Consider the following 72,089-nt stretch of genomic DNA (forward strand, 5'->3'; position numbering starts at 1 on the left):
AACTCTACTGTCAGAGCTGTGGCTTACCTTCTACACCACAAGACAACATAACTCTACTGTCAGAGCTGTGGCTTACCTTCTACACCACAAGACAACATAACTCTACTGTCAGAGCTGTGGCTTACCTTCTACACCACAAGACAACATAACTCTACTGTCAGAGCTGTGACTTGTCTTCTATACCACAAGACAACATAACTCTACTGTCAGAGCTGTGGCTTGTCTTCTATACCACAAGACAACATAACTCTACTGTCAGAGCTGTGGCTTACCTTCTACACCACAAGACAACATAACTCTACTGTCAGAGCTGTGGCTTACCTTCTACACCACAAGACAACATAACTCTACTGTCAGAGCTGTGGCTTGTCTTCTATACCACAAGACAACATAACTCTACTGTCAGAGCTGTGGCTTGTCTTCTATACCACAAAACAACATAACTCTACTGTCAGAGCTGTGGCTTACCTTCTACACCACAAGACAACATAACTCTACTGTCAGAGCTGTGGCATGTCTTCTACACCACAAGACAACATAAGTCTACTGTCAGAGCTGTGGCTTACCTTCTACACCACAAGACAACATAACTCTACTGTCAGAGCTGTGGCTTACCTTCTACACCACAAGACAACATAACTCTACTGTCAGAGCTGTGGCTTGTCTTCTATACCACAAGACAACATAACTCTACTGTCAGAGCTGTGGCTTACCTTCTACACCACAAGACAACATATCTCTACTGTCAGAGCTGTGGCTTACCTTCTACACCACAAGACAACATAACTCTACTGTCAGAGCTGTGGCTTACCTTCTACACCACAAGACAACATAACTCTACTGTCAGAGCTTAGGCTTACCTTCTACACCACAAGACAACATAACTCTACTGTCAGAGGTGTGGCTTACCTTCTACACCACAAGACAACATAACTCTACTGTCAGAGCTGTGGCTTGTCTTCTACACCACAAGACAACATAACTCTACTGTCAGAGCTGTGGCTTGTCTTCTATACCACAAGACAACATAACTCTACTGTCAGAGCTGTGGCTTGTCTTCTATACCACAAGACAACATAACTCTACTGTCAGAGCTGTGGCTTACCTTCTACACCACAAGACAACATAACTCTACTGTCAGAGCTGTGGCTTACCTTCTACACCACAAGACAACATAACTCTACTGTTAGAGCTGTGGCTTGTCTTCTATACCACAAGACAACATAACTCTACTGTCAGAGCTGTGGCTTGTCTTCTATACCACAAGACAACATAACTCTACTGTCAGAGCTGTGGCTTACCTTCTACACCACAAGACAACATAACTCTACTGTCAGAGCTGTGACTTACCTTCTACACCACAAGACAACATAACTCTACTGTCAGAGCTGTGGCTTGTCTTCTACACCACAAGACAACATAACTCTACTGTCAGAGCTGTGGCTTACCTTCTACACCACAAGACAACATAACTCTACTGTCAGAGCTGTGGCTTGTCTTCTACACCACAAGACAACATAACTCTACTGTCAGAGCTGTGGCTTGTCTTCTACACCACAAGACAACATAACTCTACTGTCAGAGCTGTGGCTTACCTTCTACACCACAAGACAACATAACTCTACTGTCAGAGCTGTGGCTTGTCTTCTACACCACAAGACAACATAACTCTACTGTCAGAGCTGTGGCTTACCTTCTACACCACAAGACAACATAACTCTACTGTCAGAGCTGTGGCTTACCTTCTACACCACTGGACAACATAACTCTACTGTCAGAGCTGTGGCTTACCTTCTACACCACAAGACAACATAACTCTACTGTCAGAGCTGTGGCTTACCTTCTACACCACAAGACAACATAACTCTACTGTCAGAGCTGTGGCTTACCTTCTACACCACAAGACAACATAACTCTACTGTCAGAGCTGTGGCTTACCTTCTACACCACAAGACAACATAACTCTACTGTTAGAGCTGTGGCTTGTCTTCTATACCACAAGACAACATAACTCTACTGTCAGAGCTGTGGCTTGTCTTCTATACCACAAGACAACATAACTCTACTGTCAGAGCTGTGGCTTACCTTCTACACCACAAGACAACATAACTCTACTGTCAGAGCTGTGGCATGTCTTCTACACCACAAGACAACATAACTCTACTGTCAGAGCTGTGGCTTGTCTTCTACACCACAAGACAACATAACTCTACTGTCAGAGCTGTGGCTTACATTCTACACCACAAGACAACATAACTCTACTGTCAGAGCTGTGGCTTACCTTCTACACCACAAGACAACATAACTCTACTGTCAGAGCTGTGGCTTGTCTTCTACACCACAAGACAACATAACTCTACTGTCAGAGCTGTGGCTTACCTTCTACACCACAAGACAACATAACTCTACTGTCAGAGCTGTGGCTTACCTTCTACACCACAAGACAACATAACTCTACTGTCAGAGCTGTGACTTACCTTCTACACCACAAGACAACATAACTCTACTGTCAGAGCTGTGGCTTGTCTTCTACACCACAAGACAACATAACTCTACTGTCAGAGCTGTGGCTTACCTTCTACACCACAAGACAACATAACTCTACTGTCAGAGCTGTGGCTTGTCTTCTACACCACAAGACAACATAACTCTACTGTCAGAGCTGTGGCTTGTCTTCTACACCACAAGACAACATAACTCTACTGTCAGAGCTGTGGCTTACCTTCTACACCACAAGACAACATAACTCTACTGTCAGAGCTGTGGCTTGTCTTCTACACCACAAGACAACATAACTCTACTGTCAGAGCTGTGGCTTACCTTCTACACCACAAGACAACATAACTCTACTGTCAGAGCTGTGGCTTGTCTTCTACACCACAAGACAACATAACTCTACTGTCAGAGCTGTGGCTTACCTTCTACACCACAAGACAACATAACTCTACTGTCAGAGCTGTGGCTTACCTTCTACACCACAAGACAACATAACTCTACTGTCAGAGCTGTGGCTTGTCTTCTACAACACAAGACAACATAACTCTACTGTCAGAGCTGTGGCTTACCTTCTACACCACAAGACAACATAACTCTACTGTCAGAGCTGTGGCTTACCTTCTACACCACAAGACAACATAACTCTACTGTCAGAGCTGTGGCTTACCTTCTACACCACAAGACAACATAACTCTACTGTCAGAGCTGTGGCTTGTCTTCTATACCACAAGACAACATAACTCTACTGTCAGAGCTGTGGCTTGTCTTCTATACCACAAGACAACATAACTCTACTGTCAGAGCTGTGGCTTACCTTCTACACCACAAGACAACATAACTCTACTGTCAGAGCTGTGGCTTACCTTCTACACCACAAGACAACATAACTCTACTGTTAGAGCTGTGGCTTGTCTTCTATACCACAAGACAACATAACTCTACTGTCAGAGCTGTGGCTTGTCTTCTATACCACAAGACAACATAACTCTACTGTCAGAGCTGTGGCTTACCTTCTACACCACAAGACAACATAACTCTACTGTCAGAGCTGTGGCATGTCTTCTACACCACAAGACAACATAACTCTACTGTCAGAGCTGTGGCTTACCTTCTACACCACAAGACAACATAACTCTACTGTCAGAGCTGTGACTTACCTTCTACACCACAAGACAACATAACTCTACTGTCAGAGCTGTGGCTTGTCTTCTACACCACAAGACAACATAACTCTACTGTCAGAGCTGTGGCTTACCTTCTACACCACAAGACAACATAACTCTACTGTCAGAGCTGTGGCTTGTCTTCTACACCACAAGACAACATAACTCTACTGTCAGAGCTGTGGCTTGTCTTCTACACCACAAGACAACATAACTCTACTGTCAGAGCTGTGGCTTACCTTCTACACCACAAGACAACATAACTCTACTGTCAGAGCTGTGGCTTGTCTTCTACACCACAAGACAACATAACTCTACTGTCAGAGCTGTGGCTTACCTTCTACACCACAAGACAACATAACTCTACTGTCAGAGCTGTGGCTTGTCTTCTACACCACAAGACAACATAACTCTACTATCAGAGCTGTGGCTTGTCTTCTACACCACAAGACAACATAACTCTACTGTCAGAGCTGTGGCTTGTCTTCCATACCACAAGACAACATAACTCTACTGTCAGAGCTGTGGCTTGTCTTCTACACCACAAGACAACATAACTCTACTATCAGAGCTGTGGCTTGTCTTCTACACCACAAGACAACATAACTCTACTGTCAGAGCTGTGGCTTACCTTCTACACCACAAGACAACATAACTCTACTGTCAGAGCTGTGGCTTGTCTTCTACACCACAAGACAACATAACTCTACTGTCAGAGCTGTGGCTTACATTCTACACCACAAGACACCATAACTCTACTGTCAGAGCTGTGGCTTACCTTCTACACCACAAGACAACATAACTCTACTGTCAGAGCTGTGGCTTGTCTTCTACACCACAAGACAACATAACTCTACTGTCAGAGCTGTGGCTTACCTTCTACACCACAAGACAACATAACTCTACTGTCAGAGCTGTGGCTTGTCTTCTATACCACAAGACAACATAACTCTACTGTCAGAGCTGTGGCTTACCTTCTACACCACAAGACAACATAACTCTACTGTCAGAGCTGTGGCTTGTCTTCTACACCACAAGACAACATAACTCTACTGTCAGAGCTGTGGCTTACCTTCTATACCACAAGACAACATAACTCTACTGTCAGAGCTGTGGCTTACCTTCTACACCACAAGACAACATAACTCTACTGTCAGAGCTGTGGCTTGTCTTCTACACCACAAGACAACATAACTCTACTGTCAGAGCTGTGGCTTACCTTCTACACCACCAGACAACATAACTCTACTGTCAGAGCTGTGGCTTACCTTCTACACCACAAGACAACATAACTCTACTGTCAGAGCTGTGGCTTACCTTCTACACCACAAGACAACATAACTCTACTGTCAGAGCTGTGGCTTGTCTTCTACACCACAAGACAACATAACTCTACTGTCAGAGCTGTGGCTTGTCTTCTATACCACAAGACAACATAACTCTACTGTCAGAGCTGTGGCTTGTCTTCTACACCACAAGACAACATAACTCTACTGTCAGAGCTGTGGCTTACCTTCTACACCACAAGACAACATAACTCTACTGTCAGAGCTGTGGCTTACCTTCTACACCACAAGACAACATAACTCTACTGTCAGAGCTGTGGCTTGTCTTCTATACCACAAGACAACATAACTCTACTGTCAGAGCTGTGGCTTGTCTTCTATACCACAAGACAACATAACTCTACTGTCAGAGCTGTGGCTTGTCTTCTACACCACAAGACAACATAACTCTACTGTCAGAGCTGTGGCTTACCTTCTACACCACTGGACAACATAACTCTACTGTCAGAGCTGTGGCTTACCTTCTACACCACAAGACAACATAACTCTACTGTCAGAGCTGTGGTTTACCTTCTACACCACAAGACAACATAACTCTACTGTCAGAGCTGTGGCTTACCTTCTACACCACAAGACAACATAACTCTACTGTCAGAGCTGTGGCTTACCTTCTACACCACAAGACAACATAACTCTACTGTTAGAGCTGTGGCTTGTCTTCTATACCACAAGACAACATAACTCTACTGTCAGAGCTGTGGCTTGTCTTCTATACCACAAGACAACATAACTCTACTGTCAGAGCTGTGGCTTACCTTCTACACCACAAGACAACATAACTCTACTGTCAGAGCTGTGGCATGTCTTCTACACCACAAGACAACATAACTCTACTGTCAGAGCTGTGGCTTGTCTTCTACACCACAAGACAACATAACTCTACTGTCAGTGCTGTGGCTTACATTCTACACCACAAGACAACATAACTCTACTGTCAGAGCTGTGGCTTACCTTCTACACCACAAGACAACATAACTCTACTGTCAGAGCTGTGGCTTACCTTCTACACCACAAGAGAACATAACTCTACTGTCAGAGCTGTGGCTTACCTTCTACACCACAAGACAACATAACTCTACTGTCAGAGCTGTGGCTTACCTTCTACACCACAAGACAACATAACTCTACTGTCAGAGCTGTGACTTACCTTCTACACCACAAGACAACATAACTCTACTGTCAGAGCTGTGGCTTGTCTTCTATACCACAAGACAACATAACTCTACTGTCAGAGCTGTGGCTTGTCTTCTATACCACAAGACAACATAACTCTACTGTCAGAGCTGTGGCTTACCTTCTACACCACAAGACAACATAACTCTACTGTCAGAGCTGTGGCTTACCTTCTACACCACAAGACAACATAACTCTACTGTCAGAGCTGTGGCTTGTCTTCTATACCACAAGACAACATAACTCTACTGTCAGAGCTGTGGCTTGTCTTCTATACCACAAGACAACATAACTCTACTGTCAGAGCTGTGGCTTACCTTCTACACCACAAGACAACATAACTCTACTGTCAGAGCTGTGGCATGTCTTCTACACCACAAGACAACATAAGTCTACTGTCAGAGCTGTGGCTTACTTTCTACACCACAAGACAACATAACTCTACTGTCAGAGCTGTGGCTTACCTTCTACACCACAAGACAACATAACTCTACTGTCAGAGCTGTGGCTTGTCTTCTATACCACAAGACAACATAACTCTACTGTCAGAGCTGTGGCTTACCTTCTACACCACAAGACAACATATCTCTACTGTCAGAGCTGTGGCTTACCTTCTACACCACAAGACAACATAACTCTACTGTCAGAGCTGTGGCTTACCTTCTACACCACAAGACAACATAACTCTACTGTCAGAGCTTAGGCTTACCTTCTACACCACAAGACAACATAACTCTACTGTCAGAGCTGTGGCTTACCTTCTACACCACAAGACAACATAACTCTACTGTCAGAGCTTAGGCTTACCTTCTACACCACAAGACAACATAACTCTACTGTCAGAGCTGTGGCTTGTCTTCTACACCACAAGACAACATAACTCTACTGTCAGAGCTGTGGCTTACCTTCTACACCACAAGACAACATAACTCTACTGTCAGAGCTGTGGCTTACCTTCTACACCACAAGACAACATAACTCTACTGTCAGAGCTGTGGCTTACCTTCTACACCACAAGACAACATAACTCTACTGTCAGAGCTGTGGCTTACCTTCTACACCACAAGACAACATAACTCTACTGTCAGAGCTGTGGCTTGTCTTCTATACCACAAGACAACATAACTCTACTGTCAGAGCTGTGGCTTGTCTTCTATACCACAAGACAACATAACTCTACTGTCAGAGCTGTGGCTTGTCTTCTATACCACAAGACAACATAACTCTACTGTCAGAGCTGTGGCTTACCTTCTACACCACAAGACAACATAACTCTACTGTCAGAGCTGTGGCTTACCTTCTACACCACAAGACAACATAACTCTACTGTCAGAGCTGTGGCTTGTCTTCTATACCACAAGACAACATAACTCTACTGTCAGAGCTGTGGCTTGTCTTCTATACCACAAGACAACATAACTCTACTGTCAGAGCTGTGGCTTACCTTCTACACCACAAGACAACATAACTCTACTGTCAGAGCTGTGGCATGTCTTCTACACCACAAGACAACATAAGTCTACTGTCAGAGCTGTGGCTTACTTTCTACACCACAAGACAACATAACTCTACTGTCAGAGCTGTGGCTTACCTTCTACACCACAAGACAACATAACTCTACTGTCAGAGCTGTGGCTTGTCTTCTATACCACAAGACAACATAACTCTACTGTCAGAGCTGTGGCTTGTCTTCTATACCACAAGACAACATAACTCTACTGTCAGAGCTGTGGCTTACCTTCTACACCACAAGACAACATAACTCTACTGTCAGAGCTGTGGCTTACCTTCTACACCACAAGACAACATAACTCTACTGTCAGAGCTGTGGCTTGTCTTCTATACCACAAGACAACATAACTCTACTGTCAGAGCTGTGGCTTGTCTTCTATACCACAAGACAACATAACTCTACTGTCAGAGCTGTGGCTTACCTTCTACACCACAAGACAACATAACTCTACTGTCAGAGCTGTGGCATGTCTTCTACACCACAAGACAACATAAGTCTACTGTCAGAGCTGTGGCTTACTTTCTACACCACAAGACAACATAACTCTACTGTCAGAGCTGTGGCTTACCTTCTACACCACAAGACAACATAACTCTACTGTCAGAGCTGTGGCTTGTCTTCTATACCACAAGACAACATAACTCTACTGTCAGAGCTGTGGCTTACCTTCTACACCACAAGACAACATATCTCTACTGTCAGAGCTGTGGCTTACCTTCTACACCACAAGACAACATAACTCTACTGTCAGAGCTGTGGCTTACCTTCTACACCACAAGACAACATAACTCTACTGTCAGAGCTTAGGCTTACCTTCTACACCACAAGACAACATAACTCTACTGTCAGAGCTGTGGCTTACCTTCTACACCACAAGACAACATAACTCTACTGTCAGAGCTTAGGCTTACCTTCTACACCACAAGACAACATAACTCTACTGTCAGAGCTGTGGCTTGTCTTCTACACCACAAGACAACATAACTCTACTGTCAGAGCTGTGGCTTACCTTCTACACCACAAGACAACATAACTCTACTGTCAGAGCTGTGGCTTACCTTCTACACCACAAGACAACATAACTCTACTGTCAGAGCTGTGGCTTACCTTCTACACCACAAGACAACATAACTGTACTGTCAGAGCTGTGTCTTGTCTTCTACACCACAAGACAACATAACTCTACTGTCAGAGCTGTGGCTTGTCTTCTATACCACAAGACAACATAACTCTACTGTCAGAGCTGTGGCTTGTCTTCTATACCACAAGACAACATAACTCTACTGTCAGAGCTGTGGCTTACCTTCTACACCACAAGACAACATAACTCTACTGTCAGAGCTGTGGCTTACCTTCTACACCACAAGACAACATAACTCTACTGTTAGAGCTGTGGCTTGTCTTCTATACCACAAGACAACATAACTCTACTGTCAGAGCTGTGGCTTGTCTTCTATACCACAAGACAACATAACTCTACTGTCAGAGCTGTGGCTTACCTTCTACACCACAAGACAACATAACTCTACTGTCAGAGCTGTGGCATGTCTTCTACACCACAAGACAACATAACTCTACTGTCAGAGCTGTGGCTTACCTTCTACACCACAAGACAACATAACTCTACTGTCAGAGCTGTGACTTACCTTCTACACCACAAGACAACATAACTCTACTGTCAGAGCTGTGGCTTGTCTTCTACACCACAAGACAACATAACTCTACTGTCAGAGCTGTGGCTTACCTTCTACACCACAAGACAACATAACTCTACTGTCAGAGCTGTGGCTTACCTTCTACACCACTGGACAACATAACTCTACTGTCAGAGCTGTGGCTTACCTTCTACACCACAAGACAACATAACTCTACTGTCAGAGCTGTGGCTTACCTTCTACACCACAAGACAACATAACTCTACTGTCAGAGCTGTGGCTTACCTTCTACACCACAAGACAACATAACTCTACTGTCAGAGCTGTGGCTTACCTTCTACACCACAAGACAACATAACTCTACTGTTAGAGCTGTGGCTTGTCTTCTATACCACAAGACAACATAACTCTACTGTCAGAGCTGTGGCTTGTCTTCTACACCACAAGACAACATAACTCTACTGTCAGAGCTGTGGCTTACCTTCTACACCACAAGACAACATAACTCTACTGTCAGAGCTGTGGCTTGTCTTCTACACCACAAGACAACATAACTCTACTGTCAGAGCTGTGGCTTACATTCTACACCACAAGACAACATAACTCTACTGTCAGAGCTGTGGCTTGTCTTCTATACCACAAGACAACATAACTCTACTGTCAGAGCTGTGGCTTACCTTCTACACCACAAGACAACATAACTCTACTGTCAGAGCTGTGGCTTGTCTTCTACACCACAAGACAACATAACTCTACTGTCAGAGCTGTGGCTTACCTTCTACACCACAAGACAACATAACTCTACTGTCAGAGCTGTGGCTTGTCTTCTACACCACAAGACAACATAACTCTACTGTCAGAGCTGTGACTTACCTTCTACACCACAAGACAACATAACTCTACTGTCAGAGCTGTGGCTTGTCTTCTACACCACAAGACAACATAACTCTACTGTCAGAGCTGTGGCTTACCTTCTACACCACAAGACAACATAACTCTACTGTCAGAGCTGTGGCTTGTCTTCTACACCACAAGACAACATAACTCTACTGTCAGAGCTGTGGCTTGTCTTCTACACCACAAGACAACATAACTCTACTGTCAGAGCTGTGGCTTACCTTCTACACCACAAGACAACATAACTCTACTGTCAGAGCTGTGGCTTGTCTTCTACACCACAAGACAACATAACTCTACTGTCAGAGCTGTGGCTTACCTTCTACACCACAAGACAACATAACTCTACTGTCAGAGCTGTGGCTTGTCTTCTACACCACAAGACAACATAACTCTACTGTCAGAGCTGTGGCTTACCTTCTACACCACAAGACAACATAACTCTACTGTCAGAGCTGTGGCTTACCTTCTACACCACAAGACAACATAACTCTACTGTCAGAGCTGTGGCTTGTCTTCTACAACACAAGACAACATAACTCTACTGTCAGAGCTGTGGCTTACCTTCTACACCACAAGACAACATAACTCTACTGTCAGAGCTGTGGCTTACCTTCTACACCACAAGACAACATAACTCTACTGTCAGAGCTGTGGCTTACCTTCTACACCACAAGACAACATAACTCTACTGTCAGAGCTGTGGCTTGTCTTCTATACCACAAGACAACATAACTCTACTGTCAGAGCTGTGGCTTGTCTTCTATACCACAAGACAACATAACTCTACTGTCAGAGCTGTGGCTTACCTTCTACACCACAAGACAACATAACTCTACTGTCAGAGCTGTGGCTTACCTTCTACACCACAAGACAACATAACTCTACTGTCAGAGCTGTGGCTTGTCTTCTATACCACAAGACAACATAACTCTACTGTCAGAGCTGTGGCTTGTCTTCTATACCACAAGACAACATAACTCTACTGTCAGAGCTGTGGCTTACCTTCTACACCACAAGACAACATAACTCTACTGTCAGAGCTGTGGCATGTCTTCTACACCACAAGACAACATAACTCTACTGTCAGAGCTGTGGCTTACCTTCTACACCACAAGACAACATAACTCTACTGTCAGAGCTGTGACTTACCTTCTACACCACAAGACAACATAACTCTACTGTCAGAGCTGTGGCTTGTCTTCTACACCACAAGACAACATAACTCTACTGTCAGAGCTGTGGCTTACCTTCTACACCACAAGACAACATAACTCTACTGTCAGAGCTGTGGCTTGTCTTCTACACCACAAGACAACATAACTCTACTGTCAGAGCTGTGGCTTGTCTTCTACACCACAAGACAACATAACTCTACTGTCAGAGCTGTGGCTTACCTTCTACACCACAAGACAACATAACTCTACTGTCAGAGCTGTGGCTTGTCTTCTACACCACAAGACAACATAACTCTACTGTCAGAGCTGTGGCTTACCTTCTACACCACAAGACAACATAACTCTACTGTCAGAGCTGTGGCTTGTCTTCTACACCACAAGACAACATAACTCTACTGTCAGAGCTGTGGCTTACCTTCTACACCACAAGACAACATAACTCTACTGTCAGAGCTGTGGCTTACCTTCTACACCACAAGACAACATAACTCTACTGTCAGAGCTGTGGCTTGTCTTCTACAACACAAGACAACATAACTCTACTGTCAGAGCTGTGGCTTACCTTCTACACCACAAGACAACATAACTCTACTGTCAGAGCTGTGGCTTACCTTCTACACCACAAGACAACATAACTCTACTGTCAGAGCTGTGGCTTACCTTCTACACCACAAGACAACATAACTCTACTGTCAGAGCTGTGGCTTACCTTCTACACCACAAGACAACATAACTCTACTATCAGAGCTGTGGCTTGTCTTCTACACCACAAGACAACATAACTCTACTGTCAGAGCTGTGGCTTGTCTTCCATACCACAAGACAACATAACTCTACTGTCAGAGCTGTGGCTTACCTTCTACACCACAAGACAACATAACTCTACTGTCAGAGCTGTGGCTTACCTTCTACACCACAAGACAACATAACTCTACTGTCAGAGCTGTGGCTTGTCTTCTACACCACAAGACAACATAACTCTACTGTCAAAGCTGTGGCATACCTTCTACACCACAAGACAACATAACTCTACTGTCAGAGCTGTGGCTTACCTTCTACACCACAAGGCAACATAACTCTACTGTCAGAGCTGTGGCTTACCTTCTACACAACAAGACAACATAACTCTACTGTCAGAGCTGTGGCTTGTCTTCTACACCACAAGACAACATAACTCTACTGTCAGAGCTGTGGCTTACCTTCTACACCACAAGACAACATAACTCTACTGTCAGAGCTGTGACTTACCTTCTACACCACAAGACAACATAACTCTACTGTCAGAGCTGTGGTTTACCTTCTACACCACAAGACAACATAACTCTACTGTCAGAGCTGTGGCTTACCTTCTACACCACAAGACAACATAACTCTACTGTCAGAGCTGTGTCTTGTCTTCTACACCACAAGACAACCTAACTCTACTGTCAGAGCTGTGGCTTGTCTTCTACACCACAAGACAACATAACTCTACTGTCAGAGCTGTGGCTTGTCTTCTATACCACAAGACAACATAACTCTACTGTCAGAGCTGTGGCTTACCTTCTATACCACAAGACAACATAACTCTACTGTCAGAGCTGTGGCTTGTCTTCTACACCACAAGACAACATAACTCTACTGTCAGAGCTGTGGCTTGTCTTCTACACCACAAGACAACATAACTCTACTGTCAGAGCTGTGGCTTACATTCTACACCACAAGACACCATAACTCTACTGTCAGAGCTGTGGCTTACCTTCTACACCACAAGACAACATAACTCTACTGTCAGAGCTGTGGCTTGTCTTCTACACCACAAGACAACATAACTCTACTGTCAGAGCTGTGGCTTACCTTCTACACCACAAGACAACATAACTCTACTGTCAGAGCTGTGGCTTGTCTTCTATACCACAAGACAACATAACTCTACTGTCAGAGCTGTGGCTTACCTTCTACACCACAAGACAACATAACTCTACTGTCAGAGCTGTGGCTTGTCTTCTACACCACAAGACAACATAACTCTACTGTCAGAGCTGTGGCTTACCTTCTATACCACAAGACAACATAACTCTACTGTCAGAGCTGTGGCTTACCTTCTACACCACAAGACAACATAACTCTACTGTCAGAGCTGTGGCTTGTCTTCTACACCACAAGACAACATAACTCTACTGTCAGAGCTGTGGCTTACCTTCTACACCACCAGACAACATAACTCTACTGTCAGAGCTGTGGCTTACCTTCTACACCACAAGACAACATAACTCTACTGTCAGAGCTGTGGCTTACCTTCTACACCACAAGACAACATAACTCTACTGTCAGAGCTGTGGCTTGTCTTCTACACCACAAGACAACATAACTCTACTGTCAGAGCTGTGGCTTGTCTTCTATACCACAAGACAACATAACTCTACTGTCAGAGCTGTGGCTTGTCTTCTACACCACAAGACAACATAACTCTACTGTCAGAGCTGTGGCTTACCTTCTACACCACAAGACAACATAACTCTACTGTCAGAGCTGTGGCTTACCTTCTACACCACAAGACAACATAACTCTACTGTCAGAGCTGTGGCTTGTCTTCTATACCACAAGACAACATAACTCTACTGTCAGAGCTGTGGCTTGTCTTCTATACCACAAGACAACATAACTCTACTGTCAGAGCTGTGGCTTACCTTCTACACCACAAGACAACATAACTCTACTGTCAGAGCTGTGGCTTACCTTCTACACCACAAGACAACATAAGTCTACTGTCAGAGCTGTGGCTTGTCTTCTATACCACAAGACAACATAACTCTACTGTCAGAGCTGTGGCTTACCTTCTACACCACAAGACAACATAACTCTACTGTCAGAGCTGTGGCTTGTCTTCTACACCACAAGACAACATAACTCTACTGTCAGAGCTGTGGCTTACCTTCTACACCACAAGACAACATAACTCTACTGTCAGAGCTGTGGCTTACCTTCTACACCACAAGACAACATAACTCTACTGTCAGAGCTGTGGCTTACCTTCTACACCACAAGACAACATAACTCTACTGTCAGAGCTGTGGCTTGTCTTCTACACCACAAGACAACATAACTCTACTGTCAGAGCTGTGGCTTACCTTCTACACCACAAGACAACATAACTCTACTGTCAGAGCTGTGGCTTACCTTCTACACCACAAGACAACATAACTCTACTGTCAGAGCTGTGGCTTGTCTTCTATACCACAAGACAACATAACTCTACTGTCAGAGCTGTGGCTTACCTTCTACACCACAAGACAACATAACTCTACTGTCAGAGCTGTGACTTACCTTCTACACCACAAGACAACATAACTCTACTGTCAGAGCTGTGACTTACCTTCTACACCACAAGACAACATAACTCTAATGATTACATATTGCTGATGTAGACTTAATAGTGGAATCTATACGCTATTGGTCAACAGGCACATATTCAATTGAAGTATTTACATTTATAAGTGTAGTGTCTTGGTGTGTTGCCTGTTGAGGATGTGAGGGGGGTTCCCATTGACATATTATGTGTGGAGTGTGTGTATCATGCATGCACAGATGAGTACACACACATACTGTACATACGCTCACACACACTGGTCTGGGGGCTGTGAGGAGTGAACTTACACACTGGTCTGTGAGCTGTGAGGAGTGACCTTACACACTGGTCTGTGAGCTCTGAGGAGTGACCTTACACTCTGGTCTGTGAGCTCTGAGGAGTGACTTTACACACTGGTCTGTGAGCTGTGAGGAGTGACCTTACACACTGGTCTGGGGGCTGTGAGGAGTGACCTTACACACTGGTCTTTGAGCTGTATGGAGTAACCTTACACACTGTTCTGTGAGCTGTGAGGAGTGACCTTACACACTGGTCTGGGGGCTGGGAGGAGTAACATTACACACTGGTCGTTGAGCTGTGAGTAGTGACCTTACACACTGGTCTGTGAGCTGTGAGGAGTAACCTTAAACACTGGTCTGGGGGCTGTGAGGAGTGACCTTACACACTGGTCTGGGGGCTGTGAGGAGTGACCTTACACACTGGTCTGTGAGCTGTGAGGATTGACCTTACACACTGGTCTGTGAGCTGTGATGAGTGACCTTACACACTTGTCTGGGGGCTGTGAGAAGTGACCTTACACGCGGGTCTGTGAGCTGTGAGGAGTGACCTTACACACTGGTCTGGGGGCTGTGAGGAGCGACCTTACACACTGGTCTGTGAGCTGTGAGGAGTGACCTTACACACTGGTCTGGGGGCTGTGAGGAGCAACCTTACACACTGGTCTGGGGGATGTGAGGAGTGACCTTACACACTGGTCTGGGGACTGTGAGGAGTGACCTTACACACTGGTCTGTGAGTTGTGAGGAGTGACCTTACACACTGGTCTGTGAGCTGTGAGGAGTGACCTTACACACTGCTCTGGGGGCTGTGAGGAGTAACCTTACACACTGGTCTGGGGGCTGTGAGGAGTGACCTTACACACTGGTCTGGGGGCTGTGAGGAGTGACCTTACACACTGGTCTGGGGGCTGTGAGGAGTGACCGTACACACTGGTCTGGGGGCTGTGAGGAGTGACCTTACACACTGGTCTGGGGGCTGTGAGGAGTGACCTTACCCACTGGTCTGGGGCCTGTGAAGAGTGACCTTACACACTGGTCTGTGAGCTGTGAGGAGTGAACTTACACACTGGTCTGTGAGCTCTGAGGAGTGACCTTACACACTGGTCTGGGGGCTGTGAGGAGCGACCTTACACACTGGTCTGGGGGATGTGAGGAGTGACCTTACACACTGGTCTGGGGGCTGTGAGGAGTGACCTTACACACTGGTCTGTGAGCTGTGAGGAGTTACCTTACACACTGGTCTGTGAGCTGGGAGGAGTGACCTTACACACTGGTCTGTGAGCTGGGAGGAGTGACCTTACACACTGCTCTGGGGACTGTGAGGTGTGACCTTACACACTGGTCTGTAAGCTCTGAGGAGTGACCTTAAACACTGGTCTGGGGGCTGTGAGGAGTGACCTTGCACACTGGTCTGGGGGCTGTGAGGAGTGACCTTACACACTGGTCTGGGGGCTGTGAGGAGTGACCTTACACACTTTTCTGTGAGCTGTGAGGAGTGACCGTACACACTGGTCTGGGGGCTGTGAGGAGTGACCTTACACACTGGTCTGGGGGCTGTGAGGAGTGACCTTACACACTGGCCTGGGGGCTGTGAGGAGTGACCTTACACACTGGTCTGGGGACTGTGAGGAGTGACCTTACACACTGAGCTGGGAGGAGTGAACTTACACACTGTTCTGTGAGCTCTGAGGAGTGACCTTACACACTGGTCTGTGAGCTGTGAGGAGTGACCTTACATACTGGTCTGTGAGCTGTGAGGAGTGACCTTACACACTGGTCTGTGAGCTGTGAAGAGTGACCTTACACACTGGTTTGTGAGCTCTGAGGAGTGACCTTAAACACTGGTCTGTGAGCTGTGAGGAGCGACCTTCAACACTGGTCTGTGAGCTGTGAGGAGTGACCTTAAACACTGGTCTGTGAGCTGTGAGGAGTGACCTTAAACACTGGTGTGTGACATGTGAGGAGTGACCTTACACACTGGTCTGTGAGCTGTGAAGAGTGACCTTACACACTGGTCTGTGAGCTCTGAGGAGTGACCTTAAACACTGGTCTGTGAGCTGTGAGGAGTGACCTTACACACTGCGCTCGGGGCCGTTTCCTATTATTCTTTACCATGATGTCGAGCAGCAGAGAACATGGATTTATTTGGCTCATTGATCAAAAGATTAAAGTCATGGCTGGGCTCCACGCTCGCGACTGTTTGGGTTGCTGTGTCAGAGTCTGAAGCGTGGTGAGGAAATACTTCTGGAAACCGCAGGGACATTTTATTTTCACTCAAATGAAACATTGTTTGGAATCCAGGTTGCCACACAAATGGCACCCTATTCCCTATGTGATGAACTACTGTACGTCAAGGGCCCTGGTCAACAGTAGTGCACCATATATATACGGTGCCATTTGGGATGCAGGCCAGTCTTGCTGGTGGCACAGGGATTTGATAGTTCTCTCAGCAAAGACACACACACACACAGGGCAAACTAGCCTTTCATGTACTGAGGTTTATCCTCAATCAAGAGGCCTTTCCTGTACTGTACACTTCTCCTCTGATTGGCGACACAGCGGTGCTTTCGTGTGCCCTACAAGATTTGTTGTCCTTTTCTGCTGCTTACTTAACTGATTGAAATGGCTCTAATAGCATAACAGTGTGTTTAATTATAGACATGAAATCAAAGGCAGGTTTCTTTGAGTCTCACATTACATGTAATATCCAGTATGTACTGTATGTGACGGTACTAAAGTCAAAGTGTGTATGTTATGTTATGTAGTACTGCACCGTATGGTTGAAACCTATATCTGGTTGAAGCCTTTTATCTTTGGGTAAGATGGAATGGAATAGCTATTTTTATTTTTATTTCACCATCATCCAACAAATGAAAAACAGATACAATTGCTGTAGATTTATTAGGATGACCCACATACCATTTTGTACATTCTCTAAATGTGAGCTTGTTTTAGAGATCAACCAGTTACATTCAGCCTGACACATTGTTTTCCCCTATCAGCTCATTCCCCAGCGTACCTGAGAGAATCCCCACAGTAACACTGCTGTTTAATTGAATTATTTCACCAACTCCATTAGGACCTTGATAACCTCTGTCTACCAGGGCCAGGCAGCTTAAATCCTAGTGACCTCTGCCTTTGACCTCTGACTTCTGAGTTCTGGAGGACCTGGTCCCTGGCAGGGTAGGGTGGGGTGGCCAGGGGGGCTGGGAGGGGGGCTTGAGTTACCGAAGCATGTGGATTCATTAACAAATATCTGTCTGTTTTCCCCAGTTATAAGGGAGCATTTAAAGTGGACTGAGCAGCCCCTCTGGAATCTCAACAACGAGACAGGCTGCCCATGTCACTCAAACACAGGTTTGCGAGCAGGCCAGGACACCTATTTATTTTCTATACCTACCTGCTATCAGAGATGGTTGATGATATTATATATAGCCTGGGAAGAGAATATGGGACTGGGACGCACGCCATATTCTTCACAGGCCATGGTTGTCTAAAATTGCATCCTGTAGTGCACTACTTTTGACCAGGGCCCACTGGCATCATATTCCCTATATATGCCACTACTGGTCAAACGTAGTGCACAGTATAGGGAATAAGGTTTCGGTCACACACAATGTGTGGCCTGATGAGCCATGAGAGAAGAATGGTTAACTGGTAAAGATAAGAGGCTGCTGGTAATGAAGACAAACGGAGAGAGTGAATCGTAGGGCTCTTACTCCCCCTCATGGACATGGACAGTAATGTGGAAAAGGTGTAAGGCACTCCACTCCACCTCACTCCCTTCTGTGGTGTAGAGTTGTGGAAATGTGTAGCATGGTTGGTAATAAACTCAGCAAAAAAAAGAAACCTCCTCTCACTGTCAACTGCGTTTATTTTCAGCAAAATGAACATGTGTAAATATTTGTATGAACATAACAAGATTCAACAACTGAGACATAAACTGAACATGTTCCACAGACATGTGACTAACAGAAATGGAATAATGTGTCCCTGAACAAAGGGGGGGTAACAGTCCGTATCTGGCGTGGCCACCAGCTGCATTAAATACTGCAGTGCATCTCCTCCTCATGGACTGCACCAGATTTGCCAGTTCTTGCTGTGAGACGTTACCCCACTCTTCCACCAAGGCACCTGCAAGGTTCCGGAGATTTCTGGGGGGAATGGCCCTAGCCCTCACGCTCAGATCCAACAGGTCCCTGACGTGCTCAATGGGATTGAGATCCGGGCTCCTCACTGGCCATGGCAGAACAATGACTTTCTTGTCTTGCAGGAAATCACACACAGAATGAGCAGTATGGCTGGTGGCATTGTCATGCTGGAGGGTCATGTCAGGATGAGCCTGCAGGAAGGGTACCACATGAGGGAGGAGGATGTCTTCCCTGTAACGTACTGCATTGAGATTGCCTGCAATGACAACAAGCTCAGTCCGATGATGCTGTCACACATTGCCCCAGACCATGAGGGACCCTCCACCTCCAAATCGATCCCGCTCCAGAGTATAGGCCTCGGTGTAACGCTCATTCCTTCGACGATAAATGCAAATCCGACCATTACCCCTGGTGAGACAAAACCACGACTTGTCAGTGAAAAGCACTTTTTACCAGTCCTGTCTGGTCCAGCGACAGTGGGTTTGTGCCCAAAGGCGACGTTGTTGCCGGTGATGTCTGGTGAGGACCTGCCTTACAACAGGCCTACAAGCCCTCAGTCCAGCCTGTCTCAGCCTATTGCAGACAGTGTGAGCGTTGATGGCGGAATTGTGCGTTCGTGGTTTAACTCGGGCAGTTGTTGTTGCCATCCTGTACCTGTCCCGCAGGTGTGATGTTTGGATGTAACGATCCTGTGCAGGTGTTGTTACATGTGGTCTGCCACTGCGAGGACGATCAGCCGTCCGTCCTGTCTCCCTGTAGTGCTGTCTTAGGCGTCTCACAGTACGGACATTGCAATTTATTGCCCTGGCCACATCTGCAGTCCTCTTGCCTCCTTGCAGCATGCCTAAGGCACGATCACGCAGATGAGCAGGGACCCTGGGCATCTTTCTTTTGGTGTTTTTCAGAGTCAGTAGAAAGGCCTCCTTAGTGTCCTACGTTTTCATAACTGTGACCTTAATTGCCTTCCCTCTGTAAGTTGTTAGTGTCTCTTTGACTGTTCCACAGGTGCATGTTCATTAATTGTTTATGGTTCATTGAACAAGCATGGGAAACAGTGTTTAAACCCTTTACAATAAAGATCTGTGAAGTTATTTCGATTTTTACAAATTATCTTTGAAAGACAGGGTTCTGAAAAAGGGCCGTTTCTTTTTCAGTAAAAAAACTGTAACTCATTTATAGGTCTACCTTTACTTGTTATGTCTGTGAACTTTCATTATCCTCCCTCTTCCTGAAGGAGAAAATTTTGAAAATATATTTTGGTAATGGAATTTCAAGGTACAAGGCAATGTTTCTTAAACTTCTATAAGGCAGAAAAATGCTTCCTAAACTAAATATAAGTGTTGATATTAGTTGGCAGGGGGCTTAACTTCAACATTATTGTGTTATGATGTATTTCTAACACCGTTTAAGACTTTTCCTGGTAGATGTTTTCCCCTTTCCTTATTCCTAATTGGAAATATGCCTTAATTTCTCAGAAATATAGACCCTTAGCTTTCATTTGACACAAACTTTGACATGCACCTATTTTTTTCTTCTTTTTTTCCCCCACCTTTATTTAACAGGTAGGCCAGTTGAGAACAAGTTCTCATTTACAACTGCGACCTGGCCAAGATAAAGCAAAGCAGTGTGACAAAAACAACAACACAGAGTTACACACAAACAAACGTACAGTCAATAACACAATAGAAAAGAAAAATAGAAAAATCTAAGTACAGTGTGTGCAAATGTAGAAGAATGAACTTCACATGTTGGTGCTCATGGGTCCTTTACATGGAAATGACCTCACCTCAAACTCTTAATCCTTACTCTGCACTAAAGCACAGAGAAGCACACACACTGTGTCTTTGTGCTTGTGTAAACCCAACTAACTCAGACAGACCTGTCCTTCAGTCCAACTGTGGCTGGGTTCTGGGTGCAGACAGCCAACAGGCCAAACCCTAGGCCTCTGCCCCTTTTCTACATCACCATAACCTCCACGTCTGCACTGCCCGACCACCCAACCCACCGCCCAGCCGAGCGCAGCCAGCTCCCAATGAGCCCTGCTTTAAAAGTGTACCGGTCCGTGTTTATGTTGATCTGGACCCTCTGGCTAATGTGTGTGTGTGTGTGTGTGTGTGTGTGTGTGTGTGTGTGTGTGTGTGTGTGTGTGTGTGTGTGTGTGTGTGTGTGTGTGTGTGTGTGTGTGTGTGTGTGTGTGTGTGTGTGTGTGTGTGTGTGTGTGTGTGGTCAGACCAGGATCTCTGTGTGTTTGCTCAGGGCTGTGAGGGGGAACGAGATGGGCCGCTATCTGATCAGGGGCCGACAGCTTGTCAGGACAGACACCGACCTTGCAGAGTAGAAAAGGTGAATGTGTGTGTGTGTTCGTGTGCATGGCCATGTGTGTGTTGAATGTGTGTGTTAAGTGTGTGTGTAAGGACAGATATAGACCCTGCAAAGTAGAATGTGAAAACAGGTAACCGTGATGGAGCTCCGATCAGGCCTCTAGATATGAGGCCCTTTAAGGATCTGCTGGTGGTGATTGTTTGATTACCACCCATCTGATAGCCCTGGAGATGAAGAATAATGTGTTAAGTAAGCCCTGTGATTTCCAGTTAGTGTCCGGGTCCATGATGGATTGTTAATGTCACACTGTGAATGTGTCTACCCTGAGTCACTGGTTCTTGGTCTGGGCCCGGCCAAACTAAACAAAATATTTAATTTAAAATGTAAAACACGCCTTCTGCCATAAACATGTTTCGAAACATGGCCGGCCGGCACTGAAAAATGAATTGAACCATAACTGTAAGCGTTCTGTGCGAGCTGGGTTTATTTATGTAGACTGGATAGAGTGGCATATAATTATTCCAGCCCTGCCAAGGACTTCTTTGTTTATCATTCATTTCCTCTCCTCTCTCGTGCTGAATATTGTCCTGGGATAAGTTAACTAAGGCTCCACACATCTATCTTTAGATACTTTGACTTGACCATTCACCTGCTGCGTATGTGATTACCATGGCTTTAATTATTTGAAAGTGTTGGAATTTCTCAGGGATAAGTCTGGTGGGTTGCTTGTGTTTTTGGATAGTATTGTATATACTATGGCTATTAGTTACAGCTGTAGGATCAAACTACATTCCCTGAAAGTTTTTTGGAGAAGAGGCAGTGGGTGGTGTGTGTGTGTGTGTGTGTGTGTGTGTGTGTGTGTGTGTGTGTCTGTGTGTGTGTGTGTGTGTGTGTGTGTGTGTGTGTGTGTGTGTGTGTGTGTGTGTGTGTGTGTGTGTGTGTGTGTGTGTGTGTGTGTGTGTGTGTGTGTGCGTGTGTGTGTGTGTGTGTGTGTCTTTTTTCCATCTCCCCTCTTGCCACACCATACTAAAGAGCGCTTTTTTAAAACATGACCCGGCAGCAGATACTATAGCCTAGGGGTTCCCAAACTTTTTCACTCAACCCCCCTTCCAGCATTGGGGAACACCCCCGCCTGTGTGTGTGCCACGTCCATTTCTATAGGCACAACTGTTCATGACACAAACTGTTCACACTCCTTTTGTTGCTGGAGAGAACATTTTTCAGGTTTAAAGCTTATTTCCTGCAATTCTACACATTTTGTCATGCGGTGCAGAGAACATTTTGCGTTGTTAAAGCAAATTTTCTTGCAATTCTACACATTTTGTCATGCGCGCAGAGAACATTTAGCGCTGTTAAAGCAAATTTTCTTGCAATTCTATACTTATTGCCATGCTCATAGCTTATTGAATCTATTGGTTAAAAATACTACATAGAAAATGTTAGCTGACATGGGCTCGTTGATCTGGGAAAAAAATGACTGACATGACAAGAGGAAAATGTATGATGCACTACCCAATTTCTAAATTGTAGGTAGGTAGGTAGGTATACCAGTGGTTCCCAAACGGAAACCCCACTGCCGAGCCACTGGTATACCTACCTACTGTTTGACTTTGTTTTGGGGCCATTTGTGCTTGGAGAGGGGAAATGGCCTGTGATGTTGTGGGACACACAGGTGTGTGTGAGTTGAAAGGGGGGCGGCTCTGTCTCCGTGGCGTGGCCTGATACTGTGCTGAAAGCTTGGCTCATTTAGCATGGCTAGGGGTCTACATTAGAGAGGGTGATGACAGTAACAGTTAGGAGGCCACTGGACACATGACTAGGTTTCACCTGAGAGGAGGGAGGGGACGCGAAGAAGCCCTGACCCTAATGTACTGGTGATAATAGTAGGAAAAGCACCTTTCCTTAGTTAACCTTTAACCCGTGGCTGTTCCCACACACAGAGAAACAGAAGGAGGGGGTGAGGGAGGGGGTGAGGGAGGGAGGGAGGGCGGGATTGTTTATTTCACTTTTGTTTATTATCTACTTCATGAGAGAGAAAGAGAGAGAGACACACCGACAGACAGACACAGACAGACACAGACAGACACAGACATACACAGACAGACACAGACACAGGCAGACCGACAGAGTCAGACACAGACACACAGACACAGACAGACAGACAGACAGACAGACAGACACAGACAGACACAGACAGCTACACTTAGACAGAGAGACAGACTGAAAGGCAGAAAGACACACAGACACAGACACACAGACACACAGACACAGTCACAAAGACAGACATACAGACACAGCCACACAGATCAAGACAGACAGACAGACAGACAGACAGACAGACAGACAGACAGACAGACAGATACACAGAAACAGAAACACAGACACAAACAGACACAGACAGACATAGACAGACATAGACAGAGACCGACAAACAGACACACATATCAAGACATACAGGCATACACAGACACACACAGACAGACACACAGACAGACAGACACAGACAGACACACCCAGACAGACTCACAGGCACAGGCACACAGACCAAGACAGACAGACAGACAGACAGACAGACAGACAGACAGGCAGACAGACAGACAGACAGACAGACACACACACACACACACACACACACACACACACACACACACACACACACACACACACACACACACACACACACACATGGCTAGGGGTCTACATTAGAGAGGGTGATGACAGTAACAGTTAGGAGGCCACTGGACACATGACTAGGTTTCACCTGAGAGGAGGGAGGGGACGCGAAGAAGCCCTGACCCTAATGTACTGGTGATAATAGTAGGAAAAGCACCTTTCCTTAGTTAACCTTTAACCCGTGGCTGTTCCCACACACAGAGAAACAGAAGGAGGGGGTGAGGGAGGGGATGAGGGAGGGAGGGAGGGGGGGATTGTTTATTTCACTTTTGTTTATTATCTACTTCACGAGAGAGAAAGAGAGAGAGACACACCGACAGACAGACACAGACAGACACAGACAGACACAGACAGACACAGACACAGGCAGACCGACAGAGTCAGACACAGACACACAGACACAGACAGACAGACACAGACAGACACGCAGACACAGAAAGCTACACTTAGACAGAGAGACAGACTGAAAGGCAGAAAGACACACAGACACACAGACACAGACACACAGACACAGACACAAAGACAGACATACAGACACAGCCACACAGATCAAGACAGACAGACAGACAGACAGACAAAAAGATAGACAGATACACAGAAACAGACAGACAGACACAAACAGACAGAAACACAGACACAAACAGACACAGACAGACACAGACATACAGACATATACATAGACATAGACAGACAGATAGACAGACAGACAGACAGACACAGCTATACACAGACAGACACAGACAGACAGACAGACAGACAGACACAGACAGATAAAGACAGAGACAGAGAGACATTCACACACACATATACAGACAGACAGACAGATAGACAGACAGACAGACAGACAGACAGACAGACAGACAGACAGACAGACAGACATACACATACGGACACACAGACACAGACAGACAGACAGACAGACAGACAGACAGATAGACAGACAGACAGACAGACAGACAGACAGACAGACAGACATACAGAGACAGGCAGGCACAGACAGACGCAGACAACCATACATAGACAGTCAGACACAGACAGACAGACAGACAGACAGACAGACAGACAGACATAGACACAGACATACGGACAGACGGACATACGGACACTGACACAGACATACAGATAGGCAGACATACAGACAGACAGACAGACACCGACACAGATAAACAGACAGACTGACAAACAGACACAGAAAAACAGACACAGATAGACAGACACAGACAGAGAGACAGACACATACGCAGACAGACGCAGACAGACACAGACGCAGACATACACAGACGCAGATATACACAGACAGACGGACAGACACGGACAGGCGGACAGACGGACAGTCAGACGAACAGACAGACAGAAACATACAGACAGACAGACAGACAGACAGACAGACAGACAGACAGACAGACAGATTAGATAAAGTTGTCCAAAATATATTTTTTAGTAAAGTACAGATAACCAAAACAACTACTTACTGACTTACTTTACACCACTGGGTAGAACCCTTTTGGGTTCCATGTACAACTGTTTCCACAAAGGATTCCACATGACCTGGAAATAAAAGGGTTCTACCTAGTACCAAAAAGGGTTCTAAAAAAGGTTCTCCTATGGGGACAGCCGAAGGACCCTTTTAGGTTTGAGATAGCACCTTTTTTTCTAAGAGTGTATGACCTGACACACACACACACACACACACACACACACACACACACACACACACACACACACACACACACACACACACACACACACACACACACACACACACACACACACACACACACACACACACGTATCAATGGATACACTCACTCATCTCACTCACACAGGTGCTCTTTCTTTCTCAGTCAGCCTGCAATTAACCTTCATGCCTGAAGCTATGAATCACCTGAGGAGAGGGGTCTGTAAGATTAACAGGGGCAGCGGTCAGACCCCCTTTCTCTGGCCAGATTTATTGACCTGGCTCTATGAATGGCATTCAATGGGGCGGCTGGTCCTAACCTAACTGTTCCACGCATGAGTGACCCAGGTGAAGGGAGGTGAAGGGAGCGGTGACACCCAGGGGTTAGTGACCCAGTGGGGGAGACCTGGCTGACCAGAAGGGATCACGGTAGGGTCACAGGGACTCTCGCCACTCTCGCTCAGAAATTACATTTTTCTACTGGATTGACCGACTGACTCTGTGACACATAATTGAATTTCGATTTCATCCATCAAAGAGGTTTCTCCTCAGTCTCTGGTTATGCGTTCATGCGTGGACTATTTTTGGTTTGACAGCCAAATTGATTCCGGAGTTAGAGAAGGGGGTAATACTAGGCTGTACATGCATTTGATTAAGTTGGGGACATTTCAGAGTCAGTCAAATGGAATCTGAGCTATAGATTTATATCAGCTAATAAGGTCCGGACTTAGACCACAGACCACTTCAATGAGTGGTTCAATGTGAAGGCAATCTTTAAGTAGCTAGCTCCCTGGTAATGAACTGATCTAGAGATCTTTCTGAGCCCAGTCCCATAAGCATTTCTCTTTAAGGTCTACACGTATTTGGCGCATGTCACAAATATAATTTGATTTGATTTGACACCTTAATTGCCCTGAATGGTCTGTTGACTATCCAAACCTATCAAAGCTGAATACATTCGCCCCACCTCCAACCCCTTAAACCCATGCTGTAGTTTGCTTCCCAATATCTAAGGTTTTCTTCATTTTTGGGCCCTGGTCAAATAGGGTGCCATATGGGACACAGATATCAAAACCACATGGAGACATAACATACAGTTACATACAGTCCTGTTCTACGTCCACGGTCCTCGTCAGCTGGATATAGACTAGGGCTGTCTGTCTCCGACTGCCTCAGAGATTCTTGTCTGGTCGTCTGGGGCCTAGAGACGGCATGGTTCCCATTTCACCATGACTACTGTTCCAGCCGCTGGCCTCATACCGTAGAGCTAGGCTAATGCTTATTTACTGCATCTCAGGGACAGCCTGCTTGTCTAACTAGCAGACCCAGGGCCTATAAATTCTGGACTAATGTCGCTTTTCCGTTCCTTGGGGTCAAATGGGTTTGGCGTAGAGGATGGTAGAATGACTGCAGCCAGCCAGCCTTCCCTCTCCTCTCCTCTCCTGTCATATTGTCTATCATCATACTGGGCTCTGGTACCATATGTCACATATACAGTAGCGCTGCTCTTCTATGATTGGTGCAATAAAGCTTCTTTGATTTGTTTAAGAATAAATAATATGAAGACGTTTTGCTGCAAGAGTATGTGTGACATGCATCATCTAATTGTAATTATTTCCAGGTGCTACCATTTGCTACAACTGTTAATTTGGAAAATTATACTATTCTCTCTTTGTTGGTGGAATCAGGATAAATTAGATCAACTCTCCATGGGTGTTCCCTCAACGACACAGTAGAATCTGTTCTCCCAGCTCCAGATCAGCCAGGTCGGGTGAGTGGATTGTAACTCTGCATCCCTGGACCCAGCCAGCCAGCCAGCCAGCCATCCCATCCCTCCAGCCAGTCAGCCATCCGCAGCCCTAGGGAGCAGGCCTGATTTATGCCCCTCCATTTGAAGAAAGGGAACGGCCAGTGAGATACCAGTCGTCAGAGCTTTCTCTCAAGCGCTGCTGTGGCAAAATGTATGGAGGCGGCGGCGTTCCCCTCCACAGCTAATCATTTTTCCATGTGGGATGAACCTCCGTCTGAGGGCTCTATGCTGCCCCACTGACAGGGAAGGGGGACAGGGACAGGAAAGGGGGACAGGGACATGGACAGGGAAGGGGGCTGTCACGTTCCTGACCTATTTCTGTTAGTTTGTTATGTGTGTTAGTTGGTCAGGACGTGAGGTTGGGTGGGCATTCTATGTTTTCTGTTTCTGTGTTGGTTTTGGGTTGCCTGGTATGGCTCTTAATTAGAGGCAGGTGTTTGGCGTTCCTCTAATTAAGAGTCATATTTAGGTAGGCGTTGTCACAGTGTTCGTTGTGGGTGATTGTCTTCAGTGTTTGTGTATGTCGTTGCACCACACGGGACTGTTTTCGGTTTGTTTTGTTCATCGTTGTTTTTGTGTAGCCTGTTTTCTCTATTCGTGCGTTCTTCTTGTTTCATGTAAGTTCGTCGTCTAGGTCTGTCTACACCGTTTGTTGTTTTGTTAGTTTATTCAAGTTCGTGTTTTTTCGTTAATAAATATGTGTTCAAACTCCACTGCGCCTTGGTTCGATCAATACTCCTCCTTTTCGACCGAAGAGAAGGAGGACCGCCGTTACAGAATCACCCACCAAATTAGGACCAAGCGGCAAGGGAAAGCTCGACAGGGCAACAAGGACTCCTGGACTTGGGACGAAATATTGGACGGGAGAGGTCCATGGGCACAGCAGGGAGAATATCGCCGTCCCAAAGCTGAGCTGGAGGCACTGAGGAGAGTAGAGGCTACCGGAGAGAGGAACTGGAGTTATGAGGGAACGCGTCTGGCACGGAAGCCCAAAAAGCCCGTAAGTAACACCCAAAAATTTCTTGGGGGGGGGCTAAGAGGTAGTGGGCCAAGGGCAGGTAGGAGACCTGCGCCCACTTCCCAGGCTTACCGTGGAGAGCGGGAGTACGGGCAGGCGTCGTGTTACGCAGTAGAGCGCACGGTGTCTCCTGTACGAGTGCATAGCCCAGTGCGGGTTATTCCACCTCCCCGCACTGGCAGGGCTAGATGGGGTATTGAGCCAGGTGTCATGAGGCCGGCTCAACGCGTCTGGTCTCCAGTGCGTCTCCTCGGGCCGGCATACATGGCACCTGCCTTACGCATGGTTTCCCCGGTTCGCCTACATAGGCCGGTGCGGGTTATTCCACCTCCCCGCACTGGTTGGGTGACCGGGAGCATTCAACCAGGTAGGGTTGGGCAGGCTCAATGCTCAAGAGTGCCAGTACGCCTCCACGGTCCGGTATTTCCGGCGCCACCTCCCCGCCCCAGCCTAGTACCTACAGTGCCTATACTACGCACTAGGCTACCAGTGCGTCTCCTGAGCCCAGTTCCTCCTCCACGCACTCTCTCTGTAGTGCGTGTATCCAGTTCGGTGCCTCCAGTTCCGGCACCACGCACAAAGCCTCCTGTGCGTCTCCAGAGCCCTGTACACACTGTATCTTCTCCCCCTACTAATCCTGATGTGCTTGTCCTCAGCCCGGTGTCACCAGTGCCGGTACCTCGCATCAGGTATAGAGTGGGCTTTGAGAGTACAGTGTGCCCTGTCCCTGCTCCCCGCACTAGTAGGAAGGTGCTTATCCTTAGCCCGGTGCCTCCAGTTCCGGCACCACGCACCAGGTCTACAGTGCGCCGTATCCGGCCAGAGCCATCCGTCTCCCCAGCGCCATCTGAGCCATCCGTCTCCCCAGCGCCATCTGAGCCATCCGTCTCCCCAGCGCCGTCTGAGCCATCCGTCTGCAATGAGCCTGCAAAGCCGCCCGTCTGCCATGAGCCTGCAAAGCCGCCCGTCTGCCATGAGCCTACAGAGCCGTCCGCCAGACAGGAGCCGCTAGAGCCGCCCGCCAGACAGGAGCCGCTAGAGCCGTCCGTCAGACAGGATCCGCCAGAGCCGCCAACCAGACAGGATCTGCCAGAGCCGCCAACCAGACAGGATCTGCCAGAGCCGCCAACCAGACAGGATCTGCCAGAGCCGCCAACCAGACAGGATCTGCCAGAGCCGCCAACCAGACAGGATCTGCCAGAGCCGCCAACCAGACAGGATCTGCCAGAGCCGCCAACCAGACAGGATCTGCCAGAGCCGCCAGAGAGCCATGAGCGTCCAGAGCCGTCAGCCTGCCATGAGCGTCGAGAGCTGTCAGCCTGCCATGAGCGTCGAGAGCCGTCAGCCTGCCATGAGCGTCGAGAGCCGTCAGCCAGCCATGAGCGTCGAGAGCCGTCAGCCAGCCATGAGCGTCGAGAGCCGTCAGCCAGCCATGAGCGTCGAGAGCCGTCAGCCAGCCATGAGCGTCGAGAGCCGTCAGCCAGCCATGAGCGTCGAGAGCCGTCAGCCAGCCATGAGCGTCGAGAGCCGTCAGCCAGCCATGAGCGTCGAGAGCCGTCAGCCAGCCATGAGCGTCGAGAGCCGTCAGCCAGCCATGAGCGTCGAGAGCCGTCAGCCAGCCATGAGCGTCGAGAGCCGTCAGCCTGCCATGAGCGTCGAGAGCCGTCAGCCTGCCATGAGCGTCGAGAGCCGTCAGCCTGCCATGAGCGTCTAGATTCGTCAGTCAGCCATGAGCTGCCCTTCAGCCAGAAACGGCTATATACCCAGAACTGCCCCTCAGTCCAGAGCTGTCTCTCTGTCCGGAGCTGCCTTTCAGTCCGGAGTTGCCCCTCTATCATGATCTCCCTCTCTATCTTGATCTACCTCTTTATTCTGATCTATCCCTCTGTCTTGTGCTATCCCTCTGTATTGATCTATCTCTCTGTCCCGGTGCTGTCCCTGTCATTGATGTTACTAAGGGGATTTTGTGGGGGTAAAATGAGGGTGGACATTCTTAGGGGGAGATGGAGGCTAGGATGGATTATGGTGGGGTGGGGACCTCGCCCGGAGCCTGAGCCACCACCGTGGTCAGATGCCCACCCAGACCCTCCCCTAGACTTTGTGCTGGTGCGCCCGGAGTTCGCACCTTATGGGGGGGGGTTATGTCACGTTCCTGACCTATTTCTGTTAGTTTGTTATGTGTGTTAGTTGGTCAGGACGTGAGGTTGGGTGGGCATTCTATGTTTTCTGTTTCTGTGTTGGTTTTGGGTTGCCTGGTATGGCTCTTAATTAGAGGCAGGTGTTTGGCGTTCCTCTAATTAAGAGTCATATTTAGGTAGGCGTTGTCACAGTGTTCGTTGTGGGTGATTGTCTTCCGTGTTTGTGTATGTCGTTGCACCACACGGGACTGTTTTCGGTTTGTTTTGTTCATCGTTGTTTTTGTGTAGCCTGTTTTCTCTATTCGTGCGTTCTTCTTGTTTCATGTAAGTTCGTCGTCTAGGTCTGTCTACACCGTTTGTTGTTTTGTTAGTTTATTCAAGTTCGTGTTTTTTCGTTAATAAATATGTGTTCAAACTCCACTGCGCCTTGGTTCGATCAATACTCCTCCTTTTCGACCGAAGAGAAGGAGGACCACCGTTACAGGGGCAGGGATAAACAGGGAGGTAGGGAAGGGGGACAGGGACAGGGAAGCCTTGCAATGGGGCATATGCCAATTGCATGAAGAATATGCCAGCTCAATTAAATCCAATTGAATTCCACTTTCCATGCAGTTATTGATCACAGTAAATTTAGTAACACATCACTCATTCACTTCCATTCCCTCTCAACTATGTGAGGTGTACTTTATGAATGATTACTTGTGCTTCAACTTGTCATATGTTGTCTGTCAATGCTCAGTACTGTGGATGTACTGAGTGTGGGTAGAGTAATGAAAAGCACAGAGCTGCTATAATATGATTATGTTAAGAGGCTGCGGTGTGAGTCAGGCAGACCAGTGTTTGGTGTTAGGTATGTGGACCGTTTCAGTGAGATGTGGTCAGACCAGGAGGCCCAGCAGTATCATTACTCAGTGACTGACAGAGCAACATGGACCCTTGTCTTCACTCAGTCCGCTCCAGGTGAACACAAATACCTGGATCATGATGGATGGCCACCTGACATGATTGACAGAGCAGAGGAAAAACTGTTGCAACTGCACTTCTACTACAGTATTAGTTAGAGGTCAGGGACTTTGGGAGAGTTTGGACAGAGTTTAATTGATCTTCAGCTGAGCTATAATTGGATATTGGAAGAATCAGAAAAGGAGGTGTCATGAGGTGAATGTGTGGACATGAATACCTGGTTTTAGCTTTCTATCCCCAGCACAGAGTATACCTCTACTCCAATGAATTGAAGTGGATCGGGTTTCAGTCCCTTCTGAGTTCTTAGTGGTCAGATAGGGGTGGGGGGGGGGGGGGGGGGGGGGGCGGGCACTCGGGCCAAGTGGACATTATTGCACCTCGGGCCATGAACCCATCCATCAGAGAGTGGACAAAGCTTTGTTTCAGGGTCCGCAGTCCACTCCCCCGGCCTCGGCCGTCCAGCCCCGATGACAGTCCAGTGATATGCCTGATAGTGTGCTGAAGTGTGCTGTTCTCTTAATAACAAGCCTATAGAGACTTGTTCTGTTCTAACCTCCTCTTCCCTTCTCTCTTCCCTCCTCTCTTCCCTCCTCTCTTCCCTCATCTCTTCCCTCCTCTCTTCCCTCCTCTCTTCCCTCATCTCTTCCCTCCTCTTCCTTCCTGTTCCCTCTCTCTTCCCTCATCTCTTCCCTTTCTCTCTTCCCCTCCCCTCTTCCCTCCTCTCAACTCTCTTTCTTCCTTCCTCTCTCCCCTCCTCTCTTCCCTCTTCTTCCCTCCTCTCATCCCTCCTTTCTTCCGCTCCTCTCTTCTCTCCTTCATCCCTCCTCTCTTCCTATCCTCTCATCCCTCCAATCTTCTCTCCATTTCTCCTCACATCCAAGTTCTCCAAACTATGTTGATCAGTGCCAGCTAATGGGGTTAAGTTATCCAAACCGTTTCAAAACCATGTCAGTCTCCTATCAATGGTTGGACTGACAGCAAAGTAAGCAGTCAAAGGCCCAGCTAAATATTTTTCCCCACACCCAATAAAAATACTAAAATGGAAATATGGAATGGAGTGTTGAAGTGAGCTCTGACGTTAAAATTATGTGACACGTTGATCTCAAATAATTTCTCGCTTTGCATTTGAGCACATTTTTATTAGCTCACCACTGGTCAATTTTAGTTTTACTATGTTTTTTAAAAAGGTTTCTGAAATCCCTACAGCTCTCTGTGAAAATATCAGTTCTGTCAGGCTTTTCAGTCTCATCAAGGCCGACCATGGTGTTAGGTGCACTGCCACTGCCCAGTACATTGACCTAAACCGCCCCCCCCCCCCAACACACCCACACACAAACCCATACACACACATTATCTGTTATGTTAGGCCTGAGAATCAACCTCAAAATTGTACTGTGCTGCTCTCTATTTTCTGTTGCACCTCAGGACACCAGTACAGTCAGAAACTAGTGTGCTCAGACTACCATGGACACAACTCTTCTCCTCTCGTCTCCTCTTGTCTCCTCTCCTCTCGTCTCCTCTCGTCTCCTCTCTTCTCATCTCCTCTCCTCTTGTCTCCACTCCTCTTGTCTTGTCTTCTCTCTTCTTGTCTCGTCTCCTCTCATCTCCTCTCGTCTCATCGCCTCTCCTCTTGTCTCTTCTCCTCTAGTCTCCTCTCATTTCATCTCCTCTTCTCCTCTCGTCTCCTCTCCTCTTGTCTTCTCTCCTCTCCTCTCCTCTCCTCTCGTCTCCTCTTGTTTCATCTCCTCCCGTATCGTCTCCTCCCCTCCCCTCTTTTCTGTCCTCTCTCCTCGGCAGCCAATGTTATAAATAAAAATGTGATCTCAGTCAACATACCTGGTACGATAACAGTAAAAGAAAAATGGAGCTTACAGTTCTATTTTCCGCTAGCTTAGAGGTTCATTGCAAGCTAAGCTCTATCATACCCATTCTGTACTGTATGCCAGTGAGCTGGGAAGTTTTTCTTCTGTATGTCATGTTAGCTGACTGGCTGCTTATTTCTTCCAAATTCAGCAGAAAGATAGCATGAGGTACAGGAGGTTAGCTGCTCCGCCCTATTAATCATATAATAGTGGACTTCCCCAGACAGAGACTGTGTGTGTGTGTGTATGTGTGTGTGTGCGTGTGTGTGCGCGTGTGTGTGCGTGTGTGTGCGTGTGTGTGTGTGTGTGTGTGTGTGTGTGTGTGTGTGTGTGCATGTGCGTGCGCGCGCGCGTGCGTGCGTGCGTGCGTGTGTGTGTGTGTGTGTGTGTGTGTGTGTGCGTACGTGCGTGCATGAGTGAATGTCCATGTACACATGTGTGTAGATGTGTGTATATGCTACACTCTTAGAAAAAAGCGGGGATGCTGGGGAAGGCCAGGGGAGGCTGGGAGAGGCTGGAGGATGCTGGAGGAGAATGGGAGAGGCTGGGAGAGGCTGGAGGAGGCTGGAGGAGGCTGGGGAAGGCCAGAGGATGCTGGTGAAGGCTGGGAAAGGCCAGAGGTGGCTGGGTGATGCTGGGAGAGGCTGAGGGATGCTGGGGAAGGCCAGAGGAGCCTGGGGGATACTGGGAGAGGCTGGGGAGGCTGGGAGAGGCTGGGAGATACTGGGGAAGACCTCCTCTTCCTCATCTTCCTTCTCCTCCTCCTCATCCTCCTACTCTTTCTCCTCCTCCTCCTCATATTTTTCATTCTCCTGCTCTTCCACGTCCTCCTCTTCCTCCCCTTCCTTCTCCTCCTCCTCATCCTCCTCCTCTTTCTCCTCCTCCTCCTCCTCCTCCTGCCATTCCACTTCCTTCTCCTCCTCATCCTACCACTCTTCCTTCTCCTCCTCCTCCTCCCCATCCTCCTGCTCTTCACTTCCTTCTCCTCCTCATCCTCCTCCTCCTCATCCCGCTCCTTCTCATCCTCTTCCTCATCCTCCGCATCCTCCTCCTCCTCTTCCTCCTCTTCCTCCTCCTCTTCCTCCTCTTCCTCCTCCTCATCCTCCTTCTCTTCCACTTTCTCATCCTCCTCATCCTCCTCATCCTCCTGCCATTCCACTTCCTTCTCCTCCTCATCCGCCTTCTCTTCCTCCTCTTACTTATCCTCATCCTCATCCTCCTCATCCTCCTGGTCTTCCACTTCCTTTTCCTCCTCATCCTCCTTCTCTTCCTCCTCTTACTTATCCTCATCCTCATCCTCCTCATCCTCCTGGTCTTCCACTTCCTTTTCCTCCTCCTCATCCTCCTTCTCTTCCTCCTCTTCCTCCTCATCCTCATCCTCCTCATCCTCATCCTCCTCATCCTCCTGGTCTTCCACTTCCTTCTCCTCCTTCTCCTCCTTCTGCCCTCTATAACTGACCATTAAACATTATAACCATCATCTAAGCCGCTCCTGGGTGCAATTGAGTTTTTTTCCCCGAGCACTACACAGCTGATTGAAATACTTAAAGCTTGATGATGAGTTGGTTACTTGAATCAGCTGTGTAGTGCTAGGGCAACAAGCTAAACATGCACCCAGTAGGGGATCCAGGACCACGTTTGGGAAACCCTGCTCTAAGGGTTTCTAGTCCATATAGCAGCAGACACAAAGCATTCCTTAGCACAATGCTACTGACAGCGTTAATATACCCACTCTGAGACAGACTCACTAGGCTTTTATCTACCTAGAGAAGAGCTGCACAGTAAGCCCAATCAGTACCCATAGCTGTATTGCCCCCTGTGTTGTTAACGCCCCCCCCCCCCCCCACACACACACACACACACACAAACAGAGCTATTTCCCCCTCTCTCTCTGAGACTAGCTTCCTGGGTTGAGTGACACGTTCTATTATGAGGTAACCTGTGAATATGAATAGGGGATTGGAGAGTTGAGTGGGGCGGGATCGTAAAGTGCAGCTAGTCCACAGTCTCAATGTCACAGTGTAGCATCTTCCTCTAGCGGAGAGGGAGAGACTGGAGAGTCCTCTACTCTGTCAGCAGCCTGTGTCTCATCACAGGCAGGCAGGAACAAGGCCCCTCTCTCTGGGAAGAGAAGAGCCAACCTCCAGGTCCCTTTGGTCAACTGGATCCTACTGCTGAGTGACATGGGCTAGGCCTGGGCTGAGGGCTGAGCCGGTTGATAAAGGGCCAAGGGGTAGCTCCCATTCCCCTTCCCACCTACTCCCACCCCATCTCCACTCCCATCTGCCCCGCCAAATCACTGTCCCTGACCATGTATCAGATCAGGACATGTTCCCATATCATTGGTATCCAATGAGCCTCAAGCCTCACAGAAAATGTTTTCCCTTTTAACTCTCACGGAAATATTGTGTTGTGTCCACTTTAAAATCCTAATTCTGTGTATTGTGTAACTACGGTGAAGCAACAAGTGATCAAAGCAGAAAATATAAACATATGTGTCTTCTGTATTCAACCTGAGGTCCCTAATTACCCCTCAGCTAGTGGGACTTATACAGAGTGAGCACAGTGACAATGTCAGAAGGGACATGGGAAGAAACAGCAGAGTGGCTAAATAGACAGGGCCCATCTATGATAATAGATGTTAGATTTTCCAATAGATTGGGAGGGGAAATGAGGCTCTAATGAACATCTGTCTGTGTTGGTTGAAGGACGGACAGCAGAATGGCAGCTCTGTCTGTCCTACCAGGGGACAGGGGAAGGGCCGGGGTAATGAGCCCAGCTGGTGGTGACAGATTGCTGGGCAGGGCGACTCACTGCAGACCTAGGCCTGGTGTGTGAAGGAGGCCCATGCACTCCCCACCACTGGACAGACTGACAGAAAGACATTAACCTGACACTATCTGAACACTCAGGTAATGATGGCTGATGCCAAAATGAAACAATTAGCTAGAATTACCTACCATCTCCAGATCCTTACTGGCTTTTTCGGTAATAAAATACAATTAAATAAGGATAAAACATTCAAAAAAAATATCAGATGAAGCGGTTTTTGGCGTAGAACAATGTTGTTGTTGAACAATGTTGCTGTTGGTGTAGAACCATGTTGTTAATGTTGTGTAGAGCAATGTGTTGAATATACAAAGACTGTGTCCTTTTGAATGTGTGGTGATGTGTGGATAATCAGATTTTGTTTTTTTGTGATGTGCTGGTCCTCTGGTCCATCTGTTTCAAATGCTTGTCTCAGCTTGTGAAACACTGTTGCTATGGGTTACTGGTGGGGTGTTTATTTTAGCAAAGGAGCTGTTGACAATAACTTGATCGTTTTCTCACATCAGGAGAGAGAGAGCAGTATAGAAGACAAATATAAAAAGGAACATTGGTTGGTTCAAGCACATTGTAGGGGTGAAAATATGTCAGGCAGTTTCAAACAATCCTTGATTCAAAGGTATTTGTAAGTTAATAAGTTCTATCGAGTACATTAATATACATCAAGCAGGGTCATTTGAATGATACAACGCATCTGTATGGTTCAATACCCAGACAGCTCAATAACAGTTACCTTTCCTTTAAACATGAAGTGAGGCAGTAACTATACTGAACAAAAATATAAATGCAACATGTAAAATGTTGCTACCATGTTTCATAAACTGAAACAAAAGATCCCAGAAATGTTCCATATGCACAAAAAGCTTATTTCACACAAATATTGTGCAAAAATGTGTTTACATCCCTGTTAGTGAGCATTGCGCCTTTGCCAAGACAATCCATCCACATGACAGTTGTGGCATATCAAGAAGCTGCTTAAACAGCATAATCATTACACAGGTGAACCTTGTGCCGGGGACAATAAAAGGTATTAAATGTGCAGTTTTGTCACACAACACAGTGTCACAGATGTTTTTAGGGAGTGTGCAATTGGCATGCTGACTGCAGGAATATCCACCAGAGCTGTTGCCAGATAATTTAAGGTTAATTTCTCTACCATAAGCCTCCAACGTCTTTTTGGCAGTACAAATTTGGCAGTGCATCCAACCGGCCTCACAACCGCAGACCATGTGTAACCATGCCAGCACAGGACCTCCACATCCGGCTACTTCACATGTGGGACTGTCTGAAACCACTCAGACAGCAGTGGGCTTGCACAGCCGAAGAATTTCTGCACAAACTGTCTCAGGGAAGCTCATCTGCATGCTCATCATCCACACCAGGGTTTTGACCTGACTGCAGTTCAGTGTTGTAACTGACTTCAGTAGGCAAATGCTCACCTTCACTGGCCACTGGCACGCTGGAGAAGTGTGCTCTTCACGTGAACAGAGTGCAACATGGTGGTGTTGGGGTTATGGTATGGGCAGGCATAACCTATGGACAACAAACACAATTACATTATATTCAATGGCAATTTGAATGAGATCCTGAGGCCCATTGTCGTGCCATTCATCCGCCCCCATCACCTCATGTTTTAGCATGATAATGCACGGCCCCATGTTGCAAGGATCTGTACACAATTCCTGGAAGCTGAACATTTCCTAGTACTAACCAGACATGTCACCCGTTGAGCATGTTTGGGATGCTCTGGATCAACGTGTACGATAAGAGCTTTCAGTTCCTGCCAATATCCAGCAACTTCGCACAGCCATTGAAGAGGAGTGAGGCAACATTCCACAGGCCACAATCAACAGCCTGATCAACAATATGCAAAGGAGATCTGTTGCATAAAGTCATGCTGCTTGACGAAAATGACAGCCTCCAGAAATCTGTCAAAGATGGACCTGTGGTCCTACCATTGGGCAAAGTTTGTTTTAATAAATGAGTGTTAGACTATGATTGACAAATGTGTCCATTTGAATAAAAATCCTGAAAATGTATAACATTTATTGATGAAAGGAACTTTGATCAACTCCCCTACTGCTAACTGCTGCCAAGAACTAATAAGTAGTAGTGCACTATCGCCATCTACTGTATATATGGGCAACTGCATCATATTTCAGATGCAGCTCTAAACATAACCACATGAAGGCAGTGATGTGCTGTGTGAGACCTCACATGACCAGCCTCACAGCCAGAGCCTCCCTCAGCCTGCAAGCCAGCCAACCAGCCAGTCAGACCCCATCACTCCATCCATCAGCACTCTCTCAGGAAGGAGCAACATAAACTCCCTCTATGATAGTCATCTCTGTCCTCTTCTCCAAACATACACATGAACTAACTAGCAGCAGGGCCCTGCCTGCCAACTCTGACTCAGTATTTTCTGTTTAAGCTCAATTCAATAAATAGGACTGGCCTGGCTGTTTCTGTCTCTCCCTCAGTACTGCCCATGGCCCCACCGTCCACTATCTGCTCCAATCATCTGACTGCCTGGTCGGTGGGGGATGCGCAGTGTTGTGACTGTCCGTGACTCACTTCTCTCTCCATCACACACACACACACACACATGAGATCATGTATGCAGAGCACACATTGGCCCGCTCGCACACAGGTCATGATTCACGCATGTGACCAGACGCTACTCCCGCTCCTCTCCTCTGTCTCCCAACGGCCCAAAGCGGCCCTGGGTGGGAGATCTGCTGATACAAGGAGGGAGGGGAGGAGGGGTATGAGGAGGGGGTATGAGGAGGGGAGGAGGAGAAAGGGTAGTGGACAACAAAGCTGTCCTCAGTGCATCAGACCCAAACACCCACACACAGACACAGACTCTTGTAATTCGCCTTAACGTCTCTGCATATGACATGACAAGTTTGTTTGTTTATATGTGCAGTGCTCTACATGTGACTTGTGTAATGAGCAACATATGTATGTGTACCCTACTTATCTTTTCCTATGATATATTTTTATTCCTACAGCTTTATATCAAACTTGATTGTCATTTTCTTGTGGTCAAATGCAATCTCTTAGTCGTCTCCCCTCCATAGCTTTCTTCCTTTCATCTGAAGTGCCATTGACTACATCCACTGCCTCCCCCGCCGCCCCTCCTCCCCAAACACACACACACACTCCCCCCTCACCTGTCATAGTGTCTGTCACACACACCAAGCAGGCGTTCTCGATGCCATCCTGTTTTGATGCTTGAACTTGACTGAGCAGCAGAGAACGGCCCAGAATCCAATTTAAACAAATGTTGCTGTTTGATACCGAATTCCATTTATTATTCTTCAGAAATATAATAGAAGAAACGTTTATCTCTGTGCTCATGTATTCAAACACAGGGGCCCGACCATGAACCTGGCATCTGCCTTGTGTCACGTGTGCAGTGTAAATGAGAGGAGGACTTAACTGATTGGTGTCCCTTCCACGGGACGGTTGAGCTAACGTAGGCTAATGCGATTAGCATGAGGTTGTAAGTAACAAGAACATTTCCCAGGACATTGACATATCTGATATTGGCAGAAAGTTTAAATTCTTGTTAATCTAACTGCACTGTCCAATTTACAGTAGCTATTACAGTGAAAGAATACCATGCTATTATTTGAGGAGAGTGCACAATTTTGAACATGAAAAGTTATTAATAAACAAATTAGGCACATTTGGGCAGTCTTGATGCTAAATTTTGAACAGAAATGCAATGGTTCATTGGATCAGTGTACAACTTTGCACATACACTGCTGCCATCTAGTGGCCAAAATGTATCTTGCATTTCAAAGGTGATGGTACCAAAAAAAATACAGAATAATGTTTTTTTTCTTTGTTATATTCTGTGTTATATTCTCCTACATTGCTTTCACATTTCCACAAACTTCAAAGTGTTATATTTCAAATGGTACCAAGAATATGTATATCCTTGCTTCAGGGCCTGAGCTACAGGCAGTTAGATTTGGGTATGTCATTTTAGGCGAAAAATGAAGAAAAGGTGCGGATCCTTAAGAGGTTTGAATGAATGACTCCATGCCAGAATCAACATTTCCAACAAATATATCACCTCGGATATGAACAAACAGTGTTTATGAGCACCAACATGATTGATGATAATGCCAAACCAAGACTGAGAGTGAAATAATAACCCAATATGCACCTTTGATTACAATACTGTCCTCCGGAAATGCTGTCCATGATATAGTTATCATTGGCATTATTAGAGGAGATTAAATCATGACCACTCTCATCGTAAAAGAGATCACAGCCAGAGAAATGTCATTGGAAATTGGAGAAGGAGAATACATCTGCCCTACTTTTCTTCTTTTACATCCTCCTCTGAGTTTACTCCCAGTTAGACCAAAGTAGAGCATTGATTTTCTGCTGAAAAGTTAAAAGCCCTACGTTCATGTTCGACAGATGAGGAGAAGAAGAGGAGAAGAGAAGAGGAGGGATAAGAGGAAGAGGGGGGATGAGTGAGGATTCACCCAAAATTATGTCCGACAGGGATTTCTCCTGAAAATTGACAGGGCATCGTGTTCATATCGACAGGCAGGAAGAAGAGAATAAGAAAGAGAAGGGGGGGGGGTTCCTCCTGAAAAGGGAAGAGCCAACAGGCAGGAAGAAACAAGAGGAGAGGAGAGGAGAGGAGAGGAGAGGAGAGGAGAGGAGAGGAGAGGAGAGGAGAGGAGAGGAGAGGAGAGGAGAGGAGAGGAGAGGAGAGGAGAGGAGAGGAGAGGAGAGGAGAGGAGAGGAGAGGAGAGGAGAGGAGAGGAGAGGAATGTGGACCATGGATGAGTGCGGACTCACCCAAAGTGGAGGGGAGGGAGGGATGGGGGAGGGATGAAAGCCTGTTTCTGTTTGTCAGATGTAGCTCTAATTATGGCCTGGGTAATTAGTGTATCTCCATGCTGACTCGCTTGGAAGCATGCTGCTTAGTTTTTTTCTCGTCCCTCCTTCCCTCCCTCCCTCCATCCCTCCTCACCTAGGCACTCCCATCTGATTCCTGCTCTGTGTCTTGACAGCTCATAAGGCAGACAGCATATCAAACAGGGGCTCTGCCACTGTAGCCCTGGAGCAAGCATCTTTTCTCAAATTGCTTCAGTCGGAGAAAAAAAGACAGGAAGCCAGAAATGAAACCGTGTTCAGAACAGAAGTAGATGCCTTATATCTGTTACTCACCAGGATGGGAAGCGGGACGGATGGAGGGAGGGGGGAGGAATTGAGAAAGGGGTTGTGTGGTAGGAGGGAGGGAGCAAGTAGGGAGAGGGGGATGGAGGGAGAGGGGGGGGGCAAATAGGGTCGGGAGAAGGAGAGTGTGAGTGAAGGAGGGGGCAAAGGGGAGAGGAAGGATGGTAGGGAGTGGGGGAGAATGGCAAAAGAGGACAGAGGGAGATAGGGAGGGGTGGGAAGGGGAATCTCCTTGGGTGTCAGGTTGAGCCTATGAAAGCCAAGGTGAGAGATGTGAGGGGCGCCATGACTCCCCAGAGGAATTACAGAGGAGCACAGAGAGAAATCAGCACATAGACACGTCACACCATCCTGGAATTGGTATCGCTGTCTGTATTTACTGTAGTGATGCCTCGGTACATACACATAAGCACGTATACACACACAAACACACACGGAGCCCTTCCCTGTCTCAGAACAGAACAGAAAAGAACGCTGTGACTTCAAACTTCTCGAACTCCCTTCAATTCAAATTCCATCCGCGCCTGCTATTCAGCTCAGAAGCACTGCAAGATGCTGCATAAATTAAGCAGCTGGGGGATGAAAAGTCAGAGTGTATGCCTCCGCCTGCTCCCAGCTCCCTGTTACCACACCGACTATTAGTGGCACAAAATGAGCCCTTCTGATTGACACCCAGAGCTCAGGCAGCTCTTTAACTTCTCTGAACCCTCATTAAAGTCCACACAGACCTTCTCTGCTTGTCCTCTTCATCCCCCTCTTTGTTTGCCACTGTTTGAGCAGGGTGTGAACACTAGCTGTGAATAAACTCGGTGAGCTGAATAACAGCATTGGACTCTCTCTGCTGTGTTGGTGGGTGTGGATGTCATTCATTCTGGTGGTAGAGAAGTGACCGAGGTTGTTCTTGATCTGAGGGACTGTGTGTGTCAATTACAGCTTCACTGATTACTGCACTGACCCTCTCACCCTCATGGTGTCATTATACCACCACTACACTACCGCTTCGCTCGCCTTCCCTTCCGGACAGAGAGAGAATACCGGACAGAGAGAGAATGGCTGATACCGCCGCTTTGAAATTGAAATTCAAATCTCTTCCTTCAACCTGTTATTTTCCGACTGTGCCTCTCTCACATTCAGTAGTCTCCAACACATACAAACACAATACGGCTCAATGCAGCCACAGTTTGGATCACACACAGAACAACAGAGGAGGGGGAAGAGAGAGGTGTGAGAAGGGGTGTCGAGTGCGGAGTGGAGTGGGACAGGACGTGTGCTAATATTTCAAGACGTTGTGGTTTCACTGTTCTCCACCGAGTGTTTCAGTCCAAACTGTGTCCTCATTGTTCTATTGATGACATCATCGCCAGTAGCCACTGCTTTGTCACACGACCCTCATTCCTTCTTCTCAGGAAGTGATGCAACAGCTGAGAAGTGTTTGGTGGCTGGCTCCGGCCCGAATGAGAGGGGATATTGCTCTCGTGGGAAAGGCCAAGCAGGCTGTCTCCCTGACTCCCTCCAAAATGCCTCAACAGGGTCAAAAACTCAGAGCACTTTGGAACGCAAATCCAGCAACCCTGAAACGGAACATTGTCATTGTCACTATGCCAGCTTGACCTTTTATAGCTGTGGTAGTGGTATTTGGTATTTTATTAAGATCCACATTAGCTGTTGCGAAAGCAGCAGCTACTCTTCCTGGGGTCCACACAAAACATGAAACATGACATAATACAGAACATTAATAGACAAGCTCAAGGACAGAACTACATCAATTTAAAAAAAGGCACACAGCCTACATATCAATACATACACAAACTATCTAGGTCAAATAGGGAAGAGGCGTTGTGCCGTGAGATGTTGCTTTATCTGTTTTTTGAAACCAGGTTGGCTGTTCATTTGAGCAATATGAGATGGAAGGGAGTTCCATGCAATAAGGGCTCTTTATAATACTGTGCTCTTTCTTGAATATTTTCTGGATTTGGGGACTGTGAAAAGACCCCTGGTGGCATGTCTGGTGGGGTAAGTGTGTGTATCAGATCTGTGTGTAAGTTGACTATGCAAACAATTTGGAATTTTCAACACATTGTTTCTTATAAAAATGAGTCTCTTCTCAACTGGCATGCACAGTATTTATATTAGCCCTCTGATTACAATAAAGAACATGACGTGTCGCTCTGTTCTGGGCCAGCTGCAGCTTAACTAGGTCTTTCTTTGAAGCACTTGACCACATGGCTGGATAATAATTAAGATAAGACTAAACTAGAGCCTGCAGGATTTTGTGGAGTGTGGTGTCAAAAAAGCAGAGCATATCTTCATTACAACCATTGAATCTACAGTTGAAGTGGGAAGTTTACATACACCTTAAAACCTCTACCGACCCCCACTCCCGGATCCGGGATCGTCCTCATCAAAAAAGCTGACTAGCATAGCCTAGCCTAGCGCCACAGGGATATCATATAATATAATTTAATGATATCACAAGTCCAATACAGCAAATGAAAGATCTTGTGAAACCAGCCAACATTTCCGATTTTTTTAATGTTTTACAGCGAAAACACAATATATATTTATGTTAGCTCACCACAATAGCCTAACACACAACGTCATTTTTTCACCGCAAACATAGCTTTCACAAAACCCACAAATAGAGATAAAATTAATCACTAACCTTTGAACAACTTCAGCAGATGACACTCTTATAACATCATGTTATACAATACATTTATGTTTTGTTCAAAAATTTGCATATATATAGGTATAAATCGTAGTTTTACATTGCAGCCATCGTCACAAATAGCACCAAAACAGCCAGAATAATTACAGAGAGCAACGTGAAATACAAAATACTCATCATAAAACATTTACGAAAAATACATGTTGTACAGCAAATAAAAGATAAACATCTTGTGAATCCAGCCAATATTTCAGATTTTTTAAGTGTTTTACAGCGAAAAGACAACATATATTTATGTTAGCTCACCACAATATCCAAAAACACACCACCATTTTTCCACCGCAAAGGTAGCTTTCACAAAACCCACAAATAGAGATAAAATTAATCACTAACCTTTGAACAACTTCATCAGATGACAGTCTTATAACATCATGTTATACAATACAGTTATGTTTTGTTCGAAAATGTGCATATTTATAGCTACAAATCCTGGTTTTACACTGTGAATACGGCGCCAAAATGCACCAAATTTTCCGGAGAAATTTTGGACAGTCACGTAATCTAACCAAAAAATCATCATAAACTAAAAATACATGTTGTACAGCAAATGAAAGATACACTGGTTCTTAATGCAACCGCTGTGTTAGATTTAAAAAAATAACTTTAGGACAAAGTACAGCATGCAATAATCTGAGACAGCGCCCAGCCATTCTCCGCCATGTTGGAGCCAACATATTCCACAAAAATACGAAATAACATCATAAATATCTTCTCTTACCTTTGATGATCTTCCATCAGCATGTAGTGCAAGGAGTCCTAGTTCCACAATAAATCGTTGTTTTGTTTTAGAATGTCCATTTCTTCTGTCGAATTAGCAACTTTGGCTAGCATGGTGGAGCGCACATGTCCATGAACTCTTGGCGCATGGAACAAAAAATTCCAAAAGTCACAATAAACGTTGAATAAACTGGTCAAACTCAGTTGAAAATCCATCTTTATGATGTTTTTCTCATATGTATCCAATAACGTCCAAGACGGAGCGTTTCGTTGTGTCTACCTAACGCATTTCAGAAAAGAATATGGTGCTCTCTAGTGCGCAGCAAAATACTGCCAATATGGCGGACCTGTCACTCCAAAAGCTCTCATTCGGTCTCACATCAAGCTAGACACCCCATTCAACATTCTACTGCCTTTTGACATCTAGTGGAAGGCGTATGAAGTGCATGCAGATCCATAAATATAAGGCAACTGAATAGGCATGGCCTTACACAGACACCCATTTTCAGAATTTTCACTTCCTGTTTGGAAGTTTGCTGCCAACTGAGTTATGTTTTACTCACAGATATAATTCAAACAGCTTTAGAAACTTCAGAGTTTTTTCTATCCAATAGTAATAATAATATGCATATCGTATGATCTAGAACAGAGTACGAGGCCGTTTAATTTGGGCACGATTTTCTTCCCAAAGTGAAAACAGCGCCCCCCCCCCCCCCCCCCCCCCAACTACATTTAAACTCAGTTTTTCACAATTCCTGACATTTAATCCTAATAAAAATCCCCTCTTAGGTCAGTTATGATCACCACTTTATTTTAAGAATGTGAAATGTCAGAATGATAGTAGAGAGAATGATTTAATTCAGCTTTTATTTTGTTCATCACATTCCCAGTGGGTCAGAAGTTTACATATACTCAATTAGTATTTGGTAGCATTGCCTTTAAATTGTTGAACTTGGGTCAAACGTTTTGGGTAGCCTTCCACAAGCTTCCAACAATAAGTTGGGTGAATTTTGGCCCATTCCTCCTGACAGCGCTGGTGTCAGAATCAGCTTCGTAGGCCTCCTTGCTCGCACACGCTTTTTCAGTTCTGCCCACAAATGTGGGATTGAGGATAGGATGAGGTCAAGGCTTTGTGATGGCCACTCCAATATCTTGACTTTGTTGTCCTTAAGCCTTTTTTGCCACAACTTTGGAAGTATGCTTGGGGTCATTGTCCATTTGGAAGACCCATTTGCGACCAAGCTTTAACTTCCTGACTGATGTCTTGAGATGTTGCTTCAATATATCCACATAATTTTCCTACCTCATGATGCCATCTATTTTGAGAAGTGCACCAGTCCCTTCTGCAGCAAAGCACCCCCACAACATGATGCTGCCACCTCCATGCTTCACGTTTGGGATGGTGTTCTTCGGGTTGCAAGCCTCCCCCTTTTTCCTCCAAACATAGCGATGGTCATTATGGCCAAACAGTTCTATTTTTGTTTCATCGGACCAGAGGACATTTCTCCAAAAAGTACGATCTTTGTCCCCATGTGCAGTTGCAAACCGTAGTCTGGGTTTTTTAGGCGGTTTTGGAGCAGTGGCTCCATCCTTGCTGAGCGGCCTTTCAGGTTATATCGATATAGAACTCGTTTTACTGTGGATATAGATACTTCTGTACCTGCTTCCTCCAGCACCTTCACAAGGTCCTTTGCTGTTGTTCTGGGATAGATTTGCACTTTTCGCACCAAAGTACGTTCATTTCTAGGAGACAGAAAGCATCTCCTTCCTGAGCGGTGTTTATACCATGGTGTTTATACTATTGTTTGTACAGATGAACGTGGTACCTTCAGGCGTTTGGAAATTGCTCTCAAGAATGACTTGCGGAGGTCAATTTTTTTTTCTGAGGTCTTGGCTGATTTCTTTTGATTTTCCCATGATGTCAAGCAAAGAGGCACTGAGTTGGAAGGTAGGGCTTGAAATAAATACATCCACAGGTACACCTCCAATTTACTCAAATCATGTCAATTAGCCTATCAGAAGCTTCTAAAGCCATGACATCATTTTCTGGGGTTTTCCAAGCTGTTTAATAAAGACAGTCAACTTGGTGTATGTAAACTTCTGACCCACTGGAATTGTGATACAGTGAAATATAAGTGAAATAATCTGTCTGTAAACAATTGTTGAAAAATTACTTGTGTCATACACAAAGTAGATGTTCTAACCGACTTGCCAAAACTAGTTTGTTAACAAGAGATTTGTGGTTGAAAAGTTGAGATTGGAGTTTTAATGACTCCAATCTAAGTGTATGTAAACTTCCGACCTCAACTGTATGTGTTTTGACCATAACAGTTTACAATCTAAGATAACACCAAATAATTTAGTCTCCTCAATCTGTTCAATAATAACACTATTCATTATCAAATTGACCAGGTCAAAAGTAGAGCACTATAAAGGGAATATCGTACCGTTTGGGACATAACCATGGAGTTGAGCCTCTATACAGCCTGGAGATTAAAATTGAGGTAAACTTCACTTTCTGTTCTTAAACTGAACTAGCAGTACCAGTACTGCCAGTGCCAGGCTCTTTGTTCTAAATCAAGGGATCATATTACATCTTGTCATTAAGCTTTATTTTTAGCACTGCAACACTAGCGGTCTACCTCTGCCAAAGCCTGTCAGGGCAGCAGGGGATACATTGAGGCTTGAAGAAAGGACACTATAATTCAAGATGGCCACCCTCCTCTCTGCCCATGACTGAATGATGATGATGATGATGATGATGATGATGATGATGATGATGATGATGATGATGATGAGGATGATGATGATGATGATGATGATGATGATGACAGTGATAGTGGTTCAGTTCTAGTTCACTGAAGGACTTTGAGGAGATCTTGTAATGATAGTGTTTTGTAGGTAACAATGCTGTGAGCTATGATTGCAACCAGGTAATTATGTTTTAGTTATAGTGCGTTGGTCATAATGTTGAACTGTGTGATGGTGATGGTTGTTCTGAACTTTTGAAGTATTAGTTATTTTGTGTTGAGGTGGTATTGTATCAATGGTGTTTTGTATTTAGTTGGTATACTTTGTTGTTGTTTTGTGTTCAGGTGGTTGGTTGTCTTGTTTTTCAATGGTGTTGTATTGATGTTAAGGCATTTTGTGGCGTTATTTTGTATCGAGGTGTTGAGGTGGTGTGTTGCTTAGTATCTAGTAGGTGGTGGTGTTAATGTTATAGTGTCTGTATAGCTAGGTGATGATGTTTCTATCTGTATAGTTGGTGGTGGTGGTGGTGGTGGTGTTATAGTGTCTGTACAGTTAGGTGATGATGTTTCTATCTGTATAGTTGGTGGTGGTGGTGTTATAGTGTCTGTATAGCTAGGTGATGATGTTTCTATCTGTATAGTTGGTGGTGGTGGTGGTGTTATAGTGTCTGTATAGCTAGGTGATGATGTTTCTATCTGTATAGTTGGTGGTGTTAATGCTATAGTGTCTGTACAGTTAGGTGATGATGTTTCTATCTGTATAGTTGGTGGTGTTAATGCTATAGTGTCTGTACAGTTAGGTGATGATGTTTCTATCTGTATAGTTGGTGGTGTTAATGTTATAGTGTCTGTATAGCTAGGTGATGATGTTTCTATCTGTATAGTTGGTGGTGTTAATGTTATAGTGTCTGTACAGTTAGGTGATGATGTTTCTATCTGTATAGTTGGTGGTGTTAATGTTATAGTGTCTGTACAGTTAGGTGATGATGTTTCTATCTGTATAGTTGGTGGTGGTGGTGGTGTTATAGTGTCTGTATAGCTAGGTGATGATGTTTCTATCTGTATAGTTGGTGGTGTTAATGTTATAGTGTCTGTATAGCTAGGTGATGGTGTTACTACCTGTATAGTTGGTGGTGGTGGTGTTATAGTGTCTGTATAGCTAGGTGATGATGTTTCTATCTGTATAGTTGGTGGTGGTGGTGGTGTTATAGTGTCTGTATAGCTAGGTGATGATGTTTCTATCTGTATAGTTGGTGGTGTTAATGTTATAGTGTCTGTACAGTTAGGTGATGATGTTTCTATCTGTATAGTTGGTGGTGGTGGTGGTGTTATAGTGTCTGTATAGCTAGGTGATGATGTTTCTATCTGTATAGTTGGTGGTGTTAATGTTATAGTGTCTGTACAGTTAGGTGATGATGTTTCTATCTGTATAGTTGGTGGTGTTAATGTTATAGTGTCTGTATAGCTAGGTGATGATGTTTCTATCTGTATAGTTGGTGGTGTTAATGTTATAGTGTCTGTACAGTTAGGTGATGATGTTTCTATCTGTATAGTTGGTGGTGGTGTTAATGTTATAGTGTCTGTATTGCTAGGTGATGGTGTTACTACCTGTATAGTTGGTGGTGGTGGTGGTGGTGGTGGTCGTGGTGGTGGTGGTGGTGGTGGTGTTATGGCATCTGTATAGATAGGTGCTACTATCTGTATATCTGGTGGTATAGTTGGTGGTGTTAATGTATAGTGTCTGTACAGCTAGGTGTTTTTGCTACTATCTGTATATTTGGTGGTGGTGGTGTTATAGCGTCTGCATAGGACAGTGCTGGTGTTGTTTCAGGGCAGGGTTGGGGGATTATGAGGTGAATCTGCTGACAGACTATCGGCACAGGGCTCAGGAGGCCAGGTAATTAAGGCGTGTTTGTGTGTGTGCACATGTGCGCGAGTGCGTGTTCGTGTGTGTGAATGTCTGTGTAGAGGCTGCACCGTATGCACGTGCAAACTGATTACGAGCTGTAGCTCAAACACATACACACAAACAAATAAACTAACGCATGCACATAAACAAATAAACTAACGCATACACACAAACAAATAAACTAACACATACACCCACAAACAAGTGCACACACAAAATCACTTTCTCCCTCCCTCCCTCCCTCCCTCCCTCCCTCCCTCCCTCCCTCCCTCCCTCCCTCCCTCCCCATCTCTCCCTCCCTCCCTCCCCCCCTCCCCCTCTCTCCCTCCCCCCTCTCTCCCTCCCTCCCTCCCTCTCTTTCTTTAAATTTTTTATTATTAACATTTTTAAACCTTTATTTAACTAGGCAAGTCGGTTAAAACAAATTCTTATTTACAATGACGGCCTACCCCGGCCAAACCCCGGACAACGCTATTGTCGTGTCTTTACTATCATTAAATTGAAGACTTATAGTTTTTATCAAAGATTCTCTGTAATTAGTTATTACGCGATCAACTAAATAATAACGTAACTAATTAACTAGGAAGTTGGGGCACCAGGGAAAGTATTCAGATTACAAAGTTATAATTTCCCAATATAACCTTTCAGATATTTTCATATCTGATCAATAGTCTTCTGATTAATGATTTAGTTATTTTACCTCTTGTTAGTCTCATTCCAAACGTCGTAAATTGTTGGTTATCTGCACGAACCCAGTCTTCACTATGAGTCATCCATACACCAATTGTCTTAAATGATTTATTTATTACTAACTAAGTAATTCACAGAAATGCATAAACAAACAAACAAACTTAAAATGGTTACATGAAATGAGAGGAGAATATGCCCTAGTGGGCTGAACCGGCATGGCGGCTTGTTAGACAAAGGGGAAATTGGGGTCGACTAAGAAGTCACTACAGAGTTCATAATTATAACAATTGACATGCTAATCCTTTACACATGAACGCTCACTCATTCGGGAACAATTGCAATCAATATATATATATTTACGCTCAGTGTGTCGTCTTGATCGCTGGTGAAAAGTTAGTTTCTGTTGGAGAGTTTTGTCCTCTCTCTCTCTCTCTCTCTCTCTCTCTCTGTCGTGGTTATAGTGGATAGTTCAGAGTGACATTCGTTATAGAATGGATGTTTCGGCGGTTGTCGTTCTTCGCGTTCAATGATACCGAATTCCTAGCTGCAGACTAGTAATCAATATCAAAGACTTGTTCTTATTCTGTCGGTATAGTCTAAGAGTTTAACCACGTGGTATGGTTAAAAGATTCAGCAATGGTACACAACCTTCGTTCCCCTCCTAATGGAGAAAAACATGGTCTAGTGATAATTTCTCAAAGTTGGGTTTTTATTCGGAGTTGCAGAAAGGGGCTGTCCCAGGATGTCTGACCCTAACTGGGCTCAGGGTCGGGTCCTCGGATTTAGTTCAAATCAAAAGGGAATTGTATTTTTCTTCATTAAACAGTCCAAAATCATATTACACAATTATACAAACAGTATCATACTCACTCATTCATATTATACAACAATTAGATGTAAACCTCATATCTGAGGCTATTATATAAACAGCAGTATGGTAATGTAGCCACACAGTCTCCCATGAGTTTCTCAAGTTGTGACAAACGGACCAGTTCCTAGCTGGAATCTTCACCGATCTTTTATACTTTTCCCGGAAAATGAAATCTGTTCGTACCTCAAGTTCTGTGAGGTGGAAGAAATCCCTTTGTTCTCTATGAAAGTTTACCCTCTCTCTAATACTGTGTGGCCAGGAGGCAGGGTCTTTCTTAGGAATTTACGACCTCTCTTTGACCACAGCAGCCTAGTTGTAGGTGGAAAGGGGGAGGCAGGGAGTGGCAGGGAGAGGGGGATGGGGCTTGCTATACCCAAACAGGCAACGTCATGACACTATCCCACCCTCCCTCCCCCTCTCTCTCTCTGTCCTTCTCCCTCTCCCTCACTCCCTCTCTTTCTCTTTCTCTTTCTCTCTCTCCCCTCCCACCAACACACTCTTCTCCCTCTCCCAGACAGGCACAGATGTTGCCCTTGCTCACGCTCGGGCCCTGCACATCTCCTTGGTGTTTTGAAAGTGTCCTCACACTCTTCCTCAGCCTTGAAATCCCAGCACACATTAAACAGAAAAGGGCAGGGGTGTCATAATTGGAGAGAATGAGAAAGGAGATACAATCTGACTGAGAGAAGAATGAGCTCTTAATTAGATACTCTTCCTCTATTTATATATAGAAGTCTCTTTAAAGCATCCTTGGGTGGAACATATCTCTGAATTCTAATTACGCAGGGCTGATGAGACTGCACTGTGGCCTAGATACACTTCATCTGTATTAGCCCATGCACCAGGCAACTAGGCAGGCAGGCACACTGCTGTTGCACTGTTGCAGTCAGCACCATCAAACAGTCAGAGCACAGTGCTGGCCTGCCTGAGAGGGAGTGTACACAGAAGAAACCTCTGCAGACGCAGGACAAAGAGGAAGGCCACTGCCTGCGGTGCTGAGAGGAGAGAGACAACATAGGCTGGATCTGAGAGGAAGGAAGGAAGGAAGTAAGGAAGGAAGTAAGTAAGTAAGTAAGTAAGTAAGGAAGTAAGGAAGGAAGGAAGGAAGGAAGGAAGGAAGGAAGGAAGGAAGGAAGGAAGGAAGGAAGGAGGGAGGGAGGTGTGTAGAGTATGGGAAGGGTTGTGTGATGAAAGTGTGTGTGTGTGTGTGTGTGTGTATGTGTGTGTGTATGTGTGTGTGTCCCCTGGGTCTCTAGTCCAGTCAGAATTAAACCCTCTGATCTCCTGGGTTTCATCAGAGCCCAGACTTCAGCCTGGTCCCTGAGGGCTATTAAGGTTCGGGCTAATGAGAACTGCTGGACAGTCTGCTGCGTGTGTGTCTGATGATTGAGCGTGGGTGTGTGTGTGTGTGTGTGTGTGTGTGTGTGTGTATGTGTGTGTGTGTGTGTGTGTGTGTGTGTGTGTGTGTGTGTGTGTGTGTGTGTGTGTGTGTGTGTGTGTGTGTGTGTGTGTGGCATAGGGCAAGGGGAGGAGGGAGAGTAGTAGGTCACAACAGGAAATGTCCTCAGCTGGGGCTACAACAATTACCTTGCACAAAGCTGTAGTGACAATAATAATCCTGACCATATTCTAAGTAATAATCGAAGTGCTCATTTAGCAGGTGAACACAACAAGCTCCAAAAAGTGATGGGGCCCTGCCATGTTGCTGAACTCTACAACACCCCCACTCACATTTCCCCTTTCTCTATCTTTCTCGATTTCTCTCTATTTCTCTCTCTTTCTCTCTTGGATATTCTCTCTCTTCATCTGTTTCACACAAACGACGTTTGAATATTGTGCACACACACAGACACACAGACACACAGACACACACACACACACACACACACACACATAGCCACACACACACACACACAGACACACACACACACACACACACACACACACACACACACACACACACACACACACACACACACACACACACACACACACACACACACACACACACACACACACACACACACACACACACACACACACACACACACATTTACGTTCTTCCTCCCTTACCCCTCTCACCCTCCCCCACAAGCCACCCCTCTTTCCCCCCTTCACCCATGGGAGCATCCTGCTGTTGGCATGGTCCTGTGCAGGGCCCTGTGGCATGCTGCGTTCAGGTTGAACCATCCCCAGGTCAGCCCCAGCTGTAATATCCAGGACCCTGTGCTGCGGTGCTGCTGTGCTGCGGTGCTGCGGTGCTGCGGTGCTGCGGTGCTGCTGTGCTGCGGTGATGCGGTGCTGCGGTGCTGCGGTGCTGCGGTGCTGCGGTGCTGCGGTGCTGCTGTGCTGCGGTGCTGCGGTGCTGCTGTGCTGCGGTGCTGCGGTGCTACTGTGCTGTTGTGCTGCGGTGTTGCGGTGCTGCGGTGCTGCGGTGCTGCGGTGATGCTGTGCTGCTGTGCTGCTGTGCTGCGGTGATGCTGTGCTGCGGTGATGCTGTGCTGCGGTGCTGCGGTGATGCTGTGCTGCGGTGATGCTGTGCTGCTGTGCTGCGGTGCTGCGGTGCTGCTGTGCTGCGGTGATGCTGTGCTGCTGTGCTGCGGTGCTGCGGTGCTGCGGTGCTGCGGTGATGCTGTGCTGCTGTGCTGCTGTGCTGCTGTGCTGCGGTGCTGCTGTGCTGCTGTGCTGCTGTGCTGCTGTGCTGCTGTGCTGCTGTGCTGCGGTGCTGCGGTGCTGCGGTGATGCGGTGATGCGGTGCGTCCCCAGTGGGAGAGAGGGTGTAGTGGGGGAATGAGAGTGATAAATTAGGCCATGCTAGATGGGAAGCACAGGCTACTTCATCTTCCTCAGCTGACCTTGAGCTGTAATAAAACAATGGCAAAGCACTCTTGAAATTGGTCCACTCCGGGTAATGCACAGCCCCTCTGTTGCATTAGCTGCTAGCTGGCCCAGCCCACACTATTGATTTAAACATGAAACATGATGGTGGTGATGATGATGATGATGATGATGAACATTTAGATTCTTTAGCTACTGCTTTTGCTGCTGATGATAATGACGAGGATGATGAAGATGAACATTATGAAGGTTATGATCTTGTTATTGATAATGCTGCAGTGCTCAACATATTTTTGTGAATGTCCATAATTGTGTGGTCGATAAAGTTTTATTTTCTATTATTTCGTTTCCATGGAGGTAATAACACTGAAGAGGAGCTGTATCCTGTACAGAGGCAACAGAGGGAGAGGGGTAAGCATGCCTTTCTCACTGTGGACAAAATCTTTATAGACGGACAGCTTTTCTGAGACAGCTCCATAACAACACGGCTGTACAATATTCTACGGGGACATCAGGTTACGGAAAAAATAACGGGGACTGTTAAATATTTGAACACAATGAAGTTGATACACGCACACACACACTCAATTACACGCTCGCTTACACATACGGATGCACACACACACTTGATCTCTCTCTCTTCTCTCACTCTCTTTCTCTCTCCTCTTCTTTCCCTTTCTCCATTCTCAAGAACTTTTCTATAATTGAATATGTTTTTTGTTTGTGTATCTTTTGTATGTCTTTGTCTACATATTTATGTTTACAACAAGAAAGGGGAAGATATCAGAACAGGAACATTGTCATTGTCTACATGTTTATCTATGTTTACAACAAGAAAGGGGAAGATATCAGAACAGGAACATTGTCATTGTCTACATGTTTATCTATGTTTATCTATGTTTACAACAAGAAAGGGGAAGATATCCGAACAGGAACATTGTCATTGTCTACATGTTTATCTATGTTTACAACAAGAAAGGGGAAGATATCAGAACAGGAACATTGTCATTGTCTACATGTTTATCTATGTTTACAACAAGAAAGGGGAAAATATCAGAACAGGAACATTGTCATTGTCTACATGTTTATCTATGTTTACAACAAGAAAGGGGAAGATATCAGAACAGGAACATTGTCATTGTCTACATGTTTATCTATGTTTACAACAAGAAAGGGGAAGATATCCGAACAGGAACATTGTCATTGTCTACATGTTTATCTATGTTTACAACAAGAAAGGGGAAGATATCAGAATAGGGGCATTGGGGAGTAACAACATATTGTACGGGATACATTTGTACTGTAGTGAAGCCGTCTCTATAGTAATGCAATGTCTCTTTCATAATCATGTGAAACGTCAGTTACTATGGAAATGCTGGGATGTGTTTTTCTATGAAAGTGATATTTAATGTAATTTTGATGCAACTATGATGGTGATACAATATGGATTACAATTATCATCATGAATATACTCACTTCATGTTACACACATAGACACTCAACCATGCAAATTGGGTTATTATTTATTTAGACATCACACATTACAGTCTTACTCTTATCACTAAACTGTTGCATTGACTCACAGCCAAACAGGCAAGGGAATAAAAAAACAAAATGCACTCAAAAATAACATGTGCATATTGTGCATATTGCTAGAATCTGTTTTTTTAATTCCAAACATCAGACATTTGAAATCTCTATTTTTGACTGTCATAATAGCTCTCATGGCACTAACTTTACATGCACTGATTATGGTCAATTTAGACTGAGAATAGTATCTAGTTATGGTAAGAGATTGTCACGCCCTGACCTGAGATATCTCTGTTTTCTTTATATTTTGGTTAGGTCAGGGTGTGACTAGGGTGGATACGCTAGTTTTTTATTGTCTGGGGGTTTTGTATGTCTAGGGTTTTGTAGGTCTAGGTATTTGTATGTTTATGGTGGCCTGATATGGTTCCCAATCAGAGGCAGCTGTTTGTTGTTGTCTCTGATTGGGGCTCATATTTAGATAGCCATTTCCCTTTGGTGTTTGTGGGTTCTTATTCTATGTTTAGTTGCCAGTCTGCATTATTTCATATAGCTTCATGTTTCGTTTCGTTTTGTTGTTTTGTTAGTTTGTTCAGTGTTCTTTCTTTAATAAAGAAGAATGTACGTATACCACGCTGCACCTTGGTCCGAATCATACGACGAACGTGACTGAGATGAAATAAGTATAGCTAGTTATAATTGTAATGGCTCAGCAGATTATCAGAGAAGACAATCGGTCTTTACGTGGCTAAAAGACAAGGAATATGACATATACTGTTGACAGGAAGCTCACTCTTCATCCTTAGATGAAGTTGCGTGGAAAAAGGAATGGGGTGGTGAAACAATTTTCTGTCATCGACAAATGAACTCAAAAGGTATGATGATATTAATTAACAAAAATTTCAATCCGAATGTGCAAATAGTAAGGAATGATTCGCAAGGAAGGTGGATCCTTTTAAATATAAAGGTGGATGAAAAACAGATTTGGCTACTTAATCTATATGATTCCAAATCAGGATGATCCATACTTCTTTGAAAATATTTATACCAATTTACTGAACTTACAGGCAACAAGCCTGGGGGACAAGGCAAAAAGGGGGACCGCAAAGGAAATCACTCTACATACTATCATCACCATGCCCTTAAGGAGATCACAAATATTATGGACACATTAGAAATAGTGGATATTTGGAGACCTAGTGAAATAAACAGGGAGTATACTTGATCAAGCTAGTTGTCTTGACTACTTTCTTATCTCTTTCTCTCTTGGATCATATATTTATAAAGTATTGATAGGAGACAGAATGCGATCGGACCATCATCTAATTGGCCTTTTTTTTTATTTAACTAGGCAAGTCAGTTAAGAACAAATTCTTATTTACAATGACGGCCTACACCGGCCAAACCCAGACGACGCTGGGCCAATTGTGCCCTGCCCTATGGGACTCCCAATCACGGCTGTCTGATACAGACTGGACTCAAACCAGGGTGTCTGTAGTAATGCATCAAGCACTGAGATGCAGTGCCTTAGACCACTGCGCCACTCGGGAGCCCAACTTACAGAATTACCACGTGGATAGGGATATTGGAAAGTCTACTGGAGGACAATATATTCTTAACTAAGACAAAATAATTTATTGCAGAATTTTTTCCAGTACAGCTCAACGCTGATTGGTAAATGTTGTATGCTTTTTTGTCAAGGGAGTCCAAATGCTCTCTGGCTTCCCTTGCATTCAATGCGACTGGCAGCAACAATGTCATACTCGTTTGGATCAGACAGCATTAGACGTTGCCCATGAATGGAAGTTATCCTAGCGAGCAAGCATTTTAGCCAAGTAGCCTAGGACAACAAAAACTAAAAGCCTGTACTGTTTGACAGAGTGATAGACCGTTTCATCAAGATGAAAGAGAGAAGGATGGCTTTGGCGTTTCTCTACAAGTAGGGGGAGTCAGCATGTTTGTGTACTTGCACGAAAGCGCGTGCGCACACACACACACACACACACGCAAACAGAAATCAGAACCATGGACAGCCACATCATATTTAGCTTATGTTGATTGGGCTAAATTGCTTCCCCAAAGATTTTACCCACACACCATTAAATATAGTTTTTTTATATGGACGATACATTGGAGATAATATACGACAACTACTAGAAATAATAGAACAACAAGAAACATCTACGAAGCCAGGCCTGGTATTCATAGCGGATTTTGAAAAGGCCTTTGATAAAGTAAGACTGGATTTTAAATATAAATGCCATGAATTTTTTTTAACTGTCAAGAGGAGTTAAACAAGGGTGTCGGCTGTCACCATATCTATTTGTTATGGCCATTGAAATGCTAGATATTAAAATCAGATAAAATAACAACATTTGAGTATTAGAAATCCTAGGCTTAAAAACAAAGGTTTCCATGTATGCCGACGACTCAAGTTTTATATAAAGTCCGCAAGCTAGATCCCTGCAATATCTGTTTTCTGGCCGCTTTGAACAAAAACCTAATTTATGATAAGTGTACCTATTACGTTTTGGATCTTTAAAAAAACACAACTTTTATAAAATTGGCTGATGGTGAAGTAGACATACTTGGTATTCATATCACAAAATATATAAATGAGCTCTTCACCACAAATTGTAATAGAAAACTAGTAAAAATAGACAAGATCCTGCAACCATGGAGAGGTAAATTATTTATTTATGGAAGAAATTACACTGAGTAACTCCTTAGTCATATCTCAGTTTACTCACTTATGGTGCTGCCTACTCCTGATGATTCATTTTTCAAATCATATGAGCAAAAAAATATGTTCCTTTTCTGGGATGTTAAACCAGACAATATAAGCGTGCCTATTTACCTGTAATTAATATTATCAGGTATCAAGGTAAGACCCAGATGCAGACCGTGTCGAAGTAACAATGTTTATTACAGCAACAGGGGCAAAGGTACAGGATGGCAGGCAGGCTCAGAGTCAGGTCAAGCAGGGGTCGGTAATCCAGAGGTGGGGCAAAGGTACATTATGGCAGGCAGGCTCAGGGTCAGGGGCAGGCAGAGTGGTCAGGCAGGTGAGTACAGGGTCTGGACAGGCAAGGGTCAAAAACCAATATGAACTGCGCGGTTGAGATAATTAAATATAAAAGCACTTAACCTCTCTCTAAAAGCTTCACTAATACAAAAGTTTTCCTGAACCCAAAATGGTTTTCAAGTAGATTAGTAAGAAAAGCTCATCCATTGTTTAAAAATTGCCTTTTTGCCTTTGTGCAGATTGCCATGTCTAATTTTTTGTTAATTGAAAATGAAACCTTGTTCAAAGTATCTATTTTTTTCAAACAAGCAATGCAGAGGTGGTTACAATAAAGATGTCAATTTCATCCCCCAGAAAAGAACAATAATGATGGTTGAACTCAAATGTGCTAGTTGATAAAATGGAGAGAGAGGTGGGGGAGGGGGGTCTCGGATGGGTGAGGTGCAGCTCTCGGGGAACTGTGGGGGGGGGGGGGGGGGGGGGGGTGTTGGACAGTTGGTGGCCTGGCGGTTGGGAGGTTGGGCCGGTGGCCGATAGGTCGCTGGTTCAGGTCCCCATTTTTTTACACTTGGTGGGACATCTGTCGATGTGCCCTTGGGTGGGGCGCTTGGCCCTGGTTGCTCCTGTGGGTCGCTCTGGATGGGAGATGTAAGATGGTTGAACGTAATATAAATGCTTCACTGTAGGTAGATTTTATGTTATAATATTCTTTATTTTTTTTATGTAAAAAAAAACTGAAGATGATGATGATGGTGATGATCAAATCAAATCAAACTTTATTTGTCACATGCGCCAAATACAAGTGTAGACCTTACCGAGAAATGCTTACTTACAAGCCCTTAACCAACAGTGCAGTTCAAGAAAAGTTAAGCAAATATTTACCAAACAAATTTAAGTAAAAAATATTTAAATATAATAATAATAATAAAAAACAAACAAATTATAAAAAGTAACACAATAACACAACAATAACGAGGCTATATACAGGGGGTACTGGTACCGAGTCAGTGTGCGGGGGTTCAGGTTAGTTGAGGTCATTTGTACATGTAGGTAGGGGTGAAGTAACTATGCACAGATAATAAACAGCAAGTAGCAGCAGTGTACAAACAATTCCCCTGGGGGAGGGGAGGGGGGGGGGGGGGGGTCAATGTAATAGTCCAGTGGCCATTTGATTAATTGTTCAGCAGTCTTATGACTTGGGGGTAGAAGCTGTTAAGGAGCCTTTTGGTCCTAGACTTGGCGCTCCGGTACCGCTTGCCGTGCTGTAGCAGAGAAAACAGTCTATGACTTGGGTGACTGGAGTCTCTGACAATTTTATGGACTTTCCTCTGACACCGCTTATTATATAGGTCCTGGATGGCAGGAAGCTTAACCCCAGTGATGTACTGGGCTGTACGCACTACCCTCTGTAGCGCCTTACAGTCAGATGCCGAGCAGTTGCCATAGCAGGCGGTGATGCAACCGGTGACGATGAGAATGCTGCTTTTGTAAGTATTATTTCCAGTGTACTTTTTCTGAAGACGAAGATGATGGTAATGATGATGACCGGTAATGATGATGGCAAGAACTATAATTTTGGAAGTTTCCTCTTTCGTTTCCTCTAATAGTTCTCCCAAACCCGTCAGTGGACCCTGTCAGCATCACAGCCAGATATATTAGTGAGGCAGGCATTCCTCTCCAGTGGAAAAAGTTTATTTCATATTTGGGGTAATAACTCTGGAACAAACAGCAGCAGCGCTCTCAGAGGGCCTCGGTAGTACATACCGTATTATTGTAAGGCATTATTTTATAGCTTCTAGGCCTGACGACTTGGAGTGTTCTCCCTCTAGAGACGCTAGGCTGTATGGAGCCGTACAGAACAGAACACTTCTCCTAGCAGTTCCAGCCTGCCTACCTTAGAGTAATTTCTCAATTTGTTTGTTTAATCAAATAATGAATTAATTCCTGTTGTAGGAATTCTCTTAAGTATAGAGGGAGTTGGACATGGGAGGTGAGGAAGAGAGAGGGAGAGGAGTTTGTGCAGAAAACAGATGAGGAAAGAAAGAAATACCTGGGGCACTCAGGAGGTTGGTAGCACCTTAATTAGGGAGGACGGGCTCATGGTAATGGCTAGAATGGAATAAGTGGAAAGATATCAACAACATCAAGCACATGGTTTCCATGTGTTTGATGCCATTCCATTCGCGCCGTTCCAGCCATTATTATGAGCTTTCCTCCCCTCAGCAGCCTCCACTGCACAGATAGATGCATTGTATTAGTGGCCGTTTTGTGCCAGGACAACAACCTCCGCCTCAATGTCAGAAAAACAAAGGAGCTTGACAACAGGAAACAGAGGGCCGAGCATGCCCCCCCATCCACATCGACGGGGCTGTAGTGGAGCAGGTCAAGAGTTTCAAGTTCCTCAGTGTCCACATCACTAAGGAATTAACATAGTCCACACACACCCACACAGTCGTGAAGAGGGCACGACAACGCATCTTCCCCCTCAGGAGGCTGAAAAGATTTGGGATGGGCCCTCAGATACTCAAAAAGTTATACTGCTGCACCATTGAGAGCATCTTCACTGACTGCATCACCACTTGGAATGGCAACTGCTTGTCATCCGATTGCAAGGGGCTACAGAGGGTAGTGCTTATGGCCCAGTACATCCCTGGGGCCGAGCTCCATGCTATCCAGCTTGTTGCCATCCAGGACCTCTATACCAGGCGGTGTCAGAGGAAGGCCCTAAAAATTGTCAAAGACTCCAGCCACCAAAGTCATAGACTGTTCTCTCTGCTAACAGACGGCAATTGGTACCAATGCTACCCCCAAGGCATAAGACTGGTAAATAGGTAGTTAAATAGTTAACCAATAGCTATCCGGACTATCTGCATTGACCCTTTCTGCACTAACTCTTTTGACTCATAACATATGCTGATGTTGCTCTTTATTGTCTACCCTGTTGCCTAGTCACTTTATCTCTACCTATATTGTTTTATATTATTTTGTATTTCATGGTTATAATAACATTGAAGAATAAGAAGACGAAGAGGATGTTGCTTTTGTACGTATTTTTTCCAGCTTTCTTTTTCTGAAGATGAAGATAATGGTAATGATGATGACAAGAACTATACTGTTGCAAGTTTTATTCCACTGATAGTTGTTTTGATTTGATTTGAAGACACCGTGTAGGCTATAACAGTAAATTGGGCTTGGAGTTACAGTGTAGACCTTGACTAATTGAATAATGAGCAGCATGCATGTTAGGGGTACAAACATCAGATTTAAGCCTAGACACTGTTGGTAAATCTAATTGGTTAAATTGGAACAGTCTGGGACTTGTAAAGGCTGCCTGTGTGTCTCTGATATCTGTTATATAATGTACACTATCATGTTTACCATCGAGCAGGGTTGTTTAACCAGCCTAGAGCACTGGTGCATGTCTATATGGGTGGGGGCATAATTTCTGTGTGTGCATACGTGCGTCTCTGTGTGCGTACGTTGTGTTGAGCGAGCATGTGTGGACAGTGCAGGAGGGGTATGGTGGGTGCTTGGTGAGGCAGCGTAGCCTAAATGGACAGGAGGCAGACAGTCACACATGTCTGCCTGAGGGTCTGTAAGAGTCTGCCAGAAAATGTGTAACCATCACACTCTCTGAGCTGTTGTCACAGTGTGCCAAAACACACACACACACACACATATTTTATATACAAATACTCACAAATACCCAACTAGACTATAAACTTCCTCACAAATATTCACATATCCACCTTCACACAGTCACACATACAGACACTCACACACACCAAATGTCACCCCACCACCACCCACACACATTAATTCATACACATGTCAGTTCATCTCTCAGGGAGTGATGACCGTGGAGTGTGCCACAGAATGTCAGAAGTGACTGTCACACCCGGGGGAACAATGAGAGACAGAAGGAGAGAGAAGGAAAGAGGTGAGCTCATGTAAAATGTGCACTTGATGATGCATACATAAGAGAGATAGAGAGAGTGTTACATCATTATCTACATTGATTCAACACTGTACATAGACATGTTATGACATTTAAAATGTCTTTATTCTTTTGGAACTTCTGTGAGTGTTATCTGTTCATTTTTATTGTTTATTTCACTTTTGTTTATTATCTACTTCACTTGCTTTGGCAATAATAACATAAGTTTCCCATGCCAATAGAGCTATTAAACTGAATTGAATTTAGGGCAGACCGACAGAGAGCGAGAGAGAGCAGAAAGAGAGAAGATAAATAAATACAGTATATAGAATGAAGACTGAGAGCAGGAAGAGGTAGAGGGAATGAAAACAAGACAGAGGGGAAAAAAGCAAAAGGTTTAAATAACCTTTATTAGGTCTGGGAACCCACAACACGATAAACACTGGTCACACATCAATTAAAAACACAACACCAAATCTTCCTCCACAGTAACTAAACACAACAGCCTCTGAATACCCCATATACTCATAAACAGATCAATATTGTTAACCATTTTGTAATAGGTAAACTCAACCCTCAGTCTCGCTGCCAATATCCTCTCCAGCATTCCCACCACATCCACAGACCCCTGTCCCCGAATACAGTTTTTTCGGGTCTTCCATATTGCCAATTTAGCTGCCCCTGACACAAAATTAAGCAAAAGAACTACACCCCTTCGACAAACCTGTACTTTAGCCGAAATATAAACTGTTGGGAAGAGAAAACCTCTCCCAGAGCTGAGAACCAGCTAGTGATCAGGTCAATCATTCCGACCAACCTGGAACACTGTAAGAACAGATGTGCCAGAGTTTCAGACTCAGCACAGAATGGACACCCTTCCCCAACAGTAGCATCCAGATGTACCAGATGCATGTTGGTGGCTATGGCTCCATGTATTATCCTCCATTGGAGGTCAGCTGTCCTCATTTCAATAGGCAGTTTGTATAAAGACCGCCAACAGCCTTTTGGGGAGGCACCTGGACCAAACACACCCGCCCACCTTGTCGATTTTACCCCTTCCAGGGAAGAAGCACGGGACACTTTTACACAGATTTTGTACATGGCCTTCTTTCCCACCGCCTTGAACTCCCCCAGCTTTGGGGTATCGAAGGAATGCCCCCGCCGCAGCACTAACAATCAGTGCAGGGACCACATAATCCAGACCCTCTGTCCACCAATCAGAATTGGAAGTGTCAGTCACATACTGAAGTACTGGCAAGGAATTATAGACCTCATTGACGACCTTCCTCAGTAGGCGAGATGATCAGATCCCAGCTCTTTCTCCCAGCTCCTCCAACGATCTGCTCCTGCTCCGCATCAGATGACCCAGCTTGGTACACCCCACACCTAACAGGCATGAACGTAGGCTGGCTAAACCCATGACACGGGACTCGATGGCAGTGTTGTAAAAAGAGGCTCTTCAAAAAGCCACATCCCTGGTGACATGCTGGCCTTATGGGACTTGACAAAAACTCTCTAAACTGCTTAATAACAGACTCATAGAATGGAGTCAAGCCAGACAAACCCACTCCAGCTTTATTAAGAGGAAAAGATGCTTGTATAAGCCCAAACAGCCCGCTCTCCTCGTCAATGTATAGGCTGTGTCGACCCAGCTAGAACCAGCACAGTATAACAGTCTCTGGGCTGCTCAAATCCGGAAAGCCATGATCCTGGAAGAAATATCCACCAGACCTTGCCCACCCTCGTGCAGTGGCAGGTACAGGGCCATAGCTTTAATCTACTGTTGTCCAGACCAAAATAAATTGACAAGTGTCCTCTGAAGCTCTTGCATCAGACCCCCCGATGTCTGTAAAATCATTAGTCTGTGCCACAGGGTAGAGGCAGCAAGATTATTGGCTACCAGCACCCTTCCCCTGTAAGACAGCTGGGGTAGCACCCATTTCCACCATGACAATCTGGCTCACACTTTCTCCACTACACCCTCCCAATTCTTTTTCTGAAAGACATCGGAGCCTAGAGAAAAAAAACAGTCTTCACCCTATCTCTGCCCCACTGAATCCCCTTGGTAACCGTGGAATGGACCCCATCTGAAGCTGACCTGCCCACAGCGATTTGCGATTTACATGAGGCCCCAGCACACAGTAAACTCTTCCAAGACAAAAAACATCCCCAAACCCAAAGGCTTTCATTGTTTTAAACAAGTACTGGTGGTCCACACGATCAAAAGCCTTCTCCTGATCCAAAGAGAGTAAACCCACATTTACATCAGACAGTTCACAAATGTCTAAAACCTCTCCTTAGAAACACGTTATCAACAATAGAGCGGTCAGGTACACAGTAGACTGGTCCTTGTACTCTTTCAGCTCCAGATACTCTTTCAACAGGTTTGAGAGACATTTACATACAATTTTGTATTCTGCACACAGCAATGCAACAGGTCGCCAATTTTTTTGAAAAGCCAAATCCCCCCTTTTTTGGCAACAATGAAAGCACCGCACGTTGACAGGATACAGGAAGAGAACCCACATGAAAAGATTCACAAATCATTTCATAAAAATCCCCCCCAAAAGTGCTTATCGACCTCAGATGGTAAAGCATCGATGCCAGGGGCTCGGCCTGATGAGAGCTACATAACTGCTGTGAACAGCTCCTGCAGTGTAATGTCAGAGTCCAATGCGACTCTCTGTTCATGGCCCAATTTATTTATTTATCTTTATTTAACCAGGCAAGTCAGTTAAGAACAAATTCTTATTTACAATGACAGCCTACCGGGGAACAGTGAGTTAACTGCCTTGTTCAGGGGGCAGAACGACAGATTTTTACCTTGTCAGCTCGGGGATTCAATCCAGCGACCTTTCGGGTAACTGGCACTAGGCTACTTGCCGCACCAAATTGAGGAAGTCCATGTAACAACTGTTCAGTACACAGAGAATCACAATCCTCCGCCTTATAGAAGGCAGAGTAGAAATCCACAGTATGTTGTTGCATTTCACTGTCATCCGTGGTCACCTTCCCATCAGGGAGACGAATGCAGACCATCTGTTTGCGTTGCAATGACGACTGTCCACTGTACAGTTCCAGTCCCACCCTAAAACCACTCCCCTCTTGGTCACACTGTCTTAAGGTTTCCTTTATTCTATCAAAAACAACACTATGCTCTGTACCCTCATTAGGAGCATAAACATTCAAAACAACAAACAAAAAAAACGTAACATCCACCTTGACCAATAAAACCCGACCCTTGACAATCTCTGTTGTAGATACCACATTAGTACCATGACTGAGTATTTGCTGCCCCTCCCACCATATACCCCAGTCAACCTCATTAGCCTCATCACTGTGTGTCTCCTGTAGGAAAACTACATTAAGCCTTTTCTGTTTTATTACTTCTATACCCAAGCCCTCTTATTCCTCTCCCCTCCCCCATTAATATTGAGAGAACCTCCCCTTAGTACCTCCATATAGAAAAGAGAAAGGAAAAGCAGAAGAAACCACAGAGAAACCAGACAAAGAGAAAAAAACACCCTATGAGGCATGATCATCATCATCATTGTTTTAATTTTCTCTGAACCTTACCACGTTTCCCACTACCTTTTGCTGCCGTGACAGCAGTAACACATTTCCTTACATCACAGTTGACCTCACAAATTTATCAACATCAAAAAAAATCTGCCAATTTGACAGATTTCCCAAAAGTCTAACCCATTTACCTCCTCTAGATTGTAAATTGAGTCATCACCAACTGCTATCATACCAAGAGAGATATCCATATCCTTCTCCTGATCCTCCTCAATTGAGGCCACAGACCCCTGACTACCCTCAGCCACATCACTCTCAACACTACCCACTTTCACCCCATCACTCGTACCGGGCATCTCCTCTACTACCTGGGAGACTAGCCACACATGAACTCCCTCCTGTACCACATCACTCGTACTGGGCATCTCCTCACCAGTCTGAGGAAATGGATCCCCAGATCCGTCCTTACCTCCTACAAATATACTTTTCTGCTGCATAACAGACGCTATGCTCTGCTCTGGTACAAGTTGCAACTCTGTACCCTCAAAACGGACAACTTGTTCCTCAGCAACAGGTGTTTGTGACTGCTCCACCACTGTCGGACCACAATCTCCCTACATCAGTGGGCAGAGTTGCAACTTGTACCAGAGCAGAGCATAGCGTCTGTTATGCAGCAGAAAAATATTGTTGTAGGAGGTAAGGACGGATCTGGGGATCCATTTCCTCAGACTGGCGTTACGAGGACCATCTCTCCCTACACCAGTGAGCCCAGGTGTTACGAGGACCACCTCTCCCTACATCAGTGGGCCCAGGTGTTACGAGGACCACCTCTCCCTACATCAGTGGGCCCAGGCGTTACGAGGACCACCTCTCCCTACATCAGTGGGCCCAGGCGTTACGAGGACCACCTCTCCCTACATCAGTGGGCCCAGGCGTTACGAGGACCACCTCTCCCTACATCAGTGGGCCCAGGCGTTACGAGGACCACCTCTCCCTACATCAGTGGGCCCAGGCGTTACGAGGACCACCTCTCCATACATCAGTGGGCCCAGGCGTTACGAGGACCACCTCTCCCTACATCAGTGGGCCCAGGCGTTACGAGGACCACCTCTCCCTACATCAGTGAGCCCAGGCGTTACGAGGACCACCTCTCCCTACATCAGTGGGCCCAGGCGTTACGAGGACCACCTCTCCATACATCAGTGGGCCCAGGCGTTACGAGGACCACCTCTCCATACATCAGTGGGCCCAGGCGTTACGAGGACCACCTCTCCCTACATCAGTGGGCCCAGGCGTTACGAGGACCACCTCTCCATACATCAGTGGGCCCAGGCGTTACGAGGACCACCTGCGCCCCTCCCTCCGCCTTCTCCCTTTTCGGGCAAGCATGTCGCTTATGGCCAACATCCCCACACTCAAAACACCGTTGACTACTCGTAATAGTATAAGCCATATACAGTCTGTTGTCATACTTGACTTCAAAGTCTGCTCCGGTGAGTCCAAAAACATAAACACCTGTCGCCGACACGACATAACCTGTTACAAAGCCGGGTGTTCGCAACCCAACAGGACAATCTTAATGTAACTTGCAAACTTCCCAAACCACAATAACTCGCGCTCCAATAGCTCATTGGGAATAAACGGCGGTACATTCGAAATCGTTACCCTTGTGATGGGGGAAAAAAACAGCATAACTTGAATAAACATACCTTTAAGAAGTACAACATACTCAACCATACGAACAACAAGACACTTTCATCTGCGACGCATAAGCAACATTCTCATAGCCTACCTTCTCTCCTACGGCGACCAGAAATTTCTCCACAATGACAGTAGCTTCAGTAACACACCTTAAGCCGTGCCAAAGTGACAGAGACGGCGTCCCAATGTGGGTCGCCATCTCCACCAAAGCCAGGGCAATTTCAACAAGAAAAACAATATACTTAATTCTACCACAACAAATAAATAATCACCTTAATCATGCATCAAAAAAGGAAAGCCACCAAGAAATGTAAAACAAGAAGGAAAAAACAGGCAATCTAACTCCAGACAAGACTAGCTCATACAATTCCCAGCATGCACCAAACACTCCCAGCATGCAGAGAGAGAGAGAGAGAGAGAGAGAGAGAGAGAGAGAGCGAGAGAGAAAGAGAGAGAGAGAGAGAGAGAGAGAGAGAGAGAGAGAGAGAGAGAGAGAGAGAGAGAGAGAGAGAGAGCCTAGCAGTTAAGAGCATTGGACCAGTAACCAAAAAGTCGCTGATTTGAATCCCAGAGCCAACTAGGTGAAACATCTTCCGATGTGCCCTTGAGCAAGGCATTTAATCCTAATTGCTCCTGTAAGTGGCTCTGGAGAAGATCGTCTGCTAAATGACAAAAATGTAATGGACCCACCAATGTCCCTGACCTCTTTATTATACCTTCACTCATAGAGGCCCTGAACTGAGCCTTATAGAGTATGAATAGATACAGTAGAAGGCTAGAGATAAGAAGCTTTGGATCCAGTTGCCCAGGGGTTTTTTATCATTTCTATTCGCCGGGATAGATACTGTATTCTTCGGTGGTTGAGTGCAGCAGGGTGGTTATTAAGAGGACTATGCAAGGCTAGCTCCCCATCTTCCTTCCTCTCCTTCTCATTCCCCTACTGGGGCTCTGAAATATTCATGATATAAATATTTCATCCACATTTAATAAAAGCGGTGGTCGTTATTAACGAGGTGACTGAGGGATCCATTGATCAAGCTTTCTGTTTTATGTAATGCAGATTTCCCCCTGCTCTGTTTCTCCAGACACTGGCTGCTTTACTGTAACTTTCCTCTCTCGTTCGTTCCTCATATTTTTAACGTTCTCTTGTTCCACGGTAGACGGTGGCGGGTAGCGGCAGCCTCGTTTAACCGACCTGCCCAATTAGCTGCTGTGAGCATGTACAAGAGAGCGTTTGGAATTTTTGATTCCCGTAACTGGATTATGTTTAAGTCTAAATGAGGTAGACTTAAACATAGCTACACTGCAGTGCTCATTTGGAGAGAAAGATCAACTTGGTAGAAAATAGGCCTGTACTGTCTGACCTTCTTTCTTTCTTTCTTTCTTTCTTTCTTTCTGTCTTTCTTTATTTCTGTCTTTCTTTCTTTCGTTCGTTCTTTCTTTAATTAAATTATTTCCTTCCTACATGCTTCCTAGCTCATCTCTAAGACATTACGTTTATATAGGCAGCATACGGTCTCCTTCTCTCCCTCTCTCATTCCTCTTCCTCCTATCCCTCCCTCCCTCCCTCCCTCCTTCCCTCCCTCCCTCCCTCCCTCCCTGTCCGGCTGCCAGATTGACTTTTAGTACCACAGAGTGTATCACAGACAAATTAGCCTCATCAAGCTAATCCACTAAATCCCAGTTGCATTATGAGCCCCCCATCTTCCACATCCGTCTGTGTGGGGGAGGCAGGGAGGCAGGGTGGGGGGGTCAGGACAGCTGTCACCATATGGCCTCCTGGGTGGGTCTCTTTGCCACGGCAAAACATTGTCTACTACACACCTCTGATACACCACTAATACTATCAGACCTGAAATCAATAAGGGCAAAAACAGAGAGAATTGAGGGTATCATATTTATTGCAATGAGAGAGAGAGAGAGAGAGAGAGAGAGAGAGAGAGAGAGAGAGAGAGAGAGAGAGAGAGAGAGAGAGAGAGAGAGAGAGAGAGAGAGAGAGAGAGAGAGAGAGAGAGAGAGAGAGAGAGAGAGAGAGAGAGAGAGAGAGAGAATCATATTAGTTGTGTTGAGGCATATATTTTCTGAAACCCAACCATCATCATGAAGTGCAAGGCTTTAATTAGCCCACTCCCTCTCTCGTGGTGCTGCCTGATTGAGCGGGTAATGTTTCACTTTAAGGTGTGTGTGTGTGTGTGTCATTCGTCAGTGTATGCAAGTGTGCAGGCAATATGAAAGGATGTGTGTGTGTGTGCCTTGTTATGTAAGGTCTAGAGGGGTCATGATGTACAGTACACATTGAGTGGAATAATCCCACAGTATCAACTTGAATTGGCTGGAATTGGATTAGAGGAGCTTGTGCTCGTCCTGTACTGAAGGCCAGAGCCCAGTTAATGGTGTTGGTTTGATCAGATTGGGAGGTTTATAACATTAGATCTTGTGACACAGCGCTTCTGTCTGGCGCTGTCGAATACAAAAGGCCTCTTGTAATGGAGGGGAGCAGCTCCTTACACTTAACCTCTCCCTCCTCTTCTCCCTCCTCTTCTCCCTGCTCCTCCTCTCCTTTTCTCCCTCCTCTTCTCCTCCTCTTCTCCCTCCTCCTCCTCTTCTCCTTCCTCCTCCTCTCCACTTCTCCCTCCTCCTCCTTTCCTCTTCTCCCTTCTCCTCCCCTCCTCTCCTCCCTACTCTTCTTCCTCCTTCCCCTCTCCTCTTCTCCCTCCACTTCTCCCTCCTCCTCCTCTCCTCCTTCCTCATTCTCTTCCTCTTCTCCCTCCTCCTCCTCTCCTCCTTCCTCCTCCTCTCCACTTCTCCCTCCTCCTCCTCTACTCTTCTCCCTTCTCCTCCCCTCCTCTCCTCCCTAGTCTTCTTCCTCCTTCTCCTCTCCTCTTCTCCCATCTCTTCTCCCCTTCTCCCTCCTCCTCCTCTTCTCTTTCCCTCCTCCTCCCCTCCTCTACTCCCTCCTCTTCTCCCTCCTCTTCTCCCACCACATCTCCCACCTCTTCTCCCACCTCTTCTCCCACCTCTTCTCCCACCTCTTCTCCCACCTCTTTTCCCTCCTGTTTTCCCTCCTTTTCTCCCATCTCCTTCTCTCCTGCTCTCCTCCTCCGCTGCCCTCTTCTCTTCCGGCCTATCAGATAATCAATGTAACAGAGAGGCTTTGCTAAACCATCAGCACATCCCTTCCTCTCTCTCTCTGGTGGTCCACTATCTTGCTCTCTCCCTAGCTACTTTCTCTCTCTCTCTCTCTGTCCACTCCCTCTCTCGACCCTGTTGGGTGGTTTGCCAGAAACAAGAGTGCTAGTCAAAGCTGAGCTGGCGTGTCAATTAGCTGTCCTTTATTCATCGGCCAGTCAGTCTCAATTCAATGGGACTAAACTGTGTAAGGGAGCGGTGCTCAGTGAAGAAAAACATTTCCTCTTATCCAGAAATTAACATATTAGTATTCTGCACGGTAAAGCCCTTTCCGTGGCTCCTGATAGTCCCAGCAACACACAGCTCAACCAATGCAGAAAATCAATGACATCCTAGACATCATTGCAGGTTGTCTGCAGAGGCACAATGCTATTTTCCCCTGAGTGTGTGTGTGTGTGTGTGTGTGTGTGTGTGTGTGTGTGTGTGTGTGTGTGTGTGTGTGTGTGTGTGTGTGTGTGTGTGTGTGTGTGTGTGTGTGTGTGTGTGTGTGTGTGTGTGTGTGTGTGTGTGTGTGTGTGTGTGTGTGTGTGTATATGCACATGTTTGGTTGTGTGTGTGTACTCTGTGTTTGTGTGTGTGTACATGATAATCTAAATGTGAGACGTGCACTGTAATAGAGAGGTTTTGAAGACGGCTCTGTTGTTTGAATGCATGTGTATGAATAATGCCTTGACAGAGAACATTCTCACATGCTCAATCTCTTGGGTTTCTTAATATCTGCAGGCTAATACTGCACCATCTGCACTGCTCAGACTGAGAGGAGAGGGGGAAGGGAGGAAGAGAGGAGAGAACATTCACTCCGAGGCGTGCTGAGATAGCAGTATTAGCAGCAGTGCTGTGGAGTGACCTGCCACTCGTTCTCCAATTTCAAATTCAAATGCAAAGCTCATCCATGGGGAACCTCACCTCTCTCCCTCTGTGGCCTCTCCCTCTATCCTTCTCTCTCTCCCTCTGTGGCCTCTCCCTCTATCCTTCTCTCTCTCCCTCT

This window comes from Salvelinus fontinalis, chromosome 28 (assembly GCF_029448725.1).
Source record: "Salvelinus fontinalis isolate EN_2023a chromosome 28, ASM2944872v1, whole genome shotgun sequence".
In the NCBI taxonomy this organism is placed as follows: Eukaryota; Metazoa; Chordata; class Actinopteri; order Salmoniformes; family Salmonidae; genus Salvelinus; species Salvelinus fontinalis.